The sequence below is a fragment of the Oncorhynchus masou genome, chromosome 10 (assembly GCF_036934945.1).
Source record: "Oncorhynchus masou masou isolate Uvic2021 chromosome 10, UVic_Omas_1.1, whole genome shotgun sequence".
Taxonomy (NCBI): Eukaryota; Metazoa; Chordata; class Actinopteri; order Salmoniformes; family Salmonidae; genus Oncorhynchus; species Oncorhynchus masou.
This window is the reverse complement of record NC_088221.1, coordinates 15,563,486-15,624,369: the sequence shown is the minus strand read 5'-3', so window position 1 is coordinate 15,624,369 and position 60,884 is coordinate 15,563,486. Positions and strand designations below refer to the sequence as shown.

General features: G+C 42.9%; 1 protein-coding gene across 3 annotated transcripts; it reads right to left on the bottom strand.

Moving 5' to 3' along the window:
• Positions 1–255: 255 nt before the first annotated feature.
• LOC135547223 (integrin alpha-6-like) lies at positions 256–30,690 on the bottom strand. 3 transcript variants are annotated; one of them, XM_064976016.1, is made up of 26 exons: positions 30,401–30,690; positions 15,059–15,186; positions 14,846–14,925; positions 14,430–14,691; positions 13,539–13,670; positions 12,805–13,018; positions 11,130–11,323; positions 10,950–11,044; positions 10,715–10,842; positions 10,517–10,606; positions 10,335–10,396; positions 10,039–10,208; positions 9,809–9,952; positions 9,557–9,672; positions 9,278–9,437; positions 9,103–9,189; positions 8,918–8,997; positions 4,461–4,538; positions 3,630–3,732; positions 3,362–3,538; positions 3,136–3,228; positions 2,938–3,054; positions 2,732–2,830; positions 2,482–2,607; positions 2,178–2,312; positions 1,565–1,653 (listed from the first exon to the last, which is right to left on the bottom strand). In XM_064976016.1, the coding sequence occupies exons 1-25, from the start codon at positions 30,580–30,582 to the stop codon at positions 2,205–2,207; spliced, it is 3,225 nt and encodes a 1,074-aa protein (XP_064832088.1). In that variant the 5' UTR covers positions 30,583–30,690; the 3' UTR covers positions 1,565–1,653; positions 2,178–2,204. The 3 variants fall into 3 exon arrangements, with proteins under 3 accessions (XP_064832087.1, XP_064832085.1, XP_064832088.1); XM_064976015.1 differs by lacking the exon at positions 2,178–2,312 and having other exon boundaries at positions 256–1,653; XM_064976013.1 differs by lacking the exon at positions 2,178–2,312 and having other exon boundaries at positions 256–1,653; positions 8,918–9,189.
• Between the last annotated feature and the right edge of the window lie 30,194 nt (positions 30,691–60,884).

The following is a 60,884-nucleotide window of genomic DNA, read 5'->3' as shown; positions in this document are numbered from 1 at the left end:
CACCCTTTGTTCAGGGACACATTATTCCATTTCTGTTCGTCACGTCTGTGGAACTTGTTCACTTTGTCTCAGTTGTTGAATCTTATGTTCATACTAATATTTACACATGTTAAGTTTGCTGAAAATAAACGCAGTTGACAGTGAGAGGATGTTTCTTTTTTGCCGAGTTTATATCTGGCCTAACCTAATATATTTTGGCCATAGATATGTAAAACAGAAGGAGGAAAAGGAGTGAAATACTGGTACAACTTTCATACATCTCTATTTATTGCAATTTGCACAGTATTCAAAACATCTGAATTGAGGAATGAATAGCCAGTGATTTACATAAATCCCCCCCCTTTTTTTATGTAGGGCTACTAAATTTTTCTCACTGATCACCATTCCATAGCAATATCCCTTTGAATAGATTCTATATAATGAAATCTGATACAGAGGCAATCACATAAAACATACATTTAGATTTAAATGTGAACAATGATAATTTAGTCGCACCTCTTATCACAGTGAACCTATGTGTGAACAACCAATTTGGAGTGTCCAAACTCCATCACCTGGACCTGGCCATAACCACAAGTGAACAACGATGCAGGTTATTCATCAACAAGATCACAATGTTTCTCAAATCTGCATTTTGGTGCGTATTTTGTGTCATCTTCAATACCCACACATCCTTCAAATACAATTAGCTAAACAATAATTAGCATTTTATTACTTGTTGGTTCCAGTTGTCCCAGCTGCATTGCTATTAACTGATGCATATCCCAGTACAGGGGGGTAAACTAAGGTATGGTGTTAATCATAGTTCTAACTCAAAACTCTTAACTGATTTATATCTAACAGCTGTATTGAATGACCTTTTTTATAATCAAAGCAAGTGCAAAGAAATGAGTCCCAATGACAATATTGTTTGCCTAATACCTGTAGCTACTTTTTAGTCTGTGTAGCACTAGAAAATCATCAGTAACATTTGCCCTTACTGAAAAGTAACTTTTAGATTTAAAAAAAAAAAAAAAAAGTATTTGGCCAATGCATTTTTTTTATTTTTAAATAATGACTAAAATAAATATACAGTGTGCTAAAGTATTTAAATATATACAAACATACAAAATGTTCCAGTCTATACAGTACATTAGATTGGACAAAAGTGACTGCAAAAAAAAAGATTATCTTCAGGTAAACATTGGATTGAAACTGTTTATGCTAAAAAAAAATTTAAAAAATGTATCAATGGCAGATAATTAGTTTAAAAAGTCCCAATTCAGAGAAAATGAATTGTAAGATATGATGCTTCTCATTTCCTCAGGATAGGACACCGTTTATTTTGGAGTTTGCTTCACAAATGCAGTCAATTGAGTTTAGACTGTACAAAATAAATAACTAAGATCAATGGGTTCGTGACACTGGGATGTTTAGAAAAAAATGGGAGATATTTAGAAAAGAAATGGGAGATTCTTGTCTCTGACAGCATCCCAACAGTCAAGTGTCTTATGAGTAGTTCTCATTCTCATTCCAGCGTGTCACCCACTGCTTTTTCACAAAGGAATGCAGCTTGGCTTTCCTGTCTTTGAACTGACGAGCCTCTTTCCTTATCCGTACAGCATGGTATATTGGAACGCTGTCATCATGTTCGGAACGTTTGAAAAATCCACACTGGCAAGAGAAAAGCAAAGATAAGGATTCATTCTGCATTTTATAGACTTGTATCAACCTGAACATACAAATAGAACACGCATAATGCTCAAGCAAATCAGAGAGGCAATCCAAAGAGTGTTTTGTGTGAGAGCATGCTAAGAGTAGTATTCAAAATAGCATTTCCAAACAGCCAGCCTGACAAAGCAGAAACCTATAAAACATTAAGACACTCCAAAGCACACAAGAAATAGTGGTTGATAGGTGTGAAATGTAGGAAAATGTAATAACTGCTCATTGGGGGGGGGGGGGCATTGAATGCTGACCTAATTCAAACACACATGCATGAACAAATGAACACCATATCAAAGCTCGTTTCACATACTAATTGGCTAAATTATCAATTAGAGTACAAACTACATTGGTCTATGTATGTGTCTCTGACTTTTTGCACTTGAGACGTGCGGAAGTAAACATTTCCTTTAAAGCAAAAGTGAGTTAGTGTTTAAGCCCACACGCCATGCTGACTGCAATGCCCATTTTACCCCAGGTCTGAGCGCAGAGAACGGGCACTATGCCTCAGTAGTGAGTTTCTCTTTATCAGAGGCCTGAACATGGATCTGAGCCTTGTGATATGCTGCATCGTACTGGTCTTGTGGGGCTCTCTTGAAGAAACCACACTAAAGGAGAGCGAGGGTGATGAATCATTGGGAACAATATGAGAACACAGATATACTATAATACTACCTGAATGAATAATGATTCAATGTTGCACGTGTCTACTAATAGCTCAGAGTACAATACAGTGAATATGTTGGTAAGTGTGTTGCGGTTGTAGACCATGCCTACCTTCCAGAGTAGAAACACTAGCAATGCCAACATCAGAATACCAGCCAGGACAGCCACTAGGATGATCCACCATGGAACTCCACCATACTGGGTTACTGCCTTCTCTGGAAACACCGTGACTCTCACCTGCATGGGTACAAGAAGAATGTATATTTGTTACATATGCATTCTTAAAATTGTATTGATCAGTGAAGGTGTCATTGTGTGAGTGGATGATAACGGATGTCAAGCGTTCTTCTGTGCCACACACCTGAGTCTCAGCATTCCTGAGAACCATATTTTTTGCAGGAGCGTCAAGGCTGATGGATGCTTTCACAATTATATCAAGATAGTTCAAATTGGCATAATTCTGTTTCAAAACAAAGGTTTTCAATGTTAGAGAATGACTGAATTATTCGTATCTGCTATTTAGGGGTCTTTTGAAAAGCAAATAGCAACAGGCATGTTGTTTCTCACCTCAAGGAAGGTAGCGTTCCACAAACGGCATCGCAGCGCAATCACTGCACTACTGTCCAAGCCCTGTAGAGGGCACTTGATCGCCACACATCTAGCGTCATAGCCATTGCCACACATCTGAGAGGAACATAACCTTTTGTCAGACAGACAACGTGTCATTATTGATCTATTTTTAAATGCAAGTGAAAGTGTGTTTACCAAAATCTTGTGCTTTTTTTGGTCCAATAAAGTAATTTTGCTTCCAGATTTTTTGCCTCCAACTTCGCGCTTTTTCCTAGATATGCTGGAATCCTAAAAAAATAAATAAACTCAATCACAAGTTAGTGATTCAAACTTGAATGTCTTAATAAGGCTTAATTTCTGGCCCATTTTGCTTTTCCACAAATGCATTAGGTACAGTGAAACTTCAGTAGGAAAGTATTACCTGAATGTGTTTGAGAGAGTTGATCTCAGTCTCCGGGGAGCAGGGGATCTCTTCCAGGCCAGTACTGCTGATCTTAACCAGATATAACAGCCATTTCCCATCCACATTCTCTTTGGGCCACTGGATGTTCAACGAGGCTGTGCCAAAGGACTTCAATGGCTTACCCAAATTGATTATCTGGAGGTATAATATTAACATTTTTTACACCACGGTCAAACTCAGACAACGTGATATTGAGAAACTGAGATAAGCAGACAATGATAATTACCTTAAATTCATAATCAATCAAACCGCCGATCTCCTCTTCTGTCTTGATGGCACTCTCTCCTTTCACATCCCCCCCAAAATACACCTGGGAGGGTCTCGCAACTCTGATTGATAAACAAACCACATATTAGTGGACTACATTTGTATTTATTAAGGATCTCCATTAGCTGCTGCCAAGGCAGCAGCTACTCTTCCTGGGGTCTGTCGGAATTAAGGCAGTTATACCATTTTAAAAACATTACAATACATTCATTACAGAATTCACAACACACTAAGTGTGTGCCCACGGGCCCTTACTCCAACACCACATATCTACAACACAAAATATATTTGTTCGTGTGTGTATAGTGCGTATGTTATCGTGTGTGTGTGTGCATGTGTCTGTGTGTGTTACTTCACAGTCTCCACTGTTCCATAAGGTGTATTTATACCTGATTTTTAAGTCTGATTCTACTGCTTGCATCAGTTACCTGATGTGGAATAGAGTTCTGTGTAGTCATGGCTCTATGTAGTGCTGAGCGCCTCCATAGTCTGTTCTGGACTGTAAAGAGACCTCTGGTGGCATGTCTTGTGGGGTATGCAAGGGGGTGTCCGAGCTGTGTGCTAGTATTTTAAAAACAGACAGCTCGGTACCTTCACCTTGTCAACATGTCTTACGAAAGCAAGTAATGATGATGTCTATCTCTCTTCCACTTTGAGCCATGAGAGATTGACATGGATGCCAGTAATGTTCGCTCTCCGTGTACTTTTAAATAAATCAGATCAAAAAAAAGTATTTGAAATCTAGTTGATGCAGTAGTCAACAAGTGAATATGTTAGAAACACTACTTACCCTGCAACAGAAAGTAACAGCTCAATCACGACTTTCGCCTTTGCTTTCACTCTTCCCATTTTGTCCTGTGTACTGGTCCTGAAGGTAGAGAAGTGACACCTAAGTTATCCTCTTAAAATGTAATGGCAAAAGAGACATTTCCGCCTGAAATAGACATAACCAAAAGTAACTGCTGTTCGTGTGTAATTACATGCTTCTGACATGCAGAAACTTTGTATATTTGGAAAGAAGACATCTGAGAGATGAGGAAATGATCAGAAGATAGTTTACACATGAACAAGAACACACAAAATACGTTTTTATTGTTCTTTTGATGGTCATCTTTCATTGACCAGCTAGCTATAAGTGAATTATTGAGGAAGAGAGCTGGAAACACATCAGGTGGCTTCCACAACATGTGAACAATATCAGAAAAAACAATAGGCTTGATAGACCTAACAATTAGCAATGGGCAGATGTTTTAGTAAGTGGTGTCAGGTGTGGTCAAGGGACATTTCCAAGTGTCCCTAAACCTCTCCAATGTGAGATATGTCTGCAAATTAGATAATTCCAGTGCTGTTACATATTTGCAATCCCTAAATGCTATTTGTTCAGTATAAAAACTATTTTTACCATATCAACCTCACTTCAAACATTGTGGTGATGTTCTGGGTTAGCCAGGGTACATTTCAGTGCCCTTTCAACCTCTCCAAAGTGTCTGAATGTGGTAATTGCACTGTTTTTGCAAAATGTATGTGCCTAAAAGTTATTGTTAAACTATAAAAACAACATTTCTACAACAACAACCTCTCTCAAACATTGTGGTGGTGTCGGGGGACATAGAAGTGTTTTTTCAACCTCTCCAAAGTGCCTGAACGTTTAGCGTAGGCTTATCCAATGTATTGGTCCCACATTCAAATGAACTGTTTACAAAAACAATATTAAAGCAACATGTTTACATAAAAAATGATATAAAATGTATTCTGAAACACAACTTGGTTTCACATGTGTCTTTCACTAGAAAATGTGCAAAAATGGAATGAATAGAAACTATTTACAAATGGCATTCGTGTTCGTTTTACATCCCAGATGATTAGATTTCACCATCGCTTGTGCATGTCAATAGTCTTTGAAGCAGTCCCTCTCTGCCAGGAAACAAAAAGTGAGCTGGCATTTCACCCCCCCCCCCCCCCCCTAGGTGGGCCCCTAATTCAGGCCCCTAATTCAGCCATTTCCAACACCAGCTGCTCTCAGAAGGCCAACTGGGAGAGAGGGGTTTGACCTTTTGCTTTGGCCATCTGCTTGTGGAGAATGAAAGCATTTACTGTAGCAATGTCCACAAAGTGGTAAACAGAAGTCTTATACCACTTCCTGGTCTTGTGGAGGACCTGGTAGTAGCCTATCAGAGCATCAGTCCTTCACAGAAACGGGGACATTATTCCTCACCCGTGGTTGTTATTAAATGCCTTATGCTGTGTGGTGAGAGTGGTTACTTCCATAGTGTCTATCCATTTCACAAAAAGCAGCTTATTAGTCCTGATCCAACATATAGTACCCCTCTTCGCTGTCTTTGTCATGCCGTTTACCTTGGTCTTAGGGAAACGCGATTCTGTTAGGACGAATGGTGCCACAAGCCAATATTTTATTGTTCTAGAGGTCTATGAAAAGCATGGGACTAGTGTAAAAAATGGTCCACAAAGAGCTTGTACTCACTGCCAAGTAAGGGGAAGTCCATCAGCTGCATAACAGAGTCATAACTGAGGCCCTTCCCAGTGGCTGTGATCACCTTGCCTTCAAAGATGAAAAGGGTTCACGTGTAGGCAGGGGCTGAATCAGCACAAAGAGCTTGTAGCCCCACTTGGTCGGCTTATTTTTCATATACTGCTTCAAGCCAATTCGAGCCTTTGAGGCAACCATGCACTCAACTATAGATAGATTTTGAGCAGGCTGGAAATAATGTCATGATAAAGGGGCTTGACTCTTACAAGACGATCAGACCCTGAAGTCCCCTTCTGGTCATTGTCCTGATCCTTTTGTGGGTCACTCATGTGAAGAGCACGGTTGATGGCCGGGAATCGGTTTTCACCTACGATGGAGGTGGGGAACTCAAAACAGATAGAGTGGGGTCTTGCTCCAGTTGTCAACTAGTCTTGATACCTTTACCAGTCCCATGTTAATCACCAAGGACATGTAGTTGAGCATGTCACCCCTGGTGACAGGTTTCCAAGACATCTTCCTTCCCTCTCTGCTGCTTCTTGTCCGTATTACTCATTAGTGTTCCCAGTACAGAGGTGGTAAAGTAAAGCTGAAACAGCTGTAAGGGAGGCCTTCAAGTTGTTTGGGAAGGCCCCCAGCTGTAAGGGGGGCCTTCAGGTTGTTTGGGAAGGCCCCCAGCAGTAAGGGGAGCCTTCAGGTCGTTTGGGAAGGTCCCCAGCTGTAAGGGGGGCCTTTAAGTCGTTTGGGTTTAAATCTAAATTGTTCTGGCTCCTCATCATCTTGAAGGACTGTACAGCACCTGTCCTCCGTTGTGCTGCTTCCACCGCCTCTCCCTCTTCTCTGTTGAGGCCTAGATCTCCTCCCTGCCTCCGCACCTCCCTCTTCTCTGTTGAGGCCTAGATCTCCTCCCTGCCTCCGCACCTCCCTCTTCTCTGTTGAGGCCTAGATCTCCTCCCTGCCTCCGCACCTCCCTCTTCTCTGTTGAGGCCTAGATCTCCTCCCTGCCTCCACCTCTCCCTCTTCTCTGTTGAGGCCTAGATCTCCTCCCTGCCTCCGCACCTCCCTCTTCTCTGTTGAGGCCTAGATCTCCTCCCTGCCTCCGCACCTCCCTCTTCTCTGTTGAGGCCTAGATCTCCTCCCTGCCTCCGCACCTCCCTCTTCTCTGTTGAGGCCTAGATCTCCTCCCTGCCTCCGCACCTCCCTCTTCTCTGTTGAGGCCTAGATCTCCTCCCTGCCTCCGCACCTCCCTCTTCTCTGTTGAGGCCTAGATCTCCTCCCTGCCTCCGCACCACCAGATGAACTTGCAGACAGGGGAGTGGTGCCAGGGCCTGCAGTGGGGGTGGTTGAAGAGGAGTGGGGCCTTTGTCGAGTGGTGGATTTAGAACCATCAGACGGGGTGATTGACAGAGCAGTGGGGGGTGAAGACCTTGACCGGCAGGGGCGCTTGCTGGGAAGGGGGACTCCCAAACGTCATCATCCAAATTCTATGCATCCTCCACTCTGTGGCGACTAAAATAAAAGGGATATTTTGTTGTAAGACACACAGAATAAAAGTTGACTAAATTTACCAAACATTATTACTGTAAAGTAAAAACACCAAGCCTAAATTTGATCTGGACATGACTCACATAGATGGTGAGAAGCACACACACAATGCAAACAGTAACAATTTGAAGACAAAGGTAGAGGTGAGAACCACAAAGAAAGGGAAAGGAAAATGGGGATACCTAGTCAGTTGTACAACTGAAATGTGTCTTCAGCATTTAACCACTCTGAATAAACAATGGCCATAAGGGTATAGTGGATGAAACTTAGACAATAACTACTTTGGAGTTATAGAACATTGAAATTACTTGTTACATAGGCCTATGTAAACTAAATCCAAAGCACAGAAAGCAGACAACTTATAAAAACTGAAATACACATAGTAAATTAGCTATGCAAAGCCATGGAAATCATTTACTTACAGATCTAAAAGAGGATTGAATCCTTCTAGAAAGCAATCTTCGTCGGCCGAGTCGAATTCCTCCTTTTCCAAATCGCTCCCCTGATCCGAGTCCGACTCCAGAATTGTATTTAAAGCGTCTATGTCGATATACTTATTCATAGCGGCCTTCTATTTAGGTTCCTGTTAGATATATTTATTTGAGTTTACTTCACTTCGATATTCTTTTTTATTTTCTTGAGAAGCCATATTTGATGAAAAAGCATTTAAATATGTTTACAATGTAATGTACGGTGCTCGGTACGTCTCGTCCTCTGAGCCAGGTAGCAATTGTTCGCATCACGCATAAATGTTTCTCGGCCTTGCTTTGTCCCGCCCAAGTCAACTCTAGTGGTTAGAGCGTTGGACTAGTAACCGAAAGGTTGCAAGATCGAATCCCCGAGCTGACAAGTTACAAAACAATAACTGTCGCTCTGCCCCTAAACAAAGAAGTTAAACCACTGTTCCTAGGCAGTCATTGAAAATAAGAATTTGTTCTTAATTGACTTGCCTAGTTAAATTAAAAAAATATATATTAACATCTGCAATCTAGGTAGCGGTCATCGGCTCAGCCTGCCCTTATAAATGTGTTTTCCCATATATGCTATTAAGTCACACCAAAGAAGGTAGATCAATGGCCAAGATACTCAGCTTTCCACAGACACCATACTTTTGCAGATAGGGGCTACCGTTATCATACCAGACTGAATTGAAGAAAAAAGGATTTATACAAGTCAATCATCAGTCACCTTTGTGAAAAAATAATAGTGCCACTTACGTTTGAAGCTCAAGGTCAATATTAATTTCTGCCGTATCGAGAGAGATACCAGCAGTGCTCAAGATTATGTAGAAAGTAACCTGGAAACACATTGCATCCAAATATTTCATAACATTCACCACAAGTGAGCCACACAATGACAGAATTATAAAAAATACTGTAATGAAAACAAGTGCATAGCCTACCTCTGAATCTCTTTTGAATGGATTCCCCAGTTCACACTCTGTTTGGGAGCCATTCTGGTTGGCTAAACAGAGAACCGGTTTATCCCTCTGGAGAACAGGAACTCATTACAATGGTATTACTTGACGGATAGCAAAAAGGTTGTATGCTGAAATAAACCAGAGTCACTTCACTTACTGTCATTTTCTGAGAGCGGAAACCGGAGTATGAGAGAGCGTTGGGGAACATCCCCACCAGTTTAGCCTCATGGGCATCATCCCCATTTCTGTTCTTCACTGTCACCTCCAGAGCTATGTCCTTCTGATCGCTGAGGGAGATCACTGGTAGCCCATTCTCCCTGGATGAAAAACAAAACATTGCCTGATACCTCTTCCTCAGAGTCGTGGTTTTCTTTTCCAAATCTTATCATGAAAGTCCCAGAATGTATATGCACTAAGAATGTTTGTTCATACTCACATAGGTAATGGAGGAAATATATCTTGGTTGAGCTCTTTGGAGCAGAATCTGTACTCCAGTTGTAAGCTACTCTGGCAAATATTATCGTTTCCGCATCCCTCCTTTAAGAAGTTCACCTGTAATGAAGCAAGATCAAGCTCATTTTCAATGCATCCGACAGTAAGTCCATTCTAAAATGTACTGAATTCCAATCACTCTGAGACATTCAATGACATCATGAAACATGTGTAACAGTTGGGAAAGGATGGTTACCTCAGTGACGACCTTGCTTGGCTGGGAGTTGTCAAGAATAGGCACAAGCTGGGGGAGAGCGTTCTGCCTCTTCTGCCGCTTGGTACCCTGGATTCCCAACGACACCTCAATGGGAATACCACGCAGCTTGTCCCTGATGTTATCCTACAGACAGAGAACACAATTATGACTCCCTTCTAGGTATCCTTCTAGAATCACAAGAGGGTTAGAAGAACAACAAAAAGTACTACCTGCAGTTTGATTTTTGTCTTGGTGCAAGCTCTTTTGTTTTGTCCCCGGAGGTCCAGAGTTCCGGTCGATTGGAAGTCCTGGTCGGTGCGAGACTTGTTGAGGAAGAGGATCCTGGAGGGAAGCCCTTGCTTCCTGCGATCTGCCTCACCCTCAAATGCGTAGCGGATAGCTGTAAGGAAACATTCCAGAACAACAGTGTGTATTATGTAAGGACAAAAGGGATTCAGGACTTTCAGGACTATGACAAAAGTACGCCAATTGGGCTGAGGTGAAAGAAGAGAGATTCTTCGCTTACTTAGTTTTGGGCTGTAGGATACAGGGTTTGCTTTATAGGTGAAACAGGCCTCCACGGTCAAGCTATAGACAACAAATGGATTATAATTCAATTGTGTTCCTAGGAAACAAATCTACAGAAGCGCAAAGATGTCAGACATATTTTCAAACATGAGCACTCATCAAATCCCATCAACACCTTACCAGATACTGTTGCCACAGGTTCTCTTTGTCAGGTCAATTTCCTTTGGAGTAATTTTGACATCCTTCTGAATGCTAATAATTGGCCTTGCCCTAAAAAAAAAGAGAGTTGTTATGCGAGTTGTTACTGTATGTGTTATCGTCAAATGTATCTGTGAGGTCGTAACTGGATTGTTGTAGATAGCCGAACAAGATCGTTACCTGTAAACGAGAACTGTATCTGAGAGAGACCCAACAGCTATATCAGGATAGGAATTCTTATCTAAATCCATATTCCCAGCCAGAGAATATCCAAATAATCTGATGTTGTTGGGCATTCCCTCAAGGATCTGGAATGACAAAATAAATCAATTGGTGAAAATGGGATGCAGCAGTGATGTCATTCCACTACGTCAACAAGCATATCCCGTGACCAATAAAACACTGCATAACCAACCTGTGCTGGCTTGGTGTTGATTCCAATAGCAGAACCGTGGTAAATGTACACTTTTCCTGCCCCGGCATCAGCGTAGGGCGCTCCAACAGCAATGTCTGTAAAAGAGAAGCCATTTAGCTGTGGAATGTTATGACACAAGCACAGAAAGGTCAGAAATAAGTACAGATGCCAGGTTCCCACCTTGATAGGAGTCCTGATTGATGTCACCGATGTTCTCCACTGCCAGCCCAAACATTGAGTCTTTGGTTCCATTGAGGCGGATTGGGGTGATCTTGTCCCACTTTCCTGCCTGGTTGATGTAGACATAAACAGCTCCTCCAAAGTCTCCCTCTTTCATGAAGAACTGAGGGGCTCCCACAACAATATCCTGCCACCTGTGATGCAAAAAATAAAGGCGATATTTGAAACATAAGCTACAATATCCATGTAGGTTTGATGACATAATGCGGGGTTCCCCAATAGGCGGGTGATTTTATACTGAACAAAAATATAAACGCAACAAGCAACAATTTCAAAGATTTTACTGAGTTACAGTTCATATAGGAAATCAGTCAATTATGCATTTCACATGACTTGGCAGGGGTGCAGCCAGGCCCACCTACTGGGGAGCCAATCAGAATGAGTTTTCCCCACAAAAGGGCTTTATTACATACAGAGAAACTCCTCAGTTTCATCAGCTGTCCGGGTCGCTGGTCCCAGATGATCCCGCAGGTAAAGAAGCCGAATGTGGAGGTCCTGGGCTGACATGGTTACACGTGTGCGGCGGTAGTGAGGCTGAGTGGACGTACTGCCAAATCCTCAAAAACAACGTTGGAGGCGGCTTATGCTAGAGAAATGAACATTAAATGCTCTGGCAACAGCTCTGGTGGAGAACCCTGCAGCTGGCCAGCCAATTGCATGCTCCCTCAAAACTTGCGACATCTGTTGCATTGTGTTATGTGACAAAACTGCACATTTTAGAGTGGCCTTTTATTGTCCCCAACACAGGGTGCACCTGAGCAATGATCATGCTGTTTTGTCAGCTTCATAATATGCCACACCTGTCAGGTGGATGGATTATCTTGTCTGCTTTTTTTTGCACGTATTCGAACATTCCTGGGATCTTTTATTTCAGCTCATAAAACATGGCACCAACACTTTACATGTTGCGTTTTTGAGGGGATATAATTTTCCTAAAAATCACCAGGAAATCATCTCAAAGGGATTGTAAATCTGTTCCCAAGTATTCACACTGTGATCGTATCCCAATTAGAGCCCTGCACAAGCATGCATTTTAAACCCAAGCCCTACCCATGCCCACAATGTTCATGCCCTACCCTACCCAGGCCGATTTGTTTCTGCCAAATTTTCGGCCCTGCCCGAAACCAGAAATAACTTCCTCCATTAGTAAATCCATTAGCTGCTCTGTGTGTCACTCACTCCCTGCACGCTGTTCACTCTGCATGCACTCTGCTCATGGCGGCTCTGGATCTGTAAGTACCCATAGCAACGGCTCCGCTTGGGCTCAAATGGCTCAAGCCATGCCCATATCCTAGGTATTTATGATAAAAAAATGGCCCTATGCGGCACTAACCCTATGTATAATGTCGGGGCCCGTCAGACTCAGCTTGGGAAGCAGAGCTCTCATCCCAATGTAATCAAGGTTTGAAATTATTCTGTTTATGCCAAATATTGTGTCTGTTTGGGATTCTTGAAGTGAATTTGCAGTGTACAAATTATTTATAACTAAGTTCCGGCCCCCCAAACATCCGCTCAAGGAAAAATGGGCCCATGGCTGAATGTAATTGGGGACCTCTGACACAATGTATGGATAAAGCCAAAACTGGAAAAGCAGAAGTCAACTTGTGTCACATACCCATCTCCATTTAGGTCGACCACAGCTACATCATATCCAAAAGAAGATGCCAGTCCAGGCCCTTCTAGAATGTACTCTGGGGAGAGTCTTGCGGACGCTTCATTCTCCTTTCTCAACAGGACCACAGCCCCACAGTGATTGGCTCGCGGTGCCCCAGACACAATGGTCAGGCCACGCCCCTTGGTGATGCTATGCCCAGAATCAATGGAAAACCCTGCAACATGAAATAAGAGGAATCTAGATATTGTTCATAAGCTTGTTCAGCTTATATCTTATACTATATATAATTCAGAGCATTCATATTTCATGAATAAATTAGTGAATTTGGGATGTAAAGAAAATCACAAGATGTGAACTATAGTAGTCATGTCATCTTGAAGCAACCAAGACAACATATGTTGACATACATATAAGTAATTCCAGTAAAAACTGCAGTACATTCAAACATTACATTGAAATAATTACATGGTAAATATTCAGATTATAAACCATTCACATGTTAACCACCATGTAGATGGAATGGTTAAGAGAGTATGTTTTAGCCACCTGGGAAGTCACAAACTTACGAAACTATCGGATCGTCACATCCAGAGTTCTCAGGGCTGACCTGTAGAGAAGGCAACTTATACAGAAACTTATCAGCGTTGGCAGCAGACAAACTGGCCACGAGCAGGATGCCTAAGCAAAGAAAACACGTAGTTCCCGCAGTCAAGGTTCAGACCTATTGTACCCACCTAAGTAGCTGTTAGCAGGCACAGGCACCAGGTCAGGATCCAAGCGGTTCTCATCTCCAACTTCATAAGGTCCGTCATCATAAAATCCCCTTTCCAACAAAGTGTTGTTCTTTTGCTCTACACGTACAATGCCTAGAGTGGTTGAGAGTGAAGATGACAACGGATTAAATATGATCCTCAACAAAACCATATGAAATCTTCAACAATAATGACACATGCAAAATAAATTTGTTGAATTTATTTTTTACAGGTGAAAATAACATTGTATTGAAGGGCCATCCATGGGTGGACTTCTGAATGAATTAAATGTACCCATTCATTCTCGAAGAATGACTTATAAATGGCTCCTGAGTTTAGATTAACTGTCGTACCCCATCAGAACCCAAAATATAGCTTGTTCAATGTTTGTAAACAAAGTACATGTAAACACACACTCTGTAGCCTAAAAACATGGTTAAAACTATAATTGTGAAATCATAGATGGTCAGTTCTTGCATCCATAGCTCTGTCTTTAAATTTGAGGGTGGTTACATTTATCCAGCCCCATCCCCAGCTTTTGACAGAAACAGTGGTCGGAAGAATACTTGGTCATTGTTTCAACTGTCTGATTGACACTTTAAAGCACAGTAAGGAAATGTCTGATGAAGTCTGTTGCAGAGCCAATCCTTACCACTAGAGGACATGTGAGTCACAATAAACTGCACAGCTCATTCTGCAGAGATTTAAATCTATATATTGTACATCCATTGATTTTGATCGATTGAAGTAAATCGGTTTTGATAACTTACATTTACTTTTCACATTGTACATGTTTTGTCATTTTAGCAGACTTCGTATCCAGAGCGACTTACAATGGCAACTTAATTGCATACCTTATGAACAGACACCTACCTTTCCAGTTGTAGGCGCCGGGCGCTCCAAACACCACGTAATGGTAGTCCTTGGTGAAAGTGGCAGCCAGACCCTGCTGACAGGAGCCAAACCTCTCATGGCCTCTGGCTCTCCCCTCACAGAACCTCCAGTTCCCTCCATCTTCATCAGAGGATTCGTCAATAGTGAGGTCCTGACTCAGGATGTAGCAGCGACCTGTGATGTCACGGGACTCCTGAGCAGTGTCCACAAACAGACGTCTCTGATAGCGGTGAGCACAGGTCTGCAACGACGAGACAGCGGAATCAGCACGCAAGGCAGATCCTAAGCTAATGATACTGTAGATCTGACACAAAGTTCTGCATGACAGATATACAAAGCACTATGAACGTGGCTAGTAACACAGCAATGCACAGTATTCTCCGACACTGACTTACCACAATCTTCCCTCCGGGGCCCTGGCTGTTAACTGTCACCCCCATCCACTGGTTCTCCTTGTTCTCAACTCTCACATCCTCTGTGGGAATTGATGTTGATTCTCGATTAAGAATGAATTTTACTTACAGTGTGTGGTTAATAAAACATAATGTTCAACCATATGTTGTGTAAGAAAGAGAAACAGAGAGAATCAGGTTTGAGTAACACCTCACCTTCATTGTCAAAATCGATTCGGCGACAGTCATCGGATTCGGTGGTGATGTCACAACTGTACAGGCCACCGGTTATGTTGGCTCTCTGGTTAGCCAGTGCTTTGGCTCTTGGTGCTCCAATCAACAGTCTGCAAAAAAATATATATATATATTTTCCAATTACTGTCTCTTTAAGATATTCATGGTCAATAGATGAATGTACTGTGACAATAGCAGATGTTAGAGATGTTTGGTAATCCTATACTGCAGCTGTTATAATCAAATAATTCATATTGACCAAAGCGGTCAGTTTAGTAACCCAGAACTGGCCTGGATAACAGACACCATGTCAAACTGGCAAATATAGTACATGTCCACTACTTAATATTCAAACTGCCTGCAATCATAGTACTGTCTCATAGACTTCAAGAAATTGTGGACATGCCATTTGAGATGTACCACAATTAAATATGTTTTTTTTGTATTTCATCTAGCTGTCAGTTAATGTCCTCAGAATAATTATTGTTGTGAACTTCTCATGATCTGTCTCTGTAGCACAGTAGTCTACTGTGCTTTACAATTAGCACTAGGCAGAGAAACAGTATGATCTCATTTGGAGCATATTCAATCATACGATTGCCCTGTACAACATTAGTTCACTGACCACAACATATCCAAATCACCCCGAGTGCCAAAGAGAATCTTAACAACCGCAGGGGACAATATCCTGCATGAATACATTTTAGGGTTGAATAACTTGTAGACATGTATTTATGCCCTCTATTTATGCACAATACTTTATAATAGCTGTGACGGACTGATATTGCAATGAAATGTAATAGCTTAGGAGGGCTTTGAGGAATTGGCTGTAGTTTGCATTTCGCTAAATGAAAAAAAGCATCCCTGTTAGGCTAACACTATAAAAGGGGACCAAACAGAACAACCACAGTGAGAGACAAACACTTCAGCAGGACCTCTCTGGGTCATATTTTCCAGCCTGAACAGTGAGTGAGAGCCACAGCCACATACTAAGGAACACTGAAAACATGATCAGATGCATCAATGAGAATGGCTAACAATACCAAAGCCTCCCACCATTAGCTTGGACAAATTGAAAACCCTAGTCATTGGCGACTCCATTACCAGCAGTATTAGACTTAAAAAGAATCATCCAGCGATCATACACTGTTTACCAGGGGGCGGGGCTACCAACGTTAAGGCTACGCTGAATTTTGTTATCCACGTCGGCACCAACGATGTTCGGATGAAACAGTCAGAGGTCACCAAGCGCAACATAGCTTCAGCATGTAAATCAACTAGAAAGATGTGTCGGCATCGAGAAATTGTCTCTGGCCCCCTCCCAGTTAGGGGGAGTGATGAGCTCTACAGCAGAGTCTCACAACTCAATCGCTGGTTGAAAACTGTTTTCTGCCCCTCCCAAAATATATCATTTGTAGATAATTGGCCCTCTTTCTGGGACTCACCCACAAACAGGACCAAGCCTGGCCTGTTGAGGAGTGACGGACTCCATCCTAGCTGGAGGGGTGCTCTCATATTATCTGTGAACATAGACAGGGCTCTAACTCCCCTAGCTCCACAATGAGATAGGGTGCAGGCCGAACAGCAGGCTGTTAGCCAGCCTGTCGGCTTAGCAGAGTCTGCCACTAGCACAGTCAGTGTAGTCAGCTCAGCTATACCCATTGAGACGGGGGCTGTGCCTAGATTTCGGTTGGGCAAAACTTAACATGGCGGTGTTTGCCTTAGCAATCTCACTAGAATAAAGAGCTCCTCAGAAAATGTGATATCTCACTTCTCTAAATAGGGCTACTTAATGTTAGATCCCTCACTTCCAAGGCAGTCAACTAATCACTGATCATATTCTTGATGCAATTGGCCTGACTAAAACATGGCTTAAGCCTGATGAATTTACTGTGTTTAATGCGGCCTCTCCTCCTGGTTACACTATTGACCATATCCCCTGCACATCCCGCAAAGGCAGAGGTGTTGCTAACATTTACGATTCCAAATTTCAATTTATAAAAACAAAAATTACTGTGTTTTCATATTTTGAGCTTCTAGTCATGAAATCTATGCAGCCAACTCAATCCCTTTTTATAGCTACTGTTTACAGGCCTCCTGGGCCATATACAGCGTTCCTCACCGAGTTCCCTGAATTCCTTTCGTACCTTGTAGTCATGGCAGATAATATTCTAATTTTTAAATTTAATATTCACATGGAGAAGTCCACAGACCCACCCCAAAAGGCTTTCGGATCCATCATCGACTCAGTGGGTTTTGTCCAACATGTCTTCAGACAAACTCACTGCCACTGTCATACTCTGGACCTAGTTCTGTCCCGCGGAATAAATACTGTGGATCTTAATGTTTTTCCTCCTAATCCTGGACGATCGGACTACCATTTTATTACGTTTGCAATCGCAAAAAATAATCTGCTCAACCAAGGATCTTCAAAAGCCATGCTATAAATTCTCAGACAACCCAAAGTTTTCTAGATGCCCTTCCACCTACGGAAGGACGTCATAGTATAACAATCGGTCAACCACCTAACTGAGGAACTTAATTTAACCTTGCATAATACCATAAATGCAGTCGCACCCCTAAAAACAAAAAACATTTGTCATAAGAAACTAGCTCCCTGGTATACAGAAAATACCCGAGTTCTGAAGCAAGCTTCCAGAAAATTGGAACGGAAATGGCGCTACACCAACTGTAAGTCTTCCGATGAGCTTGGAAAGACAGTACCATACAATATCGAAGAGCCCTCACTGCTGCTCAATCATCCTATTTTTCCAACTTAATTGAGGAGACGAAGAACAATCCAAAATGTGTTCTTGATACTGTCACAAAGCTAACTAAAAAGCAGCATTCCCCAAGAGAGGATGGCTTTCACTTCAGCAGTGAAAAATTAATGAACCTCTTTGACAAAAAGATCATGATCTTTAGAAAGCGAATTACAGACTCCTCTTTAAATCTGCATATTTCTCCAAAGCTCAGTTGTCCTGATTCTGCACAACACTGCCAGGACCTAGGATCAAGGGAGACACTCAAGTTTTTTAATACTATACTGTATCTCTTGACATATTGATGAAAATAGTCATGGCCTCTAAACCTTCAACCTGCGTACAGAAACCTTTGTTTGCAATTACAGAGATCATACGTTTCATGTAGTTCTTGACCAGGTTTGCACACATTGCAGCAGGGATTATGGCCCACTCCTCCATACAGACCTTCTCCAGATCCTTCAGGTTTTGGGGCTGTCGCTGGGCAATATGGACTTTCAGCTCCCTCCAAAGATGTTCTATTAGGTTCAGGTCTGGAGACTGGCTAGGCCACTCCAGGACCTTGAGATGCTTCTTACGGAGCCACTCCTTAGTTGCCCTGGCTGTGTGTTTCGGGTCATTGTCATGCTGGAAGACCCAGCCACGACCCAACTTCAATGCTCTTACTGAGGGAAGGAGGTTGTTGGCCAAGATCTCGCGATACATGGCCCCATCCATCCTCCTCTCAATATGGTGCAGTCGTCCTGTCCCCTTTGCAGAAAAGCATCCCCAAAGAATGATGTTTCCACCTCCATGCTTCACGGTTGGGATGGTGTTCTTGGGGTTGTACTCATCCTTCTTCTTCCTCAAAACATGGCGAGTGGAGTTTAGACCAAAAAGCTCTATTTTGTCTCATCAGACCACATGACCTTCTCCCATTCCTCCTCTGGATCATCCAGATTTTCATTGGCAAACTTCAGACGGGACTGGACATGCGCTGGCTTGAGCAGGGGACCTTGCGTGCGCTGCAGGATTTTAATCCATGACGGCGTAGTGTGTTACTAATGGTTTTCTTTGAGACTGTGGTCCCAGCTCTCTTCAGGTCGTTGACCAGGTCCTGCTGTGTAGTTCTGGGCTGATCCCTCACCTTCCTCATGATCATTGATGCCCCACGAGGTGAGATCTTGCATGGAGCTCCAGACGGAGGGTGATTGACCGTCATCTTGAACTTCTTCCATTTTCGAATAATTGCGCCAACAGTTGTTGCCTTCTCACCAAGCTGCTTGCCTACTGTCCTGTAGCCCATCCCAGCCTTGTGCAGGTCTACAATTTTATCCCTGATGTCCTTACACAGCTCTCTGGTATTGGCCATTGTGGAGAGGTTGGAGTCTGTTTGATTGAGTGTGTGGACAGGTGTCTTTTATACAGGTAACGGGTTCAAACAGGTGCAGTTAATACAGGTAATGAGTGGAGAACAGGAGGGCTTCTTAAAAAAAACTAACAGGTCTGTGAGAGCCAGAATTCTTACTGATTGGTAGGTGATCAAATACTTAAGTCATGCAATAAAATGCAAATTAATTACTTAAAAATGATACAATGTGATTTTCAGGATTATTGTTTTAGATTCCGTCTCTCACAGTTGAAGTGTACCTATGATAACAATTACAGACCTCTACATGCTTTGTAAGTAGGAAAACCTGCAAAATTGGCAGTGTATCAAATACTTGTTCTCCCCACTGTACCTACATGTACGCTACGGTCACAAGACGCAGGCCTCCTTATTGTCCCTAGAATTTCTAAGCAATCAGCTGGAGGCAGGGCTTTCTCCTATAGAGCTCAATTTTCATGGAATGGTCTGCCTACCCATGTGAGAGAAGTCTTTATTGGACTCATCTCTTCAGTAGGTCCTATGATTGAGTGTAGTCTGGCCCAGGGGTGTGAAGGTGAATGGAAAGGCACTGGAGCGACGAACCGCCCTTGCTGTCTCTGCCTGGCCGGTTCCCCTCTCTCCACTGAGTTTCTCTGCCTCTAACCCTATTACAAGGGCTGAGTCACTGGCTTACTGGTGCTCTTACATGCCGTCCCTGGGAGGGGTGCTTCACTTGAGTGGGTTGAGTCACTGATGTCATCGTCCTGTCTGGGTTGGCACCCCCCTCGGGTTCATGCCGTGGCTATACTCTGCGTTAGCGCAAATCAAAGTTTATTTGTCAAGTGCGCCAATTACAGTAAAATGCTTACTTACAGTCTCTAACCAATAGTGCAAAAAACATACTGTATAAGGTGAACAGTAGGCAAGTAAAGAAATAAAACAACAGTAAAAGTGAAAAACAGGGTAGTAAGTTGGTGGTTGAAGATCCCTCTAGTGGTGTGGGGGCTGTGCTTTAGCCAAGTTGGTGGGGTTATATCCTGCCCGGTTGGCCCTGTCCGGAGGTTTAGTCAGATGGGGCCATAGAGTCTCCCAACCCCTCCGGTCTCAGCCTCCAGTAATTATGCTGCAACAGTTTGTGTTGGGGGCCTAGGGTCTCTCTCTATCTCTCTCTCTCTCTCCTATTAGGCTAATTGACATAATTTGAGTCAATTGGAGGTGTATCCGTGGATATATTTCAAGGCCTACCTTTAAACTCAGTGCCTTTTTGCTTGACATCATGTGAAAATCAAAAGAAATCAGCCATGACCTAAGAAAATCAATTGTAAACCTCCACAAGTCTGGTTCATCCTTGGAAGCAACTTCCAAATGCCTGAAGGTACCACGTTCATCTGTACAAAAATTGTACGCAAAGTATAATCACCATGGGACCACGCAGCCGTCATACCGCTCAGGAAGGAGACACTTTCTATCTCCTAAAGATGAACGTACTTCATCTCCCAGAACAACAGCAACGGACCTTGTGAAGATGCTGGAGGAAACAGGTACAAAAGTATCTACAGTAAAACGCTCAGCAAGGAAGAAGCCACGACTCCAAAACCGCCATAAAAAAGCCAGACAACAGTTTGCAACTAAACATGTGGACAAAGATCGTACTTTTTGGAGAAATGTCCTCTGGTCTGATGGAACTTCCAAAGTTGTGGCAAAATGGCTTAAGGACAACAAAGTCAAGGTATTGGAGTGGCCATCACAAAGCCCTGACCTCAATTCTATAGAACATTTGTGGGTAGAACTGAAAAAGCGTGTGCGAGCAAGGAGGCCTACATGCCTGAATCAGTTACACCAGCTTTGTCAGGAGGAATGGGCCAAAATTCACCCAACGTATTGTGGGAAGCTTGTAGAAGGCTACCCGAAACGTTTGACCCAAGCGAAACAATTTAAAGGCAATGCTACCAAATACTAATTGAGTGTATGTAAACTTCTGACCCGCTGGGAATGTGATGAAAGAAATAAAAGCTGAAATAAATCATTCTCTCTACTATTAATCTGACATTTCACATTCTTAAAATAAATTGGTGATCCTAACTGACCTAAAACAGGGCATTTTAACTAGGATTAAATGTCAGGAATTGTGAGAAACTGAGTTTAAATGTATTTGGCTAAGGTGTATGTAAACCTCTGACTTCAAATGTAGTTGTAAAATTTGGCAAGTCACTGAAAGGTATCATTCACATGCAGCACTCCAGGCTTTGCGTACAAAGTCTAGGTGACACATGAAAACAGGCTGCTCATTTCTAAAGGAGAAAATATATATATTTTTAATGTACTTATAGATAAGCACCTTATTCCCCTGTTATAATGTTTACCCAACAGCTTCTGATCTCGATAAACTAATAGGGAACTATTAAGCAATTAGACACAAACAAGGCTGGACTTTGTTAGCTTAGAGTCCACAAGACAAAAAGTCAAAAGTGCTACTGGTAGTTTAGAACATTGACAGTCATGGAACTTGCCTGACAACTCATCCTGAATTTAATTTCGCTGCTGTATCAATCGCTCCATACATCAGTCTGAACCCGCTATCTTAGAAGTAGTTTGTGCTGACGTAAAAATGATGTGATTCATGATTCGTGTAGGCTGGCTCTTGCCCAATGCATCGGTTTCTTGAACCAAACAGAATGGTTTGAATGTGTTCACATTCTAGAAGTCCTCGGGGAGGAAGCAAATCCAGACTCACCGTGGAGAAGAAACGTTAGTGGGCGTGGCGTTTGACAGGCACGATGTGGATGGGTAGCCAGGCAAAGACGGAACTGCCAACAAGTTACACTTAGGGGAAAGGAGACTCATTTTCCAAGTACAACCAGATTTGAAAAGGTTCAATCCATCGGAAATGAACTTTTTAGGACACATTATCAAAAATAACATTGCAACTCTACTGTCCTATGTTCCTCTAAAAAAGAAAGCCCCAGGTTATAGCATCAAGTTAGCTGAGCAACTAAGTGCATGGAGAGCCATCATATTCCTATCCATGTCAAGAAGTCTAAGACAGTTGGATTGGTTACAGACTATGGCTGTGTGTCAATAAAAACAAGTGGAAAAGTGACCATTTCTTTCAGCGCTAGTGGGAAGTTTTAAGACCCACAAAAAACAGTAACGCAGTTGATAATGGCAGGGATTTTGAGAGCAGAAGGGCAGCCTATCCAGCCATGATACACAGTGCCCATGGAAACATGTTTTTGTTGTTGTTGAAAAATGTAGTATTTAGAAACATTAAAAAAAACAATTGGTTTCCCCCCGATTTCATTTCATTTGATTGAAAACCAACCATAGCCTACCCTCCCCTTAATCATGGCTGGTTTAGCAGCATAGCACATAGTGTGTCTTTTTTATTTTGACCCTCATTCTTTTTTATTACTCACAATTCGCATCCCTGCATTTTGCTTGTTCACGTAGGCTATCCATCTCCCTTTTGGTAGAGCACTCGTCATCCCATTACCAAAGACACACTCCTCATCCGATTACCAAAGACACACTCCTCATCCGATTACCAAAGACACACTCCTCATCCGATTACCAAAGACACACTCCTCATCCGATTACCAAAGACACACTACTCATCCGATTACCAAAGACACACTCCTCATCCGATTACCAAAGACACACTCCTCATCCGATTACCAAAGACACACTCCTCATCCGATTACCAAAGACACACTCCTCATCCGATTACCAAAGACACACTCCTCATCCGATTACCAAAGACACACTACTCATCCGATTACCAAAGACACACTCCTCATCCGATTACCAAAGACACACTCCTCATCCGATTACCAAAGACACACTCCTGAAATACTATTCAGTCCTCCTATCATTTTTGGGAAAATCTGCCACACACATAGGCAACGATAATTGACAGGAGCCTAGTATTTAGTACAGACGTGCAAATGTTATGCGTGAAGACATTTAAGCCTACGCGTGCACACAGTGTCATGAAACGAGAGAAGTGATTTATGATGTCATGCATCTGACTCGGTCCTACCTAGAAATATTGTTGTTGGTTGTTTTTTGTTTAATTCTGATTCAAAACCAAACTTCCATGGCTTCGAATGCAACGCAGTTTCTTCTGTTATTTCTGCAGACGTGCAAATACAGTATGATCTGTAAGAGGGTTCTATGACGTTTATAAAACATGATTTTATAAACAATGTTTGGATGTGTGTAAAACCCTCCATAGTCTAAATTGCCTTGTCTGTATTATTATGCGCCCCACAGGGAGCAATTATGGTGTCTGTAACTGTATCTATACATAACCTATTTAAAACAAGTTGTTGTTAAGTTTTTTTTGTGTGTCTTTTTAGGCCTTATCAATAGCCTAGTGAATTTGATCTTGCTTATTGACTACGTTTGGCATGTCCATATCCAGACTGCAATTTACAGTAAGGCTAGCCCCTATATCAGTGCGAATGCTATACTGTAGCCTATGTTTAACAATGTATTTCCATACTGAACCAATGCAATTAGAAGATTGTGGAATGCAAACATGTTCAACATATTTAGCTAATATGGGGCAGGCTATTTAACGAAGGAGGCTATAAGGGACTAACTTTCAAATTGGAGTTGATGACAAAACAGTACATAAAATACCGTAAATACACAACATGAAGCAACCACATATTTAGCCATGGAGCCCTTTCACGGCATCGCCAGCTACTACGCCCATAATTCCAATTGTGAAAATAGTTCAAATATTTCTGACACACCCCTGAAACTATAACGCCAGCGCTACGATTTACAATTGCGTTAGGCGTGTTAAAATAGAGCCCAACGTGTAAATGAATAGTGGTGGCCAAACTGTAGTTGTATCCTGTGACCTTGCTGACCTTTTTCCCCAAATGTTGTGTGATGCTGACCCTACAGCTGTGCACTCAAAGCCCCCAGAACCACTGCAGCTGTTCTAACTGTGTCTGTTTACCTACACCAACACTTGGCACTGGCCTAGAGTTGGCTTGTTACACCAGCCAGGCCATAACAACATTTGGCAAAAGTGTGTGGTTTTTCAAACCACCAGGGTCTGAGCTCCTCTATCACTGCTAATAAATCAGTGTCTCAGTCTCTACCCAGGAGATTATAAACTGCCTTTGAGCTTTCCTGGGACACAGCCAACTGCCAGGCTCTTGAGAAATTCCAAGCTTCTGTTTTTTCATCAAAGATCATGAAATGTAAACCTCCTGTTCCAGGCCCTGGGTCTCCTGCCCTGCTAGGCCCCGAGTTGGCTGTCACTCTAGGTCTGCAGTCCCTGCTCCTAGCCAGTTCGCAGCCCCCAGCCTCAGCCAGTGCCCAGCCACCTGTCCTAGCGCTATGCTCCCAGATCCCTACTCAGCTAGGCAGCAGGCCTCTGTCTTAGTAGTAGGCCCTGAGTTTCCTGCCCGGCTAAGCCCTCAGCCTCCTGACCTGGGAGAACCACTGTTCACTGACCCAGGGGCCGGCTGTCTCCAGTTCTGGGAGGCCGCCCCACCTCCTGCACTTGACGACCCTTGGCCATCACACCTGGGAAATCACCTGACCTCATCTCTGGGGCACAGCCTGCCCCTGCCTCCGGATCTCTGTTGAGCCTCGCCCAGAGGTCTCCACCTGCTCCACCATGGGAGCCATCATCTTCAGCAGTAGGGAGAAGTCACTAACTCAGTGCCCAGGAATGGGACCCAGCAGCCTTCAACCAGCTGAGCTAGAGGATCTTCCACCATCCCTGTGGCATCCCATGGGATGGCCAGACACTGTTCCTCCTCGTGGGGTGGCCCCTACGCCCTTACGTGCCCCAAAGCCAGCACCCTCCAGGCCCCCATGGTCCTCTAAAGTGACACTTGCTATCAGCTGCCCCTCCAGTTTGTTCAGATGCATAGTAGGACTGGACCCCATTTTGTCTGGTCCCTTAGCTGCTCTGACCCTGTGCCCTGCCTGTCCTGCTGGATAGGACAAGGCACTTAAAGACTATGCCCCACATTGAGGCATTTCCGAAGTTGTTTGGATTTCCGTAAGAAATCCAAGGGCGGCTGTAAAAAAAGGCCATTCCTTTCAGCCAATCAGCAGGTTTGAATGGTTATTTGGATTCTGGCTCCGCCCACTGTAGCTCAGTGTTTTTTAGTCTTTGACAGAAGATGCGAGTCTGGCTTGCGACTAAGTTTTCAGTGTTTATTATAGAAGTGTTGTGTGTGCATCCACAATGTAAGTTGGGGCTTTATATTGTTGGGGATTGTTTATGATGATTACTGCATACTACTGAAGCCTGAATAATGTTGCTTATCTTGTTACATCTATAACATAGTTGTTCTGTTGCCAGTTGGTATCATTGTTTACCTGTTTAACTAATACATATCGTCAGTACAGAATTGGCAGTTAATATTAATATGACTTTTGAATGTCTGTATTTACACTATATGACCAAAAGTATTTGCACACCTGCTCGTCGAACATCTCATTTCATGGGCATTAATATGGAGTGGGTCCCCCTCTTGTTGCTCTAATAGGCTCAATTATTCTGGGAAGGCTTTCCACTAGTTGGAACATTGCTGCGGGGACATTCAGCCACAAGAGCATTAGTGAGGTTGGGCACTGATGTTGGGCGATTAGGCCTGGCTCACAGTCAGGGTTCCAATTCATCCCAAAGGTGTTCAACGGGGTTGTAGTCAGGGCTCTGTGCAGATCAGTCAAGTTCTTCCACACCGATCTTGACAAACCATTTCTGTATGTACCTCGCTATGTGCACGGGGGCATTGTCATGCTGAAACAGGAAAAGGCCTTTCTCAAACTGTTGCCACAATGTTGGAAACACAGAATCGTCTAGAATGTCATTGTATGCTGTAGCATACAGATTTCCCTTCACTGGATCTAAGGGGTCTAGCCCAAACAATGAAAAACAGCCCCAGACCATTATTCCTCCTCCACCAAACTTTACATTTGACACTATGCATTCGGGCAGGTAGCGTTCTCCTGACATACGTCAAACTCAGATTCATCTGCCGGGCTACCAGATGGTGAAGCGTGATTTATCACTCCAGAGAACGTGTTTCCACTGCTCCAGAGTCCAATGGCGGCGAGCTTTACATCACTCCAGCTGGCGTCTTGGAATTGATGATCTTAGGCTTGTGTGAGGCTGCTCTGCCATGGAAATCCATTTTATTAAGCTCCTGATGAACAGTAGTTATTGTGCTGATGTTGCTTCCAGAGAAAGTTTGGAACTCGGTAGTGAGTGTTGCAGCTGAGGACAGACCATTTTTACTCGCTACGTGCTTCAGCACTCTGCAGTCCCATTCTGTGAGTTTATGTGGCCTACCACTTCACGGCTGAACCGTTGTTGCTCCTAGACATTTCCACTTCACAATAACAGCACTTACAGTTGACCAGGGCAGCTCTAGCAGGGCAGACATTTTACTTACTGACTTGTTGGAAAAGTGGAATCATATGACGGTGCCACGTTGTAAGGCCATTCTATTGCCAATGTTTGTCTATGAAGATTGCATGGATGTGTGCTCAATATTATACAGCTGACAGCAATGACTGAAATAGCCAAATGCACTCATTTGAATGGGTGTCCACATACTTATATATAGTGTATTATTATGAGTATGTTGTGCATGCTACTATTACTGGAAGATAATGTGTTATATGCCAGATAAAGTTATCAAATTAGTAGAAGACTCTAAACGGCCTGGTGTACTCTGCATGCACACTTGATTTATGGCCTATCAGATAAGATCTCTAGCTGGCCAGAGAGAGAAGGCCATCAATTCTGACTGGCAGCAGTAATTAGCCTCTCTCTCTGCCAAGATGTTGACATCTCATCTTTAGTTGTGTGAATTGGTGTCTGCAATGATAATGATAGACTATGTAGTCTACAGTCAGTAACGGTGTGTGGATAAAATCACTGGGGAAGCCAAGTCCAAAAAAAAGCAAATTTTTCAACCTGTTGTGATAATTGCGTTGTTTGCTCTATAACCCGTTAGTTCATAAGCCTTGCGACTGTGATATACTGTATAGGCCTAAGGCAGAGACAATGAGAAGAATACATTCAACCACACCTTTGTTTCATCACAAAACCAGAGAGCATCCTCTGTCCGGTGAAGTCAAAATCAAATCAAATTGTATTTGTCACATGCGTCGAAAATGCAGTTAAGAAAATAGAGTTAAGAACATATGTACTAAATAAACTAAAGTTAAAAAAAATAAGTACAAAAATAAGTAACAATAATGAGATTATATACAGGGGGTACGGGTACGAGTCAATGTGCGGGGGTACAGGTTAGTCCAGGTAATTTGTACATGTAGGTAGGGGTAAAGGGACTATGAATAGATAATAAACAGCGAGTAGCAGCAGTGTAAAAACAAAGGGAGGGTGTCAATGAAAATAGTCTGGGTGGTCAATTGATCAATTGTTCAGCAGTCTTATGGCTTGGGGGTAGAAGCTGTGTTAAGGAGCCTTTTGGACCGAGACTTGGTGCTCTGGTACCGTTTCCGTGCAGTAGCAGAGAGAACAGACTATGACTTCAGTGACTGGAGTCTTTGACTTTTTTGGGGGGACTTCCTCTAACACTGCCTAGTATATAGGTCTTGGATGGCAGGAAGCTTTGCCCCAGTGATGTACAGGGCTGTACGCACTACCCTCTGTAGTGCGTTATGGTCGAAATGCCGATGCTCTCGATGGATCTGGGGACCCATGCCAAGTCTTTTCAGTCTCCTGAGGGAAGAAAGGAGTTGTCATGGTCTCTTAAAATGATTTTCTTGGTGTGTTTGGACCATGACAGCTTGTTTGTTGGGGAAAGCATATTGCATGTAACAAACATGACCTACAGCATGGTCAAGCAAATTAATGTTTCCAACCATTTTAGAACCACGGAGAGTTACCGCAAGTCGCAAAGAAAACAGGAGCTGCCTACACTATTCCAACACCATTTCAACATCATCAAATCACCTATGCTTCGTCTAATACAGTGACAACTAAAATATTCCAAAAACAATTAAGTCCAATCAACTTAAGCTAAATATGATGTGACTGTCCATGGTTCTGATATGTGTGTGTGTGTGTATTTATGCAAGTAGAAAAAGCATGTTGACTCACTCTACCTGTAGAGGAAAGCCAATGCCATCCTCCTCTCTTCATGTTGACAAAAGGGTCTATGACTGTCATACAGTACACGCTTTTATTTTTTGTTGTCCTATGCTACCTGGATAAAATGCTTGCTCGCTGCCATGTTTTTAAATGGTGCACAATGCACTGTACTTACACAGATGTTTGACAGTTAAAATCCCAGTGTGTTCTGTCTGGACCACTGCCCTTAGCACCCCTGTTCTAAACCAATAACTAACCTTGACTCATGTCACACGTAGCCACTCTCACTGTTGGGAAAACAACAGGTCACAGATCATTGCTCTTTTCACAGGAATAAATCTCAACTGTCAAAGAATGGATCACAGCTTAATAGTGGAAACCATGGTCACACCACTGAAGATGCCAGAGTTGTTATTTAGTAGAATGACAACCGTTTGTTTTATAGACCAGGGTTTATAAACATGTTATGAACTCATTCAATAAGTGCAAAAGGCTGGAGTCATTGGTGAAAGGAAATATTGACAGTAAGAACCCCAGACAAAGTACACTGAACAAAAATTTAACGCAACATGTAAAGTGTTGGTCACAGAAAGATCCCAGAAGTGTTCCAAATGCACAAAAAAGCTTATTTCTCTCAAATGTTGTGCACACATTTGTTTACATCCCTGTTAGTGAGCATTTCTCCTATTGCCAAGATAATCCATCCACCTGACAGGTGTGGCATATCAAGAAGCTGAGTAAACAGCATGATCCTTACACAGGTGCACCTTGTGCTGGGGAAAGAAAAGGCCAAATGTACAGTTTTGTCACACAACACAATGCCACAGATGTCTCAAGTTTGAGGGAGTGTGCAATTTGCTGGCTGACTGCAGGAAGGCCACCAGAGCTGTTGCCAAAAATTGAATGTTAATATATCTACAATAAGCCACCTCCACCTTTGTTTTAGAGAATTTGGCAGTACATCCAACCGGCCTCACAACCGCAGACCACGTAAATGGCGTTGTGTAGGTGGACGGTTTGCTGATGTCAACATTGTGAGCAGAGTGCCCCATGGTGGCGGTGGGGTTATGGTATGGGCAGGCATAAACTACGGACAATGAACACAATTGCATTTTATCAATGGCAATTTGAATGCACAAAAATACTGTGATGAGATCCTGAGGCCCATTGTGAGGCCCACTTCTTTTTAAGGTATTTGTGAAAACAGATGCATATCTGTGTTCCCGGTCATGTGAAATCCATTGATAGGGCCTAATGAATTTATTTCAATTGACTGATTTCCTCATATGAACTGTAACTCAGTAAAATCTTTGAAATTGTTGCATGTTGCGTTTATATTTTTGTTCAGTATAATACTGTTTGACCAATTGACACTGCCAAAAGGCTTCTGAAATGATAACGGCAATATTATACTTTTTAAATAACAGCTAGGCATGCATTACAGTGTCCAATACTGTGAATAGGGGTTAGATAGATGTCCCTTGAGTAGTCACTTGTTACTGGGGATTTAGAGTCACTTTCTTTGGAACAAATTCAATTAACATGCAAGATTTCTCGAGTGACAAAGCGTGTTGCCTCTGGTTTGCCATTGTTAACTTGTAGCAAGGTCTCTGTCAAAAGGGCATTCTTAATACACACAATGCCTGGCCCCACGCTCTACTGAATATAAATCATCACTGTGCTCTTACTACAGCGCATTCAACATGTAGGGCTACGAAACATTGGGAGTAAAAATCTTCAAAATTCCTTTTAACGTAATTTCTACAAGTATTTAAAATCTGACAACGAATCTGTCATTATTCCCATGTAGGAAAAGCAATGGATAATTTATCTACATAATGAAACAATTGCGGAAAGTTGCTTTTAATTAGGAAAGGTTTTCAACAAAACGTATTAGTTTTAAATGTACCTATTCACCTCCGTCGACAAGAAAACGGTCCCATAAGAATTTGGCCAATGAACCTGCTACCATGCTTCGAGTGATGAATGATCCAACTATGCGTAAAGTGGAGACGTAAAATAAGTAGCTAACCAAACTCAAACGTAGTGCAATAAACGCAACAGAACTCATACAGCAACAACAACACAAACAAACAAAAAACAAATCTTACATTGTCTTATCTGAAGGATTAAGTTGCCGGTGCATGGCAAGAGAGAATCCAAATAAACTGCCCGGTTCTCCGTCTTTCCTCAGGACATTCAAGGTATCCAGGTTGAAGCCTGATATATGGGTCCATTCTAGAAAACAAATAAGTACCACATGAATTGGAAAATATATTCTCGGGTGCACCATTGCGTTAGGACCTAAGGGTACCACTACAGTTCAATGCTGTGCTGGTTGTTCCACTACCCCTCGCTCAGGATTCGCTGCAGAATTCCATGACCTGCTGAATGCCTCTGTTGTTATCCCGGGTTTACGGATTAGTAATCGTGCACTACAGCGCTCCTCCTCTGCTCCCTCCACCCTTTACGTCACCACACAAATCCCTAACAGTTTTCTAACTTTGGGGTTTGATTTGACTTCCAGTCCCTGCCCATTCAGTCGTCTTCATTCATTCCAGTTCACATTAGAGGTAACATTTTATAAAACATACACGGTGTCATTAAATTAAATTAAAGTACACTGTAGCCAATATTGGTCAGAAATGGCTATTTGGTAACCAGACTGGACTGAGAGGTACATTAAGTCTATTCATCAACATGTACAGTATATTTATCAATAATCACACTCTTATGCCCAGAACTGATCATCAAAAGAGGTCCACGTGTCTTAGGGCATCTAGCTAATAATGCATGAGTGGCCAGGGATTTTAGTCTTTGCAGACAGTAAACGTAATGGTTGGACGTGGATGGACAGTAGGTCAAATGTGAAGCGAATCAATTGGACAAATGAACCTCCCAAATCCAGGTGGACAATGGGGTAGGTAGGATGGGCACTGACTCGACACTCTGCCTCAAGCCTTCTGTGTTCATTAAGCTGAAGGGAATGGAGCATCTCAAATTCAAGCTCCATAAAAAAAAAAACAGGAGAGTCAGGGAATGTCTTGTGTCATAGTAGTTTGCCAAGTTGATTAAAATGTTTAAAGCTTCTTAAAACAAGGAATATTTTTTGATAGACAATGGTCCATTTGATAGGCTCCTAATCATTCATCCAAAAGAGAATAGCTTCTGAAATATGTATGGCCATTCTGACTAATAACACCTGGTGGACACACTGTTCATGAATTAGTCATGATTCCTAAATGGGGTCTCTGCGTTTACATCACAATTGTAGGAAGGTCTTCAGGAAATGGCATCCTCCTCTCCAAGCTCCTTGGAACATCTCTTTACAGGAAGAACCCAGCCCATGTGCCAGCCATGCCCTGCTATCTTCTCAAGACATATTGGGAACGTAAAACAAATGGATGAGTCACTCAGAGCCACTGTAAGACAGCGCTGAGAACACTTTTAACTCTTAACTGTCTGTCAAGGCAGCCAAGTTTTAATGTCACATGCACAAGTATGGTGAAATGTATCTCTTGCAATCTATAAACCCAACAATGCAATGATCAATATTAATGTAGTACTAAAAATAACATACGGTAGAACAAAAACAAATGAGGAGTAAAGATACACTGAACAGAAATATAATCAGAACATTAAAGTGTTGGTCACATGTTTCATGAGAAATGAGAAATGTTCCATACGCACAGAAAGCTTATCTCTCTCAAATCTTTTGCACAAATTTGTTTACATACCTGTTAGTGAGCATTTCACCTCTGCTAAGGTAATCCATCCACCTGACAGGTGTGGCATTACACAGGTGCACCTTCTGCTGGGGACAATAAAAGGACACTCTAAAATGTGCAGTTTTGTCACACAAGACAAAGCCACAGATGTCTCAAGTTTTGAGGGAGTGTGCAAATTGACATACTGTCTGTAGGAATGCCCACCAGAGGCTAATGCCAAAGAATTGAATGTTCATTTCTTTACCACAAGCCACCTCCAACGTTGTTTTAGAGAATTTGGCAGTGCGTCCAACCGGCCTCACAACCGCAGACCACGTGTAACCACGCCAGCCAAGGACCTCCAGATCCGGTTTTCTCACTTGTGGGATTGTCTGAGACCAGCCAACCGGACAGCTGATGAAACTGTGGGTTTACACAACCGACACATTTCTGCACAAACTGTAGGAAACCATCTCAGGGAAGCTTATCTGTATGCTCATCGTCCTCACCAGGATCTTGACCTGACAGTAGTTTGGCGTCGTAACCGACTTCAGAAAGAAGATGTTCACCTTTGATGGTCACTGGCACACTTCACAAATGAATCCCGGTTTTATCACGGTGTGCCGGGCAGATGGCAGACAGTGTGTATGGCATTATGTGGGTGAGCGGTTTGCTTATACCATGCTGTGAACAGAGTGCCCCATGATGGCGGTGGGGTTACGCCAATATCGAGTAACTTCGCACAGCCATTGAAGAGGAGTGGGACACACTTTCCATAGGCCACAATCAACAGCCTAATCAACTCTATGCGAAGGAGAAAAGTCGGGCTGCATAAGGCCAATGGTTATCACACCAGATACTGACTGGTTTTCTGATTCACACCCCTACCTTTAAGGTATCTGTGACCAATAGATGCATATCTGTATTCCCAGTCATATGAAATATATAGATTGGAGCCTAATTTGTTTATTCCAATTGACTGATTTCCTTATATGAACTGTAACTCAGTAAAATCTTTTAAATTGTTGCATGTTGCAGTTATATTTTTGTTCAGTATATTTAGAGGGTCAGTTCCAATACCATATTTATAAATGTGCAGAATACTGGAGTGATAGAGGTAGATATGTGACTAGGCATCGGGATGTATGATAAATGGAGTAGCAGCAGCGTAAATTAGGATTACATGTGAGTGTGTGTGTGTGTGTGTGTGTGTGTGTGTGTGTGTGTGTGTGTGTGTGTGTGTGTGTGTGTGTGTGTGTGTGTGTGTGTGTGTGTGTGTGTGTGTGTGTGTGTGTGTGTGTGTGTGTGTGTGTGTGTGTAGAGTCAGTATAAATGTGTGTGCATGTACTGTGTGTGTTGGAGTGTCAGTGTGCATGTGTGTAGAGTCCTGTGAGTATGCATAAATACAGCAAAAATAAAAAAAATAAGGGTAAATTCAGATAGTCCATTGATGTTGTTGTCCCAGCACCACACTGCCAGGTCACTGGTCTCCTCCCTGCAGGGTGTCTCATCGTCGCTAGTGATCAGGCCTACCATTGTTGTGTCGTCAGCAAACTTGATGATGGTGTTGGAGTTGTGTTTTGCCACGTGGTCATGGGTGAACAGTCAGTACAGGAGGGGACTAAGCACACATCCCTGTGGGGCCCCCGTGTTAAGGGTCAGCGTGGGGTCGACCCGTCAGGAAGTCCAGTATTGAGTTGCAGAGGGAGGTGTTCAGTCCCAATATCCTTAAGCTTGGTGACGAGCTTGGAGGGGACAATGGTGTTGGGGACGTATGCACATTGGAGTGGGTCTGGGATGTCTGGGATGATGGAGTTGATGCGTGCTATAACCAGCCTTTCAAAGCACTTTATGATTACAGATGTGAGTGCTGTAGGGAAGTGTTCATTGTGGCATAAAGCCTTAAAGTTCTTGGGAACAGGAATGATGATAGTCATTTAAAATGTGGGGATTTATAGACTGGGACAAGGATAGGTTGAAAATCCATGTGAATATGCCTGCCAGCTGATCTGCCCTATGCGACGGACATAGGTGCTTGTGTAATATGATTCCACCTTATTCCTATATTGGACTTTTGCTCGTAGCAGGACTTCATGTACTTGTTCCTGTCCTCAGCTATGGCCTCAGAGTTGTCAGCGATAGCCCTGTGTGTGGTAGCCCTGTCCTTTAGTTTAGCACCAATCTCTGTGTTAATCCAGGGCATTTGATTGGGAAAGCAGCAAACCTTCACTGTGGGGAGAATGTCGCTGATGCATTTCCTTGTGAAGCCGGTGATAGAGGTGGTTTGCTCATTGATGTTATTGGCGGAGTCTCGGAACATATTCTAATCAGCGCTAGCAAAACAGTCCTGTAGCATAATCTCTGATACTGATGACCATTTTTCAATGGAGTGAGTCACAGGGACTTCCTGTTTGAGCTTATTCTTGTGAACCGGAAGCAGGAGTACATAGTCATGATCTGATTTGCCAAACGGGGGAGGGCCTTGTATGCTGGCTTGTGTGTAGAGTAACAGTGGTCTAGGACTCTATCGTCCCTAGCGGCGAAAGAGACGCATTGATGGAAGTTGAGCGTCACGTGTCTTAATGACAGAGAATTAAAATCACCACCAACGAGGAAGGCATCCTCTGGAAGTCAGTTTCCCTGCTTGTTTATAGCCTTCATACAGTTTGTTAAGTGCCAGCTTGTTATAGTTATTGTCCTGAAGTGGAATGTATACAACAGTCACGATAACAGCTGAAAACTCCCTTGGGAGGTAGAAGGGTCGGCATTTGACCATCAGGTATTCCAATGGCTTGAGACAACCACTGCACTCGAGTCAGAACACCATTTTTTGTTAATGAAGAGGCACACCCCTCCCCCTCTCGATTGCCCTGACTCTAATGTCCCGTCCGCTCTCTGAATGGAGAATCCAACGAGTTGGAAAACCATGTTTCAGAAACGCAGAGAATATTGCAGTTACGAGAGTCCTGTTGGTAGCAAATCAGTGACTTGCCAATAGAATGGAGGAAAGAGGTGGCCGGTTTTCCCTTTGCTTTAATCTCGCCAGAATTCCCCCTCTCTTGCCTCTGTAATGCCGCCATTTCCTCTTGGTTACCCTGAAATTACAGAAAGAGCCCAGGGCAGATGAGTCGAAGTCAAAGTCGAAGCTGGAATTGGGGTAAGTAACTGCAGATCTCATGTTCAAAAGTTATCATCGGTTATAAGAAACGGTAGTGGATACATTTTGTGAAAATGCCCCAAAAAAATCACAAGGGGTAGGAGCCATCCAGTACAGCGTCATCTTGTCTGTTGAACTCGAGGGCAACACTGGGAATAACACTCTTATTAGGAGATTGTTGACTGGACAAAGGGATGACAAAGGCATGAATACAATGTTGACATGTCCTGAGACAAAACATTATTGATGAGTGCATTTTAAAAATGTTTTTCTTGAAAACCCGAACCTGTGCACATAAATCAATTCGCCGGGGCATGGACTCTACAAGGTGTTGACTGCGTTCCACAGGGATGCTGGCCCATGTTGACCCCAAATGCTTCCCCAGTTGTGTTAAGTTGGCTGGATGTCCTTTGGGTGGTGGCTGATTCTTGATACACACAGGATACTGTTGAGTGTGAAAAAACCCAGTTCTTGACACACTCAAACCGGTACGCCTGGCACCTACTACCACTTAAATATTTTGCCTTGCCCATTCACCATCTGAATGGCACACATACACAATCCATGTCTCAATTGTCTCCTCGCCTTCATCTACACTGATTGAAGTGGATTTAACAGGTGACATCCATAAGGGATCATAGCTTTCACCTGGATTCACTTGGTCAGTCTATGTTATGGAAGGAGCAGGTGTTCCCAATGTTTTGTGCTCTCAGTGTATATCACACACAATTGGTTTTAACATGTTTCAATGGAATGTATTCTGCCTATCATTCACAAAATATTTTGTTTGATCATGCCTTTAAGATGGGTTACAGCTTGAACTGACCTGGGTCTTATTCTCACTGCAGATCATAAAACAATGTGGACATTGTAGAGACCTCAAAGCTAAGTCTGCCCCCATTTCAACTTTTCAAAGATTAGAGAGAGAGAGAGACAGAGAGAGAGAGAGAGAGAGAGAGAGAGAGAGAGGACTTTCTAAACGCATTCCTAATTTCTACAAAGGATTAGAAAGGGGCCTATGTCAGGTCATCATAATGGCAGCATTACTGGTTCAGCAAAGATGTGTTAGAACACAAGGGTTACAATTATGGAGCTCACAAGACCAAAGCAAGGGACCATATGGAAGTATGTTTGCTAACATAGTCCAGTTATCTCATGAGGTAGAAAGAATAGTACAGTTAATGTATGTTTGCAGTGTTATGCTCAGCATTTATTCAATAAGAAGATTCACATGGTCAGTGTATGCTTTACAGTTGCAATAAAGCAAGCTATTCAGTTCCAATCCAAAGGAACTTTTGTATTTATCCTTTTAAACATATTTCTACATCTTGCCAAACACAAAGCCAATTACATGACCATTTTTGAGTCAGGAACAAGAATTCCAGATTGCGTGTTGAATAGCTTCTGATTCAAAATGTCACCTTTCACTCTTCTCTTAAAGACACTGGAATGTGAGTGGCTAATAGTGACACTGTTCTGAAACAGGCGTCTAATGTTACTGATAGGCCTGTAGCATTCTGTTAACTTCTAGGTTAAGGATACTATACTAGATTTAGAGTGAATAAAGAACTTCTTGATTTAAGCTTAGTCACATGAGTTCAGGTTCAGACCAAAGTCTATTGTAAAATGTACTTAGAAAGGATTTATCTTGATCAATGTTGGCAAATTACCAAATGAGGTGGCAAATTAATTAATGGCTTTGTGACATAAATCAAGGCGGCTGATGACGCGGTGTGCTGTATATTATCATAAAGAATTATACAATCTGTTATTCTGTATTACTGTCCAGAATTTTGATTTGTTAAATCAATGTGTAGAAAAGGGTCATGAAGTCACCAGGGCCTTTTACCTACAGTGCATTTGGAAAGTATTCATCAATCTACACACAATAGCACATAATGAAAAAGCAAAAACACATTTTTAGACATCTTTGAAAATGTAGTTGTAAAAATACAAATAAAAATGATCACATTTACATAAGTATTCAGACCTGTCACACCCTGATATGTTTTACCTGTCCACCCCAATCCAGGTGTCGCCCATATTCCACATTATCCCCTGTGTATTTATACCTGTGTTTTCTGTTTGTCTGTTGCCAGTTTGTCAAGTCAACCAACATTTTTAATATCAGCACATGCTATTCCCCAGTCTCTCTTTTCTCGTCCTCCTGGTTTTGACACTTGCCTGTCCTGACCCTGAGCCCGTCCCGCCTGACCACTCTGCTTCCCCCTGGCCCTGAGCCTGCCTGCCGTCCTGTACCTTTGTCCCACCTCTGGATTACCGACCTCTGCCTAACCTGACCCTGAGCCTGCCTGCCATCCTGTACCTTTTCCCCTGTTGCTGTAATAAACATTGTTACGTCTGCATCTGGGTCTTACCTTTATCCTGATAAGACCCTTTAATCAGTACGTTGTTGAAGCATCTTTGGCAGCAATTACAGCCTCAAGTCTTCTTGGGTATGATGCTACAAGCTTGACACCCCTGTATTTGGGAGTTACTCCCATTCTTCTCTGCAGACCCTCTCAATCTCTGTCAGGTTGGACGGGGAGCGTCGCTGTACAGCTGTTGTCAGGTGTCTCCAGAGATGTTTGATCGGGTTCTAGTCCAGGCTCTGGCTGGGACACTCAAGGACATTCAGAGACTTGTCCTGAAGCCGCTCCTGCGTTGTCTTGGCTGTGTGCTTAGGGTTTTGTCCTGTTGGAAGGGGAACCTTCGCCCCAGTCTGAGGTCCTGAGTGCTCTGGAGCAGGTTTTCATCAAGAATCTCTCTGTACTTTATTCCATTCATCTTTAACTCGATACTGACTAGTCGCCCAGTCCCTACAGCTGAAAAACATCCCCATAGCATGATGCTGCCACCACCATGCTTCACCGTCTGGATTGTATTGGCCAGGTGATGAGCAGTGCTTGGTTTCCTCCAGAAGTGATGCTTGGCATTCAGGCAAAAGGGTTCCTTCTTGGTTCCATCAAATCAGAGAATCTTGTTTCTCATGGTCTGAAAGTCATTTATGTGCCTTTTGGCAAATTCCAAGATGGCTGTCATGTGCCTTTTACTGAGGTGTGGCTTCTGTCTGGCCACTCTACCATAAAGGCCTGATTGGTGGAGTACTGCAGAGATGGCAATCCTTCTGGAAGGTTCTCTCATCTCCACAGAGGAGCCCTGGAGCTCAGTCAGAGTGACTTGTCAACTGTGGGACCTTATATGGACAGTTGTGTGCCTTTCCAAATCATGTCCAATTAATTGAATGTAACACCGGTGGACTCCAATCAAGTTGTAGAAACATCTCAAGGATTATCAATGGAAACAGGATTCAACAGACCTCAATTTTGAGTCTCATAGCAAAGGGTCTGAATACCTACCTACCTATTTGTAATACATTTGCTCACAATTTCTTAAACCCTGTTTTCGCTTTGTCATTATGGAGTATTGTGTGTAGATTGATGAGGAAAATTGTTTATTTAATACATTTTAGAATGAAGCTGTAACATAACAAAATGTGAAAAGGGGGGTGGGGTCTGTAGCCTTTAATTACCAAACTAGTATAGAAATTTAAAAAAGAAACCAGATAAACAGCAGGGCCAGCCAGGGCTTTCATGTCCACTATAGCCCTGGGTGGCTATGTAACGTGAGCAGTCAGAAGAGGTCAGTCTGCTATGTCAGATTTTCTCATGTCAATGGTAGGGGGTAACCTGAGAGACGGTGCATATTGAGGAGGGACACAGGTGGGTGTTCACAGATGAGAGAGCCTTTCTCTACATATTTTCTTTTACATTTGAGTCATTTGTATACAGATGTAGGATCTTAATTTGAGCTGGTTTCCAACAGCAGGAAAATAAGTCCTGCAACAACAGTTATTATGTGGATTATGATGAATGGACATTTTTGTAGGGGTTGATACATTTTTGTTAGGGAAATCAAGTCTCACATTTCCAAGTGGATATTCTTAAACATTAGAAGCCTTTTAAAAACTCAAATAGGCTACAGCTTGCATTTCCTGCTTTGCAAGAAAATTCTCAGCAACAAAAGAGTGATCAAACTAAGATCCTACATCTGTAGCAGGAGGGAGCTTTTACCTTTATATGTGGTTGGTCTTCTTACAACATTTGCATAATTATATGCTCAAAATACAACGATGAGTCCTGTACACAAAGACTGACCCCAAGTAAACTGCTGTAACGTTATTTTCAAAAATGTGTGGTATATCTCAGTGGCATATAGTTTGTAAGCATGCATGTCATGCCCCAACTGTCACTATCTTTCAGAAGCAATGTTTTTTTTGTTTTTTTTACCAGATGCTAAAGAGAGGAAGGATGTCTGACGCTGATATGGGCCCCTGCGTAGTCAAGCTGTGGTGAAAAATGTCAGACATGATTTGAAAATGAGTGCGTGCTATTTGGGTGCACCTAATTCAACATTACTTTTCCATAATGTTCAAACCATTATATATATTTTGTATATTCTATAATCCCTCTAAAAGTTGGTGATTTATATAGAAAAAAAAGAGATGGATAACTTTTAGTACTTTTTGCAATAAGACTTTATTGCTTTGTTTAGGCATCTTTGTAACACTGCCGTTTGGGTTTTGCAGACCTGTCACCCAAGCTGCTTTCGAGACTGAAGGACTAACTTCTGAAGTTACACTATGGTGAAATCAAAGCTGACTGGCTAAAGAAATCAAACCCACAAGTTATCGGACACAGCCCAAAGAGCACAGCAGGCATGGCACTCATAAAGGCATTTAGACAACTGCCGTTACACCCCATCTAACAATCCTGGACTGGTCACTGCTATGCAATGCAATGACAGATGCACTATTAGACCAGTAAGGAGTACAGAACTCCTCAGTCATTTTCATGCCATCTGTCCACCTCAGTTATTACATACTTAGCCTGTTGTCATGAAGAAGTAGGTTCACAGGGATTTCAAAGCATTCTCGTTCATGAGATCCATTTTTTAAAAGTTGGATGCCTTTGTAATTCACCTTGGTGTAGCTCTAATAAATCGCTCTCCCATACTTCACTAGGCAAGGAGAGGATCACTGGTTACATGATCATGTCATAATGATTTCAAACATCTGTGTTTGGGGAGATATACCTGGCTACATGCATATCAGGTGGTTCTTTGGCCTTATCAAAACATCACTCGGACAGATTTGTCCTGCTTACATTCAGTCTGACACCCGAAACAGGGACGATAGAGTGTTATCTGAGACAAGTTCACCGCGAAACTCCACAGGGCACAGTCTCTGGCGTGATCATGGTGTCACTATTGCAACACCACCCGCACAATCTCTCTCGGCATCCCTTAAAATCAATCTTTTGTTTTCTTCTTTTTTTTATATAATAAAAAAAATAGGTAAATACAAATATTCAACTTTATAGGAAACTGAACATTAGCATTTTATCAAGGTTATACATTTCAGGAAAGGCTGTTTGGGAAAGCAAACATTAGTCACAGCTATTAATATGGAGTACACAGACCTCTTACTGCTTTACAGTGAACGTGTGGGAATGCCTGGTGAGTGAGTGTGGCTGAAGCTGAAGGCCCCAATGAAAAGTCTGTGGCCAGAGAGTTTTGTCTGCACCAGTGGCTGTGTGAAGTGTGGCGTTAAATCACACTGTGTGAAAGGGAGAGCTCCTCATCTGCTCCTGTTGTGACAGTGACAAGGCCCTTTGTGGAGGAACCCCTGGCAGTAAATCTGCTCTGGTCCTCCTCACAATGCACTGCCTCCATTTACGACTCCTCTGAGGGAGGTGTGCCTCTGAATAAACAATGAGGGGAGTGGGACCTCACGGACCTCACTGCATTCTTTCTCAGGCAGGTCCAGCAGATAAGGCAGGGAATTCTGGGGGACTCCCCTTTGTTGTCTCTCTGCAAACTGCAGGACTGTGTTCCTTTGATACAAAGCCATGCATCTCTCCATGTGCCTCGCAGGTTGTTCTTGCATAGCATCACAAGGCTCATCGGCAGGTAATTACTGAATAAGGTAAATGTATAATATCGTCAAAAATGGCTCATTCTGTATTATAATACATATGTAATAGATTAATAACACAATTATATTCTGTGCACACCAGTGTTGTATTCAACATCTAAAATGTACAAAATGAGTAAAATGTGTAAACGAAAAATACTATTTCAAAGTGTCAAAAAACAAGAAAAATCCCGTCAATACTGACATTATCAGCTGAATAATATGCACTCAAGCACATCAGACGTTAACCTAAATAGCAGTATAGAGTTCCAAAGGGAAGACTTCCTTCCAGTTGTGATTGTCTACTGCAGCTTGCCCATGGAAGCCATTGTTGTTCAAAAATACCCTAGCATCTGACAAAAGCCAGCATGACTAATTCAAAGGAAACATGTGCTCAATCATGAGAGCCCAGGGGTGGATGGTCCCAACATAAACAGTCTCTTCCTGCACCCAACAGAGGAACAGTCTCAGAGCTACTTTGGCCCCAGTCTGACAGGGAATGGTCTTGCAAAGCTAAAAACCATTAAGGAAATCGTATCCGTGTTCACAGGATACACAATCACGTGTGATACATTACGAAAATTCCATACACTCATGGCATGCATGTATTTTTATTAACCAATGGTTATATGAATCAAACAACAGTTGGTGCTTGACTAATCAGCAAATCAATATGCTATTTTTCAGTGAATTAGTTTTGTGTGCTAAGACAAAGGGAAAAATAAGCCACCAGTTGTTTTCGAGGTTGTGTATGGATACCCACCACACAAACACCCAGGTATAATAAACGTTGGGTACACTGAACTAAGGGATTACCAAGGGCGATTTGCCATAGTGATTAATGCTGCAGGACACAGGTTCCGTGAATCACAGCAAAAGCTATTTTACTGAACTGGAAAGCTGCCTGCATTTCATTGAGTGTTCTCACTCATAGTTTACTCAAACTTAAATGTATGGCATTGTCTTGTAGATTTGAACCTAGTTATCGTCTCATACAGTATGTGTAAGGCTATGGTAGATGTATCCACCCCAGTAGATTTATGGGGCTCCTCTGCACCACTGCTCCCTCAGCAATGTGAGAGAGTGGACAGGGCGACGGGAGGTCCCAGCTTACACAGTGGGGTTGCCCATAGTTGATTAGCCTCACAATGAAAGTCATATCCTCTACTTTCTCCTGTTATCTTGTGAGGTGCAGGAGCCGTGCTTGGCAGCTTAAGTGTTGCAAACTCCACCATGTATGTTTTGTGTATGTTTTCCCATGTTGAAAGTTTAAACAGTAACAGATTTCTCATTACTGAAATGGGCCTGACCACCAGGCACCATTTGCATCTCCGGCCTTTGTCTGTATAGTCCAATTTCATAATCATTCAAGGGATAAATAAACAACATGGAAACATACTAATAAATGTAACCTTACCACTCCCCTCTCCCACTGCCAATCTATGCCTTTATAAAGGGAGTTGGAAGTGCAAACAGACAGTATTGGTCACCCTGGACACCTGGAATTCCAAACAGAGAACAGGTTGGAAGACCAAATTTGTATCAAGGGTCATGTTTCCTAGGGCCTGAGTAACAGGGGTCATTAACAACCCTCATGGAAAAACGGCATGATTTCCCATGTGACATTTCCACACCTTTGGCACGTGAAACCATGTACAACCATCTGTTTTTGGAACCCTTTATATGTGACATTTCACATGTGTTTTTGGAACACTTCAGATTTTCACATATGAAATAGTGTGTTTATACTTTATTATTCATTATGTCCTTACCTGGGATTTGAACTCACAACCTATTGGTTCACTGTATTTCAATCATCCTGCTATGATCTGTGTCAATGACTGATTTCCCCTGTATTCCTACACTTTGGACTTCAAAGTAGATCTCAGCTTTGTTAAAAATACACTGAAGAAAACCTATTATGTTTATCATAGTGATTCAGGAGTAACATTAAATCAGAATAATATGCCCAACAAACATTAGACAACTATACAAAAAAACCTCAAGTTGCTGAAATCAATGATGAGAGAATCGTCAGAATAACTGATAATTAAAATAACAGTGCAGCTGACACTATTTTGCTAAGTGCAGAGATGTATTATTAACTATTGAACATGTATGTGAATGCTGCAGAAAGGTGAGTGTACTTCAAGTCCAGGTTGTGAGTTCAAATCTCTGGTAGGGTTGTACTTTGGCGATAACACATGAAATTGCACTTGAATCGCACGTGAAATAAAAATAATAATCACGTGAAGTGTTCCAAAAACACGTTTTCACGTGTGAAATGTTACATGTGAAGTGTTCCAAAAACACGTTTTCACATGTGAACTGTCACGTGAAGTTTTCCAAAAATAAATTTTCCATGTGTGAAATCATGTGGTTCAACATGTGATAACATGAAACTGAATTGTTAGCCATTGCTGTAAATTTAGTGGGAATTTTTTGTCATTTTACTGTACATTTCTACAGTAATCGGATACTGTATTAGTGTTCTGCTATATATTTACTGTCATCACAATGCACATGGGAAGGTTACTTTTTGGCCTGTCCTACAAATTAACTTAGCATGCCTCACTTGCGATTACATTTAAACTTATAGGATATTTATTTATTTTTTATTTCACCTTTATTTAACCAGGTAGGCTAGTTGAGAACAAGTTCTCATTCACAACTGCGACCTGGCCAAGATAAAGCATAGCAGTGTGAACAGACAACAACACAGAGTTACACATGGAGTAAACAATAAACAAGTCAATAACACAGTAGAAAAAAAAGAGTCTATATACATTGTGTTCAAAAGGCATGAGGAGGTAGGCAATAAATAGGCCATAGGAGTGAATAATTACAATTTAGCAGATTAACACTGGAGTGATAAATGATCAAATGATCATGTGCAAGTAGAGATACAGGTGTGCAAAAGAGCAGAAAAGTAAATAAATAAAAACAGTATGGGGATGAGGTAGGTAAATTGGGTGGACTATGTACAGCTGTAGTGATCGGTTAGCTGCTCAGATAGCAGATGTTTAAAGTTGGTGAGGGAAATAAAAGTCTCCAACTTCAGCAATTTTTGCAATTTGATTTTTGGATACTTTATATGCACTTATTCTTTTATAGTAAGCTACCAGCTATTGAGTTGCAGTGAAAATGGTGGAAACAACTTTTAATGTATTTCTACAGCTGAACTGCATTTTGTCAGTAAATTTACAACAACAAAAACTGTATCCATGAAGTATACAGAAATTCCAATTACTTTCAATGCTAGAAAATTATAAAGTAGAATTTAGTTTACTTTCTGAATTGACTGGAATTAACCTCAAAATTGGTAAGCACACTTCGGACACAACCACACCTGGGATTTAAACTCACAACCTCTTGAATACCAGCAACATGAATTTCCTGCTTTGCCACCGAGTCTGTGGCCATGACAACGATCGACCATACATTTCTGCACTTAGCTAAAAGTTGACCAGAATAAAGTCAATAATTGTGCGATTATGCGACTACACCAACAAAAAGTTCAGGGACACTTGACATTAAGGCCTATTTTTATTCAGATCAAGCGTAATCCTGTCTAACGCTGCATTTAAAAATATATATATTGCTTAGTAAAACTGCATAAGCATTGCTCTTCACTTTCTGGAGGACCAAGTTTTGAAATCAGTAGAGGATCTTCAAACTAAGGGCAAACATGGCATCAGTGACAGAGAGGAAGAGGCGTCCATCCATGTATACAGGTAAGAGTCTACTGTAGCTAGCTACATTTTCAGATATTACACGTTTCTAATTTTGTCAGAAAGTCATTTTCATTTCAAGTTAAAGTGTACTGTTAGTTAGCTAGCTAACATTAGCTGGCTGGCTGGCTGGCTGGCTTGCTAGCTAGCATTACGTGTATGATCTGTGTAGTAATATTTATTTATATATCAGAGCCATTTGCTTTGCTAGTTATAGCCTAAAGTTAGTTAGCTAACATTCAACCTGGTTGGTTAGCTACCTGCAGATTCATACAGGGTCTTAACATCATAAATTGGGATTATGGTTCATTGTTTTGCTAAATTGCTACATGTCTTAGCAAAAGACTCCACTATGCAGGTAACTATTTCAATTTAATGTTAATGATGTCACTTGCTCTGGCTATCTACTCTGATTTCAGAGCACTCTCGTCTGAGTGTGCCATAGCACAGAATAACTGAGGAATTTACGAACACCAACACCAGCTGAATATGGCCGGTGTCAGTAAACGTTGGCAAAAAAGGGAAATTGTTGCCAGCAGTACAGTTGTAGTTGCTCTGGATAACACAAAAACAGCCTAACCAGCTCTGAATGGGCAAGTAAAATGGTCAGAGTGAGCTATTCTGTTATTTGTGTCTGGAAGTAGCTAGCAAGTTAGCCAACGTTAGCCAGTTAGCTTGGGTGTTGACTGCTGTGGTTAGGACAGAACTCTCAGATCAACCCTTAAAAGAGATGGGTGGGGCTAAAGCTTAAGAGGGTGTGAATGACACTGAATGGGTCTAGACAAAGAACTCTCCAGTAGGTGTACCAAAAGATTCAAAGGCCATTTTCTCAAAAGTGAGATTACAAGTTTATCAACTTTCAAAGCAGAATGACTTTCCCATTGTTCCTCAAATGTAGTGTATTTTATTCCATTTTCTAGCTCCGAGTCTCTACTTTTATCCAATGTAAACAATTTCAAATGTTGCTATACAAAACCAAATGGAGCCAGTCGGTAACATTTAACATAGCTAACCCATCACTCTCTCTGACCTGATAGTCTGGTAGTAAGTATTACAACATGGTGATCAGCTATAAATTAAATATTGCATGCTTTTTCACAGTAGACGCACTTAACTCAGCTTTAAATAAGGCAGAATACAAGATTAACTGGGATGACAATCCCTTTCATGGGAGACCTTAAAAAGTTAGCCGAAAGCCACGCCTCCAATAAGCTACACCTGCAATCTTCTGATAGGCTGCCGGTGCTACAGTATGCTGCCAATCAGCAAGTGATGCACATGTTGTCAATAGAAGAGTAGGTGAACACTGTAGTTTACCGGGAAGGATTGCTAGTGGCAGAAATTGTCCTGTAGGTTCCTGGCAATGTATTGTGAATTTTACACTAACTGGTAATTTCCAGGTAAGAAATGTAAAATACACAGCAACAAGTTGCTTTTAACTTAGTGAAAAAGAGAACAATAATCTCTCACAGTGCTGCTCATTACTGACATATTCTCTTACAATGTTTGCAGGACAGACAGTGTCAAGGGAGATGTTTAACTTGAATTGGCAAAGCCACCAAACACTTAAACTGCTAAAACACTTTCACTGACGGTTGGCACAAATGCACATATTTGACCATGCGCCCAAATATGCTAATGTCTTTCACCAGTACATTTCCCTACCCTACAGTACTAGTCAAAAGTTTAGACACACCTACTCATTGAAGGATTTTTCTTTATTTTTCTTTTTAATTATTTTTTATTTTCAGACAATTAAAACTGGGAAATAACATAAGGAATCATTTGGTAAGCAAAAAAGTGTTTCAAGTTCTCATTTACAACTGTGACCTGGCCAAGATAAAGCAAAGCAGTGCGACAAAAAACAACAACACAGAGTTACACATGGGATAATCAAAAGTACAGTCAATAACAATAGAAAAATCTACATACAGTGTGTGCAAATGGAGTAAGGAGGTAAGGCAATAAATAGGCCATAGTAGCAAAGTAATTACAACATGGCAAATTAACACTGGAGTGATACATGTGATGATGTGTAAGTAGAAATACTGGTGTGCAAAAGAGCAAAAAAAGTACATAAAAACAATATGGGGATGGGGTAGGTAGTTGGATGGGCTATTTACAGATGGGCTGTGTACAGTTGCAGCGACCTGTGAGCTGCTCAGATAGCTGGTGCTTAAAGTTAGTGAGGGAGATATAAGTCTCCAACTTCAGCGATTTTTGCAATTCATTCCAGTCATTGGCAGAAGAAAACTGGAAGGAAAGGCGGCCAAAGGAGATGTTGGCTTTGAGGATGACCAGTGAAATATACCTGCTGGAGTGCGTGCTACGGGTGGGTGTTGCTATGGTGACGAGTGAGCTGAAATAAGGCAGGGCTTTGCCTAGCAAAGACTTATAGATGACCTGGAGCCAGTGGAGAATGTGCAATAACTAAATTGGCCTTTGCACTCCATCTAAACAATGCGATTTTTAAAAAACTTTGGGAAAGGGTCTAAAGTTTTAAAAAACTTGTTCATAACAGATTCTAGTTTTGGGAAGAGAAAACTTTCAACTGGAAAATGTGCAGAATGTCAGTCAAAATCCATCTCCTTCCATCTTCTCCCACTGCCGGCCACTGGGCTTCCTCTCACTATGGAAACGCCAAACGGCTGCTTTACATTTACACATTGGTGAAATATCGGTCTCATTTTTCTATCTGTCATAACTATAGATGGTTTAATTGGAATGCTTGTGTGCTGCCAGAGCGGCCACTAATTATCATTTCCTACTGTATCTGAGTCATTTTTAGTTTTTTTCCACTGGCAGCCAAAGTTTTTGAGAAAGAAACCAGAGCGTCCTCTGCCAGGAATAGTTCATTAACGGCCATTCTGGTAGATGGAGCCTGAAGTCAATCTTTATTATTCCAACATGGGCATTTGGCTTCGGGTCAAATAAAGCATTACAGTGAAGGCCCAAAGAAAGAGCACATCAATCTGAGAAACTGCCAGTAGCTATGACTCCAGTCAAGTACATAGGCACACGTCATATTCTCAGGCCTCACATTGGCACTACCATGATAGGGCGTGGTGGAGGACAGCTGAGAGAGATTTGTGGCTAAGTGTTAGCATGATTGACTGTGTTCCCCTGTAGCTCCATTAGCCACCAGGACGGCTAATTCCCTACTGGTGTCTGAGGTGTGATCACAACAACAACGCTCACAGCTTGGAGTGCTCAAATCAATCCAGGGCCAATTGGGATGCCATGGAATCATGCCAAGCCATTTATTTTCTCCAGAAAAGAGGTGTCCTGCTAAAGTTTCTCAGGTGTGGCTTCCTTCAAACAGCTTTTACACCTCCAGCTGAGGCACAGTAACATGGAACTTGCTGGGATACGTTGGACACTCAAGCAGAATGTATAGATTGACTTAATGGTCAGAATTGTTATCTGTCACATTGCACATTGACATCCTGCTGTCTGAACTTTTATTGCTCACAGCAAGTGTTAACGCCAGTTGATGTTTAACCTTTACTGAAACCTGTTTTTAACCATTTTGCATCAGATAGAACTACAAATGGCAACTTGTGATAGGCTCTTGTATGAGGCTCTAAAGTAGCAGAGAACATGGGTGAAGAGAGGGCAGGAATGTGTTGTTGTGCCAGCGATGGCAGTGACACGGAGTCAGAGGGAGGATGTGGGTGGGAATGCAAGGGGGATGAGAGGAAGATTGTTCCAAACTTCTTCTTTTTTTAACATAACCTCTGGTGGGAAAGCAGGTGTGAAACCTTTGTTTTGCTTTGTTCCGACAGATTGTGTGCTGTGTGTATTAGTAAAATGGACAGAGAGAGAGAGAGAGCGCGAGAGACACACACAACCACACACACACAGGAATAGGAACATGTTATCACCATAACCAAGATGTTTAAAGCACGTCAACCTTGTCTGGCCTTGTTGAAGTCAAAATAAAACAGCAAAATTGAATGCTCCACACTTAACAAAATCCTTCATAAATGTCCATTCATACCAAGCACATAAAATCAATGTGGCAGTAAAGTACAATTTGCTTTAAAAACGTATTTAGAATATGTTCAGGCACCTTTTCTAGCTCTCCCTATTGACTGTACACAATAATACATAATATATGAGCATTTCAAGCATTCAATAATTGATAATGCAGCAAAAAAGAGAAGTGCCTCTATCAGACCTGCTTTCAGGCTTTTATCCTATAACAGATCTAACAGGACATCAGCACAGTATGTGAACTGGCCAAAGAAAATCCTTCCTCAGCCATTAAAACAATAAATCACTGGGAAAAGCCTGTTAATTGAAAGCTCCCTGCAGTTATCTGTTCTAGTTACCAGCAGCAGATTTTCACACGTTCCTCTCAACGGTTTCTTATTATGTTCAGTTTATTACGCAGTTTTGGGAGGAGAACTTCAAGCTTCAGATGACACATCTAATCCACAGCAGGAACTTCCATATATCGGCATTCCGTATTGGAAAGCAGCCTTAGACCAGGAACTCCATATGTGGACAAAGACTTTCGTATGGGAATGTGGCCCTGAGCAGGAACTCTTTACATGGTCACCGACATTTATATTGGAACGTCGTCCAGGAGCAGGAAAGCCATATATGGGCCCAGACACCCGTATTGGAACGTGGCCTATAAGCAAGGTATTCCATATGGACATAGAGCCTTGACCATGCCAATATGCTCACCTGCATCCATTCTTCATTAGCTACCAGCCTGCCTCACTCACCTGGATCCCCTTTCTTAATCAACCACCCTCATAGTATTTAAACGGCATCCATCCTCACTCCTTTGCACATCTGCCTAGCGATCTCACCCATGACTGGTTTTTGTCCCCCATATCAAGCAGTTTAGGCCTTGCAACACCTTGCTTGTGGTGTCATGTGCCTTCAAGTTGTGAGAACTTCTATCCCCCTCTACCTATGATGACCCCTGTGGAATATTCTCTGCCCTGCTAATGCCTTTGTTCTCAGTCTGATCTTTCTCCATGGTAAATGGCTCCTACTGGGACTGGCCTGACATGCTGCCTCGCTGCCAGGGTCCATCGCCATGGTTCCACCCTTGAGTTCCCCTGACTTGGAGGTCCTTCCTCTCTCCCTTTCCTCTCGGACAGGTATTCCCAAACTGGGGTACATGCAATGCTGTCGGGGGTATGCCAAATAAAAAAGTGATACACATTTACATTTTATAACGTGCCCATACATTTGGGTGAGTTTTTTCTCACCTGAGTAGCCTTATTAAACCATCTAGTGTTCAGCGAAATAACAAAACAATGTCAAATACAGGTAGCCTAGTCTAATAATTAACATCCAATCACATTATCTGGAATTCCGCTAACAGTCCGTATGTAGCCAAACTTAGCTGCTGCTCATGTTGGTATCTATACTGATGGTGCAAAAGCCAGACAGGGAGACGTAGTGGAGTGGTAAAGCGTGTGCAAGCAGTTGCTCCCGATGCCTCTTGGGTACGCTGCAGCATCCATCGAGAGGCTCTTGCTGCCAAGGGAATGCCGGTGTGTTGGACACTACAGTGAAAAATGGTTCACTTTATTAAAAGCAAGGCCTGAACCCAGAGTCTCTGGTGGCACAGCTAACACTGTGATGCATTGCCTTAGACCACTGTGCCACCTGCGAGGCCCTATTTCACCTTTATTTAACCAGGTAGGCCAGTTGAGAACAAGTTCTCATTTACAACTGCGACCTGGCCAAGATAAAGCAAAGCAATGTGACAAAAACAACAACACAGAGTTACACATGGGATAAACAAACATACAATCAATAACAAAATATAAAAATCTGTATACAGTGTGTGCAAATGAAGTAAGGAGGTAAGGCAATAAATCGGCAAATAGTGGCGAAGTAATTACAATTTAGCAATTTACACTGGAGTGCTATATGTGCAGATGAGGATGTGCAAGTAGAAATACTGATGTGCAAAAGAGCAGAAAAACAAAAACACATATGGGGATGAGGTAGGTAGTTGGTTGGATGGGCTATTTACAGCTGCATCGATCGGTAAGCTGCTCTGACAGCTGACGCTTAAAGTTAGTGAGGGAAATATAAGTCTCCAACTTCAGTGAATTTTGCAATTTGTTCCAGTCATAGGCAGCAGAGAACTGGAAGGAAAGGCGGCCAAAGGAGGTGTTGGCTTTGGGGATGACCAGTAAAATATACCTGCTGAAGCGTGTGCTGCTGGTAGGTGTTGCTATGCTGACCAGTAAGCTGAGATAAGGCAGAGCTGGCCTGGAGCACCTGAGTTGAATGCGCAATTACGCAGGTACTTTCCCGAAACGGATGACACAAACAACTGGATTCGTTATCCCTTTCATGCCCTGCCTCAAGGGAGCTTCATTGAAATTACAACAAGCAGTTCTGTGAAAATGTTATTTAATCAGAAGCCACTGCCAGATTTCTGGATTGGGCTGCGCTCAGAGTATCCTGCCTTGGCAAATCGTGCTGTTAAGACACTGATGCCCTTTGCAACCACGTACCTATGTGAGAGTGGATTCTCGGCTCTCACTAGCATGAGAACTAAATACAGGCACAGACTGTGTGTGTGGAAAATGATTTAAGACTGAGACTCTCTCCAATACAACCCAACATTACAGAGTTGTGTGCATCCTTTCAAGCACACCCTTCTCATTAACCTGTGGTGAGTTATTCACAATTTTTAATGAACAAATAATGTTTTACATGTAAGATGTTTTATAAAAAGAGCAGAATTATTATTAATATTTGTGCCCTGGTCCTATAAGAGCTATTTGTCACGTCCTACGAGCTGGGTTGTGACAACAACTCACACTCATTCTTATGTTTAATAAATGTATTATCTAGTGAGTGTGTGTGTGGCAGACTTACAATGATGGCAAACATGTAAGAGTGCGCTGACCCTGGAGCTAGAGGGGGTATGCAGCTGAAGGTTGAATGTTTGAAGGGGTACAGGACTATAAACGTTTGGGAACCACTGCTCTAGGAGAAGCGAAAGACAAAGCAAAACACTGCTACCTGCTGCTTCTCTGGCCTTCTCAGCCACTTTCTCCCTTTTCTCACTGCTCCTCTCGCCCACTCACCTGCCCCTCCCTCCTCACTCCCTTCGCGCCACTTTTCCTCCATCTCCAAAGTGCACCTCCCGCATCCTTAGCACCCCTCCTGCCTTCTGACAGTTCCCAGCTCCTCCAGATGAGCCATTCCGGCATCTGCCTGAACCATTTTGGGGGCAACCAATTCGTGCGAGTCTTAACACTGATATAACTAACATGGTAATCCTTTGAAATATGCATCAAACTGGGATGAACAGTTTTGATAGCAACCCCCAAGCAATATAATGCTAAAGATGGCAACTACAGAGCTACAGAGCTTTCTCCAGAGGACAACTTGGCTAAAGACTTCACCAAAGAGAATAACTCAAATTTCTCCCTGTCCACTTCTACCCTTCCCTGTGCTGGGCAGTCCAGCAAAACCCCAGTCAATAACTGGGGATTGACCCTATCAGGAAGTGGGATTGAGCAAAACCTCGGTCCAGGACCGGACGGGGGCTTCCCTTACATTACATTTCCACCCTCGTCTGCTCTTTTTGCCTCCTCCGTGCCAAAAGCACCTGCCACTCGATATTGGCCACTCTAGTGCATGTCTACAAGCAAACACTTCAACTAGGTCGAGTGAATGACTCAGCTCATTCACCGAAGTGCAACGTGACCATTCCAACTTGGCGCTCTACTGGAGCTTTGGCATCTTGCCTGGACCAAACCCTGGACCTCTTGATCTTACTACCTGCACTCCACAACTCCAGATTCCCCTTTCACAGTCTGCTACATAGGCCCAGATCGAACCAAGCATCCTGCTTCCACCGTACAGCCATCACATGGCCATTCCCACATGGTTCTTTCCCACGCCGATTCGGAACAGATCCTCCCACTCCACCAGGCAGCCGTCACACAGCCTTCGTCACACGTTTGCCCACCCTAGGACGGGGCTGAATCTCCTGCAAGCACCCATTTTCTCTCTAACAGTTGGAATTACGCTCCCACGCTGTTTCCTAGCCAGCCTTCATAATGTGTAACTCCATTACCAATGTAGCTTTACATTTTTTAGAGCACAGCTTTAGCACTCCCAAGGGTCTTGACTTGGGCTAGACTCTAGCGAATACAGGACTCAGACTGGGACTCGAACACCAGGGACACGGCCTCCCGGGTGGCGCAGTGGTTAAGGGCGCTGTACTGCAGCGCCAGCTGTGCCACCAGAGACTCTGGGTTCGCGCCTTGGCTCTGTCGTAACCGGCTGCGACCGGGAGACCCGTGGGGCGACTCACAATTGGCCTTGCGTCGTCCGTGTTCGGGAGGGTTTGGCCGGTAGGGATATCCTTGTCTCATCACGCACCAGCAACTCCTGTGGCGGGCCGGGCGCAGTGCACGCTAACCAAGGTTGCCAGGTGCACAGTGTTTTCTCCGACACATTGGTGTGACTGGCTTCCGGGTTGGATGCGCGCTGTGTTCAGAAGCAGTGTGGAATGGTTAGGTAGTGTATCGGAGGATGCATGACTTTCAACCTTCGTCTCTCCCGAGCCCGTACGGGAGTTGTAGCGATGAGACAAGATAGTAGCTACTAACAATTGGATACCATGAAAAAGGGGGTCAACATTTTTTACATTAAAAAACAATAAAAGAACACCAGCGACGCGACTCGGACTTGAGGTTTAGTGACTTGACTACCACACTGCTCCCACGTCATCCCCACAGCCATCACATTCCTCCACGGCAGGATTGGACAGAGCCTCCTCTCAGGGCCTTCCGCAAATGGACCCCACCTTCGATGGGACAGGACTGAGGCTCCTGCATGCACCTTCTCTCTAGCAGTCAGCCAGAGCTCCCGCTTCCACCTCACACCTACCTATCTTGCTGCGTCCATTCTGAGCCCAGACTGGGCATCCTGCCCTCACTCCCCTTCTCTTCTGCAGCCGGGACTCAGCTCCCATCTCTACCCCACAGCCACGGTCCTCCCTACGCCGAGCCCCGACCCTTCACCCTCCTTTCCTGTTGACCAGGCCTTCTGAAGCTTGATCATTTTTTGGAGGAGTCAATGTCCCTATGTGTGACTTTCCTATCATCACATCCTACGTCAAGTACGCCCACCAGCACCACCGCTACTACTACACCACCATCAGTAGTATGTGGACACCCTTTCAAAAGAGCCGAATCCACTATTCCAGCCACACCCATTGCATGGCTGTGTGCTCATTTTATACACCTGTCAGAAATCTCCACAGACAAATATTGGCAGTAAAATGGCCTTACTGAAGGGCTCAGTGACTTTCAACGTGGCACCGTCATGTGATGCCAACTTTCCAACAAGTCAGTTCGTCAAATTTCTGCCCTGGTCAACTGTAAGTGCTGTTATTGTGAAGTGGAAACATCTAGGAGCAACAAGGGCTCAGTTGCAAAGTGGTAGGCCACACAAGCTCACAGAAAGTGGTCACGAGTGCTGAAGCGCGTAACAATTGTCTGTCCTCGGTTGCAACACTCACTACCGAGTTCCAAGCTGACTCTGGAAGCAAAGTAGGCATGTGTGTGGGGAGCTTCATGAAATGTTTCCATGGCCGAGCAGCCGCACACAAGCCTAAGATCACCATGCGCAATGCCAAGCGTCGGCTGGTTTGGTGTAAAGCTCAGGGGGAGCAGTGGAAATGCGTTCTCTGGAGTGATGAATCACGCTTCATTATCTGGCATTCCGACTGACGTGTCTAGGTTTGCCAGGAGAACGCTGTACCTGCCCCAATGCATAGTTGCAACTGTAAAGTTTGGCGGAGGTTTAATGGTCTGATGCTGCTTTTCCTGGTTCGAACTAGACCCCTGAAACAGGCCCTTTCCTGTTTCAGCATGACAATGCCCCCGTGCAGAAAGTGAGGTCCATACAGACATGGTTTGTTGAGATCGGTGTGTGGAAGAACTTGACTGACCTGTACAGAGCCCTGACCTCAACCCCATCAAACACCTTTGGGATGAATTGGAACGCTGATTACGAGCCAGGCCAAATTTCCCAATATCAGTGCCCAACCTCACTATTGCTCTTATGGCTGAATGGAAGCAAGTCCCTGCAGCAATATTCCAACATCTAGTGGAAAGCCTTCCCTGAAGAGTGGAGGCTGTTATAGCAGCTAGGGGGGACCAACTCTATATTAAAGCCCATGATTTTGGATGAGCAGGTGTCCACATACTTTTGGCCTCCAATTCATGGATATTCCTTTTGGGGGTGCCAGCTCAACCTTGGGCCACAATCGGGGGCTATCCTGCTATAGCCAGCAGGAAGGCCAGCACAACCTCGACATACGGCTGGAGGTTGGCTCTGCCAGCAGGCTCAGCACAACCACAGTTCATGACCGGGGGCTGACCCTGCCCGGGAGGCCGATCCATGACCGGGGGCTGACCCTGCCCGGGAGGCCGATCCATGATCGGGGGCTGGCCTCCCCAACCTCCATCCATGGCAAAACCCTTATACTAAACTCTGAGCTACTACCTCTTCCGACATGTTCGTCAGATGGCGAGAAGCCGAACTTGTGAAGTCAACACTTTGTAACCCAATTCTCAAAGTCAGACTGAACCTAATGGGCACAGACTTCAATTCAGCGCATAATCGACATTGGTTCAACATAATTGAATTGAAATAAAGTGGAAACAACGTTGCTTCAACCAGTGTGCGCCCAGTGGGACGAGTATGAAGACCAAAGGTTCCTGACAAGTGAGTCATCTTGACAAAGATTCTGAATCAGAGGTTCGAAACAGACTGGTTACTGAGTTTAACTTTGGTCAAGGAGGGTTACAAGCACAGGGGTGAGACGTGGTTGCTCTAAAAGGCCCAGGCACCTGCTTCTTGTCTTCTGTCATCATCCAGATTTCAGTGAACACTGAGCAGACAAACAGCACCTTGCTTAAGCACAGCACTGAAGGGAAGAACTCAAACAGCAAAATCAATACAAATGTAACAGTATAACTTTAGACCGTTCCCTCGCCCATACCCGGGCGCGAACCATGGACCCTCTGCACACATCAACAACAGTCACCCACGAAGCATCGTTACCCATCGCTCCACAAAAGCCGCGGACCTTGCAGAGCAAGGGGAACTACTACTTCAAGGTCTCAGAGCAAGTGACGTCACAGATTGAAACGCTATTTAGCGCACACCACCGCTAACTAAGCTAGCCGTTTCACATCCGTTACACAAACAAGACCTTACACTACAGAACTATTGATGTGCAATAAACACCGATTATGAGAATCAGGATGGTAAATGTTGAGTACTAAAGAATCTGTATTGAGTGCCTCCCAAAACCTCTATGCTATCCTTTATGGAGAAGAGTAGTCGTGTTCCCATGTGTTTGATGCCATTCCATTTACTCCATTTCAGCCATTATTATGAGCCTTCCTCCCCTCAATAACATCGACTGCAACACACATGCACACACACTCACTGTATATCGCTTACTTACTTCCTCATGTTCTCCTTATTTCTATTTCTGGTGTGTTTTTGTCCTACTCTATTTTATAGTACTACTGATATTGATTACTGCATTGTTGAGAAAGAGCTCGCACGAAAGGCATTTCACTGTACTTGCGCACATGACAATTTAACTTTCATATTTAAACTAAATAATCCTCTTAAACGGTGAAACTACACTGTGAAGTTCCATCATTCCACAATCCGAAAGTGATGAATCATGCATTCCCAGTGGGTATCTGTTGCCTTAAATTGCTTCTGACAGTACTTACGTTTTCCGTGCCAAATATTTGCACCCTGTGCCTTGTTAGCTGGCCTCCCGAGGAAAAACAGATGTTGAGACAATGGACAAATCTATTCCAGGGGCACTCTCGTGGCACACAGCCAAGACTCACCTCTCACCTCTTCACACAGGGCCAAGCAAAGGAGAGTATTAGTAGGGGTGATGACTGCTCATCTTTCACTCTCCCTCCAGATTACTGTACGATGACTGTCCTGGCTGAAAACAACTTGTCTGTTGTCTCTTGCCGTTTGTTGAGTCTCAAACCGCAACGTGTCAATAACCAAATTGTTCGGTATGAAACACAATTGAAACTAAAAAAGCAACTTAAATGTAGGAAACGTAGTGAAAACACTGATTAACCATGTTTTATAGGTATTCATTGTTTTTTTTCTAGTATGCTTATTTCAAAGAATAAACTCAAACTTAGTATATCCTTAGTAAAACATGAAGTGGTAATGAGACAGATCAGCTTCAGTGCTGCTACTTTAACTGCATGGGAGCAGCTCATTCTGGCCATAGACTATTAGGTTGTTGCTGGCTGAGTGCAATGAGACTGTGGAGATCCTTAATGGGCTGTGACAGGCAGTCCCCATCAGTCCAGCCTGGGAATGGAGCGTTGTGTCCCTGGAAACAATGGGCAGATATATCCCCCTCATTATGTGAGGAGGAGAGATCCCAGCAGCCTCGCTCTGCCAGAATGACTAAGAAAACTCAAACTGACCATGTCCACCACAGTAGATGGCCAGGTCAGAGGTAACCTGGAAACAGAGGGTCATGCCTATGGTTTATTCAATCTCAGCAGGTATTTTACTGTTAGCTTATTTGTATAAATGTTTACTTTTATTTACGATGTATCCATATACCTTTTGACATTTTCAATGCAAAGTTCACTCGGGCCTGGACAAATTGGACATCTTCTGAGTAGGTGAATTTGAAGTGAAAGGGTAAAGTAGACAAATTGATTGATCGGGTCATTCAGTGGATGTGAGATTCCTCTTTTTGTTTTGTAATTCAAAAGGTCCTTACACACTGATAAAAGTTGTTGGAAAGAGATAGTGAGATCTAAATGAATTCAGATTGTGTCCATTGTGTAGGGGGCCTGTTGGTACTGGTGTAGTGACCTGTGTACTGACCCCTGCCCATCCCTGCATCCATCCTACCACGAATCATGTGCAAGATCTGACAAAAAGCATGTGTACTGACGACTGTTCAGTGCTTTATTTGAGCCAGATCTGGCACCTCTTTCCAGGGTTGCCAGGTGTAATTCGTAGCCCAATGAACACTCAAAACCCACCCAATAGGCCAAAAACTAGCCAATTCTTTTTTCCTACAGCAAGAGGAGTTGCCAGATTTATACAAACTATTTTTCCATTACGTTATCGAGCAAATTAAGGAATATCGACAAAACTTGTAACTACTTTAGAAGCAAAATGCCGTTTTCATTAAAATAATAATTATTGCGAACTATGACATAATAAACTAACTTGAATATTTGATTTAATTTAACCTTTAACTAAGCAAGACAGTCAAGAAAAAAAAATGTATTTAGAATAACGGCCTACCCCGGCAACGCTGGGCCAATTGTGCGCCGATCAAACCAGGGTCTGTAGTGACGCCTTTACCACAGCACCACTCGGAAGCCACCAACATGTCACAAGAGAAAATACAATTTGCCATTATGAAACTCGCCAGATCCTTTTCCATCAATGGATGTCGATTTAACTCATTTGACTACTATGATTAAGCAATAAGGCACAGGGGGGTTAAATAGCTAAACAGTTCCGTTAAATATCCTACCTACAACTGGTAAAAAAGTTGTCAGGACGTGTGTGCGTGTGCTGCTCTGTCTCCTCTCACTCACCTGACTCAGCCAATAGGGGACAAAGCTGCATACTGCAGTGCACTCAGCACACACACCACTCAGCTACAGCCTGCCACACTGACTGATAGTCAGCAGCAACAGGTCACAGTGAAATATATGTTTGATTTTTTAAGAGAAATGCCATGGCGGCTGCGGTGCAACTTAGAAGTAGCCCAAAAAACACTGCAACCTGTGAACAATACATTTTCACCCAGGACATCGTTTTCGAAGTACTCCAATTTTCAGAAAAAAAACGTGAACATGGCAACATTGACTGTTTCCCCAGCACCTCTCCATTTTGGACTGCTTCGTTCCGGAACCTATTTGGCCGCATCCAGTACATCTCGTGGAATGAGAAATAATTATCACTTTTTGCTATACAAACATTATACTAAAAGCTATCAAAGTTAATTTGAGTTAAGAGAGGGAGATATAAACTTGTGGTACATTTGCGCATCATTGGGTGAGTCAATGAAAATGGAAAGCATTTTAGGACTACCTTCTTCTTTTTCGCATTCTTCTATAATATAATGGCGGTCTGCAAACAAAACGTTAAAGGTGCATGCCGCCACCTACTGTGCTGGAGTGTGTGGTCAATCTCAGTTTACAAAATGTCTAAATCCTACCTAACTCAGTACTTCTGAGAAAATAAAAAAGAGCCCTACTAACATGTAATAGACCTTCCCTCACCCCCCAAATCCCTTCCAACCCCCCCAACCCCGTCCAACTTCAATGGCCCTACACTTCAATCTTTCCCTCTCTTCAACATACTTACACTATAACAACACAAGCTCCACCGTTTCATCAACCATACACTCCAGAGACAAACCATTCACATGCTTGCCAACCAGATGTAATGACGAGTTCAATGTCCTAAGTCATTTCCTTCTCATATCGTAGCCTACAATATTTCTTCACATGCCCAGGCCTAGACCACGTGTCCAACTCATTCTGCAGAGGGCCGAGTGTCTGCTGGTTTTCGCTCCTTCCTTGTACATGACTGACGATTTAAGGTTACTAATTAGTAAGGAACTCCTCTCACCTGATTGTCTAGGTCTTAATTGAAAGGAAAACCCAAAAGCCAGCAGACACTAGGCCCTCCATGGAATTTGTTTGACACCTCTGGCCTAGGCTATGGATTCAAGACAAGGGCGTTTTATTGATCTCAGATTATCTGTTTGACAGTGCCAAAGTAGTTTTGGTTTTTTCCCCCTAGCACTACACAGCTGATTAAAATAATCAAAGCTTGATGATAAGTGCAAAAACCAAAACGCCCACCCTTTGGACAGAGTTCTGAAAACCCTGCACTGTGCAAATGTGCAGTCCTTAACCACTGAGATGTGGTTAAAGAAGAGTGTTTGGAATACTGATGTTAACCTTTCTGGTAATAACCTTTTTCGACAAGACAGAAGTTCCAAAGGTGGGGGAGGGACAATCGTTACCAAGGATCACCTTCAGTGCTCATTTGTCTCCACCAAGCCTGTCCCCAAACAATTTGATTTGCTGGTTTTAAGTATTAAACTTTCAAATAGCTCTTTGTTGGCTGTTGCTGGGTGCTATCGTCCTCCATCAGCACCGGACTGTACTCGACCTGCCCTATAAGCTCTCTCCTGGCCCCTTACACCAAGTCTGAATTTGTCCTGCTAGGTGACCTAAACTGGGACATGCTTAAACCACCTGACCAAGTCCTAAAGCAACGGGACTCCCTATATCTTTCTCAGATGATTACCAATCCTACAAGGTATGACTCCAAACACCCAGAAAAGGCTACTCTTCTTGATGTTATTCTCACAAATAATCCTGATAGGAATCAGCCTGGGGTTCTCTGTAATGACCTTAGTGATCACTGTTTTACAGCCTGTGTTCATAATGGCTGCTCAGTGAAACAACCTGTCCTGATTTGTCATAGACGTTGCTAAAAAAAAAAACTTGAATGAGCAAGATTTCCTTCATGACCTGGCCTCTGTATACTGTACCTTCTTTTTGATATTTTCAGTGGTATTATTAACAAACACGCACCCATACAGAAAATGAGAATTGAAAAACAGGTTCAGCCCCTGGTTCCACCGTGCTCTTGCAGAGTTACTCCACCTCAAGAATTGCATTTGGTGAAAGGCTCGGCACACGCATGCTCAGGCTGACTGGCTCTCATTCAGGCAAATGAGAACTAAGTGCACTCAGGCTATCCGGAAGGCCAAAGTTAGTTACTTTAAGGAGCAGTTCTCTCTCTGTGGGTCTAACACCAAGAAGTTCTGGAATACAATTAAAGACCTGGAGAATAAACCCTCCTCACAGCTGCTCATGTCGCTTAAATTATGTGGTTGTTACTGACAAGAATCACATTGCTGAATCACCACTTCATTAAGTCAGGATTCCCATTTGACTCAGC

Bases quoted from the DNA above. Each gene is read 5' to 3' on its own strand.
- LOC135547223 (XM_064976013.1), bottom strand. From the start codon at position 30,582: ATGGTGCACCCGAGAATATATTTTCCAATTCATGTGGTACTTATTTGT. The intron at 13,019-13,538 runs GTGGGTACAATA...TTCATGTTGCAG, and splicing joins GCCTGCTAACAGCTACTTAG to GGTTTTCCATTGATTCTGGG. The intron at 2,831-2,937 runs GTGAGAAACAAC...GTTTTGAAACAG, and splicing joins GGAACGCTACCTTCCTTGAG to AATTATGCCAATTTGAACTA.